This window comes from Lacerta agilis, chromosome 17 (assembly GCF_009819535.1).
Source record: "Lacerta agilis isolate rLacAgi1 chromosome 17, rLacAgi1.pri, whole genome shotgun sequence".
Classification (NCBI taxonomy): domain Eukaryota; kingdom Metazoa; phylum Chordata; class Lepidosauria; order Squamata; family Lacertidae; genus Lacerta; species Lacerta agilis.
Genome location: NC_046328.1, coordinates 38,623,173 through 38,682,697, shown reverse-complemented (window position 1 = coordinate 38,682,697; position 59,525 = coordinate 38,623,173). Strand labels below are relative to the sequence as shown.

Genomic DNA, 59,525 nt, shown 5'->3' with positions numbered 1-59,525 from the left:
ACCCCCACAGGAAGGGATGTGTCTTGCCAGGTCCCGATCGCAACACATGCTCTTACTCAAGGTAGAACCCGATTCTACAGATGTATTTTATTCTTAAATTTCATCACCCACCCTTCACCATGAGGTTACAGCAAGTTGCAACAAATAAAAGATAAAAAATTTAAATAGATACAAAAGAGTAGAATTTCAATGTCTCCAGTTTCTCCTCCTCTCTCCAGCTGATCCAGCCATTCTTGGATAACACATGCTTTGAATATGAACACTGAAATGCTTCCCTAAAAAAAACCCTGTATTGCATAGTAATCACGTTTGGTGCTCCTTGTTGCGTGGCCAGGCAGAGTCCCCCGAACCCCGGGCAGCCCCTGAGGAAAATAACGACACGTGACAACCTTCTATGGGATTAAATTGGCCACAACTTTATTAATATTCAGGTGTAGGGAGACCTTGGCTCAGGCATTGGGCATTTTATCCTTCCTAGCCCCCAGCCGGGGTTCTGGGTTATTTTAGGGTTATCCAGCATGAGCGGGGAGTGGGCTGGCTCTGGAGAACATATGTTCAAGCAGATAGCCTACCCCCCACCCCTGTTCGCCGTCGCTGGAGGGGGAGGGCAGTGACGACCTCTGGCCGTATGGCCAATGCCTCCCCCTGAGACCCCTTTAACAGGAACCCTGTTATTGCCACCGCAATGGGGGTGGGGGTCACCGCCCCTCGCCCCCCCCATTTTGTAGATGGCTAAAGGTTGTGACAAAAGTTGTGATGAATTGCTACGGGAAAGGCAAAACCTGCCAAATGCAGGGAAAGTCCTTTCTGGCCCTTCATCAGTGACCTTGACATAGCAGCGCCTGTGTGCCTGTGTGGCTGTGGAAATAAAATGGTTAACCTGCAGAGTAAACGTTAAATGAGGGAGTGGTGGGTGGGGAAGCTCTGAATCCAATGGCCGCTTCCCAGGTATGACTCAACTCCTATTGTGTGTACTGACTAATCCCTCCTTCTACCTGGCCAATCCCCCCCGGCAACACCTCCCCAGCCGGGATTGGGCGGCTGCTTGAGTGGGTGGAGATCACAGGTATCCCAACCTGGGAAGGTGGTGTCAGACCCAACTGCCAGGAGCTGCACCGTGATCCCAGGAGGCTACACGCGACCACACAAAATGCGCACCCGTTTGATGTGGGGAGTGGTCATTGTGGTCTTCACTGCAAAAGAGAGAGAACCCTGAAGATACTGAGAGGCATTAGGAGAAATCGAGAAGCCAGAGTTGATTTCATGGAAAGCTGTTGTGATCCAGACTTTTGCCCCTATTTCCTTCTCATACACATTGTGTATTGAGCAGGATACGATGATTTCCATTACATTGGTTACACAACAAACAAATATCCCAACTTCTCTCCAGAGAAGGACAGGTTCACTTTGGCTGATCGGGTTTTAAAAATGGTTCAAATTACTTTCTTTCAATGTTTTGGATAAGGCAATGCAATTTCCTCTGCTGTGGCTGAGGCCTTAAGCAACTCAGGCCTGCGGCGCATGTCTCAAACTTCAACACTTGTACACTGACATCAGCAGAAGTCGCGTAAATCTTTTCCAAAGTACAAAACTTAAACAGACTGACAAATACTCAGCTTTTCTCCACACAAGCTATTAGAGCAACAATTATGGATTATTTTTCTGGAAGTGCAATAAGTAGACAGTTGCTTCTGTTGATTAAAAAAATAAGGTTTTGATAGTTTTAGTAGTTTCGCCTATTTCACTCAAAGATAAGTACTATTATAAGTCTGAATCCAGCCCAGTACCTCACATATATTTTCTTTTGTCTACATATTGAGAAGTCAATTAAACATAAATATTGTACATCAATGAGACTATTCTATGTTTCATTTCTTTTCAAACAGTCTATTCTAAATATGAGTAAGTCTAGATACAAACCGCAGTTCACATTGCATTTTATCTACAGTAAATAAAGAATAAAGAATGCAAGAGTAACTTTATTGGTACGCTGCTCTTCTACACAAGCAATCATGCTCCAAGTGACTTACCACAAAGAAAACAGGAAGACATCTCAAAATGAACCAAGTCCAAAAGTTTACTCATGGCTTTTCTAAAGTAATAGAATTTTAGTGGCTTCAATGATTCCTTCTTCTTAACTGCTCCTTGTTATTCAACTCAGGCCTCAGTATAATGATATAACATTTTGGGAAAAATATGCAGCCAAGTATCCCAAAGCCGGAGGCCAAGATGGAGAAGATCTTGACAGCCACCATGTATTTTCCTTTGGTACTCAAGTACGTTGGGACAAAGGAAAGCCAAACGCTACAAAAGACCAACATGCTGAAGGTGATGAACTTGGCTTCATTAAAACTGTCGGGCAACTTCCGGGCTAGGAATGCCATGATGAGGCTGGAAATGGCCAGGAAGCCCATAAAGCCCAGAGCACAATAGAACATGAAGGATGATCCTTCATTACATTGCAATACAATCTCTTTGGTCACTGAATGCATGTCTAAATCTGGGAATGGAGGGGATATTGCCAGCCACACAATGCACATGGCCACTTGTATAAGAGAGCAGGAAAGAACAATGGAAATGGACAGTCTTTTTCCTGCCCACATCCTCATCCTGCTCCCTGGTTTGGTGGCCATGAAAGCCAGAACTACAATGATGGTTTTGGCCAACACACAAGAAATTGCCACGGAAAAGATTATGCCAAATGCGGTTTGCTGAAGAAGACAGGTAAGACTTTCAGGCTGGCCAATGAATAGCAAAACACAAAGGAAGGAGAGCAGGAGGGAAAGAAGGAGAACGTAGGTGAGGCTCCGGTTGTTGGCTTTGACTATGGGAGTGTCCCAATGCTTAATGAAGATTCCCAGCACCAAAACTGTGATGAAAGACAAGGAAAGAGCAGAACCGGTCAAAGCGATTCCCAAAGGTTCTTCATACTTTAGGAAGGTTATGTATTTTGGAATACATGAATCCTGGTCGTCATTTGGAAACTGATCTTCTGGACACTGGAAACAGTTCTCTGTGTCTGGAAAGCAAAACATCAGGTCTGAAATAATCAGATCTAAATATGAGAAAGACTTGGATGAATGTTGCCAGGTTAAAAATTGAAATATAAATAGTTGCAAGATGTTGTTCTCACAGATGAGCAACCCAGCAGTACGAGATGCTCAATTCTGTCAATGAATATGTCTTTCCCTACTACTTATTGTTGGAGAGGTGTGGAACAAACTCCTTCTCCTCTTGGTCTGGGGGAATGGCAGCCTTTCTATTTCCACTGACTGCTGAAGGGTCAGCCACAGGGACCACTCTTAACCCTTTCCCTGTCAGCAAGAACATTCTGCACCAAAGGCAGTTTGACAGCACCAATCGTCAATTTCTTTTGTACTGAAGAGCTGCAAGAAAGCACACTTTGGCCCAATCAATCACATAGAAGATTTTGAGCTGCTGGATCTGGGATGAGTACATGTTGCTTGCTCTTCTTTTGCACTGCACCTCAAGAGGCAATAGACTGAAAGGTGGGGCATAAGTCTTTAAAATGAATGAATGGGTTTGGTCTGTGTCACTTTGACATTACCTTTTGAAAACTGTGGCATTCCACTGTTGTTATTTTATTGTTAGATTGCTTCAAGATGTTTTACAGGAAGCAATTCATGAATGGAATTTATGTATCATGTGTAGTGTCTTCCAGGAACAAAGATTCACGATGTGGCAAAGAAATTGCCAAGTCTTATAATGCCCACTGACCACAACCCTTTCCTTCTGATCCATGTGGATACTAGCAATACTGCCGCAACAACCTTCAATGTATACCAAGGGGCTGCGCGACTCTGGGCAGGAAGCTGAAAGGCCTTGAGGCACAGGTGGTCTTTTCATAACTCCTTCCTGTTGAAGGTCGTGGCCCAGGAAGAGAGAGGAAAACACTGGAGGCAAACCACTGGCTGCGTAGGTGGCGCCAGCAGAGAGGGTTTGGCTTCTTGGACTGGGCTGTGCTGACTACATGTCAGTTTATCAGATTGCATCTTCATTCATATCAGGAGCTACCACCACTGTAGAATTGTGAACCACTTTTTTTGACACAAGGGAAATGACTATCTCTATATCCAGATGTCAATATCCCTGATAAACTGTGTGCATGATATTTCTAACCCTTCTGGTTTGAGATCTTCCCCTCCAGACATGGAATGCAATCATAGCAGCAAAATGGCTTCCCTTCCTTCTTGGCCTTCTGATACCCCGGGTGACAATTGTCATTGCACACAGAAAGGGGCTGTGCCTGTCCATACATGGGGAAAAAAAGAATGTTTTAATTTTTGCAAGTTTGTACTTCAAGGGTTATTAGGAACCAAGGAGGATTTTGTTTCATTTTGCAATTTGGAGCAAGCCTCCCTTTTCTGCACCTGCTGGCTTATGCCTGAATCAGGTCATTTATCACTTGTCTATGAACTTTTGCAGAACACATTTCATCAAAACTTAGATTTACACAGGGTGCTGTAATAGACTTATTGACCCTTCCTTCCTTCCTTCCTTCCTTCCTTCCTTTTAATAAATTTCTACCTGCTTGACATGCTTGCTGAAAACATTTGACCAAAACAATTCAATGAAAGGTTCCCAGAGCTACCTGGGAACCACAGAATGCTTGACTATAGGACAACCTGAATGGCCTTTACCTGATTAAAGCTCCTGGGCCACACAATAGCATTCTCAGAAATGGTGAATGTTTCTTCCCGTGGTGCCATGGGGTCTATCTTTCCAACCCTGGTTCTCAGAAAGGACTGGTTTGGGAATGTCACCCAGTTGATGATATCAAATCCTGTTTCTAACTCTCCATTTTTATTGAAGGAAATTGTTTCACCAGAACTGCTGTTAAATGAGGCGCTTCTTACAAAGTGGTTGAGCTAAATTTCGGAAGGAAATATAAGGACAAGGAGATAGGGGTGTTAAAGGATATGGGTAATGAATCTGTATTTTGGTGGGACCTCAGATATACCAGAGGATGGCCCACCTAGCCTAGCATCATGTTCCCACACACACCAACCAGGTATCCATGGAAAGCTTGGGAGCAGGAACAGAGTGCTCAATGTGGTTCTCAACAGTTAGTATTCAGAGGCATACGGACTCCAAATGTGGAGGTAGAACATAGCCTTTATATCTAGCAGCAACAGATCGCTCTTGAGTTCAACTTGCTCCTCAGGATTCAACTCATATGAATAAAGCATATTGTGAAGGAGGGGATAGAATAGTAACTGTTTTGGAGCTGGCTCTTGAAGACTGAGGAAAAGAATAAGTAAGGGGAGGGTGTACACATCCATCTCTAGGTCCTACTTAAAAGCATGGGTGCGCTATAAATAATCCCTACAGAGGGAAAGACAAACTCGGTGATAGAGTGCGTGCTTTGCATGCAGCACATCTCAGATCCAGTCTCTGACATCTCCAGGTAGGTCTTGCAATGTCCCAAGGAGATGCCAGCCAGTGTAAACAAGACTGAGCTAGACAGACCAAAGGTCCGATTCAATGTAATTGGCCTTTGTAATGAATTGGACACAAGTTAAGGGACTTTCAGAGACCCACAGTTTTATGAGTTAATGTGCACCCCAGTTTGAGTGGCAGATATCTCCTGGGAGGCGGGACATTCTGCACTTTAAATGGAGGGAGCAGCCGTTGGAGAGAGGGAGTGAGTGGTGACTGGAAGAAGGAGGGTGTGGGGCCAGGATAGTGGTGGGTAGGTTAGGATAGGTTGAAGATGAGTATGTGATGCTGAAAGAAAGAGTTTACGCTGTAATGAAACTAAGCTTATAAACGATTGAATTACTGAAACCGTTATGTTCTGAAAGAAATAAAGACTTCTTATTGTTGAGCTAAGAAGGTATCGTCGTTTATTGGGTCCAGCGAGTTATGTATGCTCATGAGGAGGTGAACTCAGGGAAAAGACAAAACTGACCTGCAGGGTGATAGTTTGTGTCTTGGAGTTTCACTCAGGAGGGGCTAGTGGGCGGAAACCTTGGGATTGCCACAGAGTTGCTAAGAGGGCTTAGCTAACTGATACAGTGGGGGATCTAGACAGAGAGAGAGACCCTGAACTGTAGGCAAAGGAGAGGTTAACCCCTGAAGCCCAGAGCAGAGGATATAACCGGCCACGGCCGCTGGACAGGAAAACTCCCGTTACTAAGAGATTCCCAGATTATAAATAAAAGGGGATTGACATCACAGACGGACCTCAGAGGGACAGGTGGGGTGGATTGAAAGTTGACCGGGAACACCTGATTAGAAATTCACTTAGTAACAAGGGGAGAGTGTGAAGGGGAGGTTCGTAGCAGCGTTGCTCTCTTTATTCATGTTTCCTAGAGAAACTTAACAAAATGGAATCCATGACAGGACTGAGAGCAAAACTGTGTGATGACACTTGGAGTTGACAGACATAAAAGTTGGAGCAGAACAGGAAGCCAGGATTAGCCTAAACCCTTTCTTCCTGTGTGATACTTATAATGAAAGTTATTACATAGACACACACCCATGCTCACACGATAGCTTCCATTAATAAGAAGAAATGATCAAATTCCTTCTGAACCACTGCTAAAATATTTACACTTTTTAAAAGGAACGCAATGCCAAGTGATGCATTCAATTTCTTAAGTGATTTGGCTTTTAGATGCAAAATACACCTTTTGTTCTATCAGATATGGTGGTGTTTCCTGCATACGTCTCCTTAGGACATTACCTTCCACAGCGGTTGACTCAGAAGCTTCATTCTTCCTTCATGCACCATTGCTCTGTGCTTGAACCTCGATGAAAGCATGGCGTGCAATGCATGTGCCACAGCAAAGACAGCGGTGTAAACACTGTAGCTGTGGCCTGTCATGCTCATTTCAAAAACAGAGGCAGGCAGAGTCTCCAGCTTCTCCTTCCCACTGCAGATCTCACCTTCCTGCCTGTTGACCATAGGTCTCGGGAAAAAACATTCAAATGCTTCTTCCCAAAATACCTTGATAAAGTCATATTCTTTGTCTGAAGTAGGGTTTCTCATCTGGAGAAATTTCTGGAAAGCTGACACTTCCTTTGAGTGGACAGCAAAGACTATTGAACCATGGAATAAGCCTATGTCCCAAGTCCTTTGGAAGGGAACTGATGTGAAATCCATCTGAGTTGTCATAATCCAGACTTTATCTCTTCCTTTTATTGATGTGTCCTCATGTTGTGAATACTCGTGAAACATTCTCAGAATTATCATGGTATCGATTTCCCCCTGAATGATCACTGCATCAGCAGTGCTTCTCTTCACAATATTGCTTGTTTCCATCCCTTCTGACACTATGACAGCAATGTCATTGGAGTTAGTCATTACTGGGAATCTTTCAATGAAATCAAAGCAAATACCTCTCTTGACAAACTGGGGAACTATGTTGCTTACAAATGTCTCTCCATTGGCATCGCTCACAGACAACACCCCAACCCATGTCCACCTGAAATGCAGCAGTAATTGGAGAATCCCTTTATAGTGATGATCCACATCTGGGAACATCTGGTGGTAGAAAACAGTCTGGGTTTTCTGCTTGGTCACTGGAGCAGAGCCATATATAAGCTAAAGAAATGAAAGGACAAAAGAGCAGGAAATTTTCAAGATTAAAGGGTGAGGGGTTAATTCTGTGTATTTTCATACTTTCAAAGTTGTATGCCAAATATTAAAGAAGATTTAACCATGATTAAAAAGTCTGTATATGCGTGTTCAGACCCAGAAACCTCCCCCCCCCAAATAAATTCACACTTGACTCAAATTTTAGTTTAGTTTTTGGCAGAATTTAGGCCACAACTTTATTGATTACAGAAAGTGAGTGGTTGCATAGGCTCTGGTTCAACTAGCTCCCTGCCATGCAGGTAGCGCTGACCCAGGGTTCCAGCATAGGTCAGCCAAGGGTGAACACCTGGATAAGCGGAAAGCCGGGAACATGCTCTCTCCACCACCCAAATGTCCCCCTGGACTCAGGCACAGGCACAACCTCCTCCCAGGGGTTGACCAAACCATTGATTCCATGGATTCCTTTAATGGAATAGCCTTCACATAGGGATGGCGAGAGCGTTCTCCCATCCCTATCACCTGAAACAGAGCCTCTCCGCCACCTTACAAGTTGTGACGATTTGCTACGCGGCATGCGAAACCCAAATGACAACGGCCAATCAGCCAAGTGGGGGAAATTCCTGCTGTGCCCCTGTCCCAACGACAGATGACACATGACAGCAATAGCAAGGTCAAGCGCCAAAGTAGGGCGAGGTGGGCGGGTGTTCCTAATGCATGCATCCAAAAAGGAAGCTCTGGGACACATGCATGGGTATATATAAGTCCCTCGATACATTTATCCTGCACCCCATTGGACAGATTGAACCCACCATTGAGGGACCTTCCAATCGGGTGTTGTGGCTGATCAATAGTACCCACCCACAACACACGTACCTGTGGTTTAATTTATTTTGGCTTTATTTAATGTATGGATTTGTCTGACAATGATTTATACTTGTATATGTGTTATGTATGCATTTTGCAGAATCACTTAATTTTTTTAAAAAAAAATAAAACTATTTTTTAAAAATTTGTTCTCTCATTCTTGCCTTCACTCTCCCATTCTGAAAAAAAGTGTTGAAGGATACCTTCCTCAAAAACACCAGACCTTCATTTCCCCTGTGAACTTCACCTCCGTAATATGAAGGTGTACAAGATAAGCAAACAGAACTTTGAACTTCTTTGTACATTAACAAATATTGCTGCTTATGTACAGTTTTTCCCTGGAGAAAACCTACAGTTCCTTCCATATCCCTCCTCTGAGTTTGAAATATACAAGGCAAAAAGGAAATGTAAGTCCTTATGATAGGTTTCTTGGGACTGACATGTATAGCTAACTTATAAGTTAAGTAGTGGAGCTTTCCCAGGAGAAGTGGACCTCTTCAGACTCAATGTCTGTGAGAACATCAGGCTGATCCTTTTCCCCTTTACATTTAAATATTTAACTCCAACCCCTACAGATGGCTCAACACATTAAAATACTCTGTATTCTGAAGAAAAGCATATGTTCAGTACTTAATTTTTCTGAATGTACAAACTGACCTTCAAAACCACCTACAAATACTTTAAATCACCCAAACACAAGTGAAGTGAGAATTACTTGTTATACTCCCATGCTCTGGTGCACGCCATACCTGTGGGATTTTGTAGACGCACAGGATGTCTGCCATGTGGAGACAAACTTCAGAGGTGGGCCCTCCAATGACAGCAACTGGATTGTTGACATTATCACATTTGTAGTTAGGGATGAATCTGCCCAGGGTGGAGAAGAGTTCCAGTGAGGCCTGATAGGTCCATCTGGGATTGAAATAGCTATTGTAGATATGGAAGCCCAAGGTGAGATTCGGCAAAATCTTGGGATCTTCATTGATCTCCTCTACAGCAAATATCAGTGCCAGGACATTCTGGTAGATCTGTATCATGACCCTGAAATGAGAGATTTATGTTGTGTCACAGTGCGTTTCCTTCAGAACTGGAGGATTTACAAATTATTTCCATCCCAAGGATGAAAAAATGTTGTCATGCACAGTTGGCCTTTTGTCACATGGGCTCAGTCACCCAATACTATTTTGAGAGAAGCTGGTAAGTACTAGGATGTTTGCAAAGTTCTCATTGGAAGTTTTTCCACATATTTGGGAGATTTGAATTTCTTAGCCTTGGTTTTTCAGAATGGCACTGGTGCATCCAGAATTTGACATTGTCTCATTTCTAAAAGCATATACATCCACACAAATTGCACCTTATAAAATGAGAGTGAACAAAATCCCTGAACAATCAAAAATAGGAACATTTTTATCTATAACTCACCTTCCATTTAATAACTGTGGCCCAGTTTTGATGGCTACAGTAGTGAACTTTACTCTATCCTATTTCTTTGTAAACCACTTAGAGGTTCTAACAAAATAGAAAATTCTTTCCAGTAGCACCTTAGAAACCAACTGAGAGGTTAGAGGTTCTATTTTCTATATATATATATAATTTTTCTGTGATCTTAGGGTTGCAGGTTGCCATTAAAATCAAAATACAAAATTTAGCTGAGTTTCCCAAGAATAGAGCAAGTTCTGGGGAGATTAATTGGGATCTGATGTCCTTATTTTTAGGGTTGTTTTTTTTCTTAAAAAACAACCTTAAGAGAACATGGGCTAATGTTTCATCTGAGCTGCTTCTCCTTGGGAAATAATTTGAGTTTTATTACTCAATAATTTAGCTAGTTTACTAGTAAGGGTAGCATCTCCCCTTTTTTAAATAATTGTGCTTCTAAATATCAATGATCATTTTGGACTGTGGCAATTTATAATCTGTAGAAGCTGGTTGTTGGATAGCGAACTATTTTTAAGGCAAATTTTAATGTATTGAATGCAAATTATTTAAATATTTTGACTCCAAGACAATCAGAGGCAGGTGGAAGGTAAGATCACCACTGGAGGTCCCAAAAACAGCATTAGTTGAATCACTCCTTTGATGGTAATCCCAGTTTTTTGGGGGTTCTAACCTAAGATCAATCTTTTCCAGTGCTCTCTCACACAGTGGCCAACCAGATACTCATGGAAAGCCCACAAACCCCCATGGGATTCACAGGAAAGGCTATTTAATATATCAGGCAACCCAAGCTTTGGAGAGCCATAGTCCCATTTGCAAACTTGATACACATACCAAACACACAGTGCAACCTATTCTATTGACTATAATACCAGGCGTCAGGGAAGATCTCTGGGGGTGCATGCATATGCCACAGGTGCCGCGTTGGTGATCCATATAATGGAAAGTTTAAAAATCTTACAAAGTTTCACCAAAGAGGTCCGTAGAGGGACAATCCAAGAACGTTATTGGATTGGAAAATATGTACATCATAGACACGATGCCAGCAATGGTGAGATCTCCTGGATGGTGAAACTTATGAAGAATAGGAAGAGGGTCACTGATGCTACATTTGACATCCGGAATCTTGCACACTACCTGAGGCAAAAAGATTAGCACTAATACTACAAATGCCACTAACTTGCAAGAAAAAAATTCTTCTCCACACCCATTCATACTCATTATGTTCACGCATGGCTTGAATGGAAACACAGTTGGTCAATGCACAGCTCAAACTGCACAATATAAATTATCAATGATCAAACTGACAAGAGCCCTGACTGTCTCTAGCCCCAGCAGGGAATGATACAAGGTTTATTAATAGCATACTTCCTTCTTCTGTGCATGGTTTTGCTGGTGATCGGTACTGAAGCTCCCTTGGGACTTTGTGGAAAAGTAGAAGTCATCATGTTTAAATTGATAGTTAGGAAGAACAATAATTGCCTATTTAGATTCACAGATTCTATGAGACAATGAGGACAACATGTTTATCTGATCTCAGCAGGTCTTCTGTGGTCTTCATCGCGTGGACAGCAAGCGAGGTGTCAGTTTGTAATAACCAACGGCAACTAAAAAAAAAAAACCCAGACAACAAATGAGCCTGGAATAAGACTAATCAACCACAAATGACTTGTTTGCAAAGTCTTCATAAAAGTTTTCATATTTAGAAGGTTTTTAAAGAAAGAAATACTTTTGGAAATCTGGGTGAAAACTTCATTGGCCATTGAGTAAGCAGTATGGTTAGATAAGAGTTAGAGATCCTAGCAAGAAACACACAGGGTTGTATCCAAAGTTAGTAATGTTTACAGCAGACCCATTTAAATTAATGAAATAAACTAATTTACGTCCATTAATTCAATGGGTCTACTCTGAGTATAACTAATGTTGGATACAACCCATAGTAGCAGGGACCAGTAACATGTAGTAAATTCACTAGATTTGCAGTCTGGAGAATGATCAAGATAGATCCACCATCCTGCTGAATCATGCAACAAGAGCATTCATATCAAGCTTCATGGTGCAGCTGTCCAGAGAATAGCATGTAGATACAATAGAAGGACAGATCCTGAAGTTGAGGCTCCAGTACTTTGGCCACCTCATGAGAAGAGAAGACTCCCTGGAAAAGACCCTGGTGCTGGGAAAGATGGAGGACACAAGGAGAAGGGGATGACAGAGGATGAGATGGTTGGACAGTGTTCTCGAAGCTACTAACATGAGTTTGGCCAAACTGCGGGAGGCAGTGAAGGATAGGTGTGCCTGGCATGCTCTGGTCCATGGGGTCACGAAGAGTTGGACACAACTGAACGACTGAACAACAACAACAACAACAATATAGCTGTCAGCAGAGATAGCCAGTTTTGGGTTTTTGGACAACCTTGATCTTTATGCTGTGGCTACTGGCAGGTGATCAAAAGTAGAGGGAATGTACAACTTCTGAGAAGAAATGAAAATAAATAGAGACGATAAATACACATGTGCAATGGAGGTCACAGACAAATTTCAGTGTGGTGGCTGTAATCACCAGACGGCTAGTGATATGGATGTTAATGGACAGATTTGTTCTCTAGCACATCTCGGTTCTGTTGCATCCTGCTCATTCTCACAGCTAGAGGTGCTGAAGCCAATACATGTATAGGTTTCAAAAGACTGAGGAAAAGAAGAACACCTTAAAAATGTGCCCTTAAGGAGAGGGAAATAGTTTAAAAGGAAAACATGGCATTAAAAGATACCATCTAACTCAAACCTACAATACTTCAAAATTGAAATGTGAACCAGGGAATCATAGAACTGTAGAGTTGGAAGGGACCCTGAGGATCATCTAGTCCAACCCCCTGCAAGGCAGAAATATGCAGCTGTCCCATAAGAGGATCGAACCTGCAACCTTGGCATTATCAGCACCACACTCTAACCAACTGAGCTATCCAGGTCCACAGTCATGCAGTTAACTAGACTACAGTGGTACCTTGGGTTAAGAACTTAATTCGTTCTGGAGGTCCGTTCTTAACCTGAAACTGTTCTTAACCTGAGGTACCACTTTACCTGATGGGGCCTCCCACTGCAGCCGTGTGATTTCTGTTCTCATCCTGAAGCAAAGTTCTTAACCCGAGGCACTATTTCTGAGTTAGCGGAGTCTGTAACCTGAAGCGTCTGTAACCTGAAGTGTCTGTAACCCGAGGTACCACTGTATTGAAAAAGTCATGCAAGCCCCTGACCAATTTATATACTTGTTCCTTTGACAGCCCAGCCTCCCATGAATTCCAGGTAGCATATGTGTTCTGTGTACCTTTATTCTTTATTCTCACAACCAGGGATCCCCCCCCCAAGCTGGAACTCAGTTCTGACACCTCTCAGGTGGGTGCCATTGCCATTATAAGCTGTGTGGTGTAGCCAGTGTGGTGTAGTGGTTAAGAACGGCAGACTCGTAATCTGGGGAACCGGGTTCGCGTCTCCGCTCCTCCACATGCAGCTGCTGGGTGACCTTGGGCTAGTCACACTTCTCTGAAGTCTCTCAGCCCCACTCACCTTACAGAGTGTTTGTTGTGGGGGAGGAAGGGAAAGGAGAATGTGAGCCGCTTTGAGACTCCTTTGGGTAGTGATAAAGCGGAATGTCAAATCCAAACTCTTCTTCTTCTTCTTATGTTGCACCAAGGCACTTCTAGCCTCTGACACTACCTGAGACTTCAGCAAAGTGCAAATTAGGTGCACTGGGCTTTCAATGTAAACCAAATCAAATTTCCCCCTCTCCCTAGCAAGAATGTCACTGACCCATCACTTTATATCATAGAAGCAGAGAGAGAGAAAACACTTCAGTGTGTATATATATATATACATTTATTCCTGATTGCGGAGTTCAACAAATGCAAACATATGTCGGAGAAAAGAATTACTGTATTAAAATGACAGGAGATCTTTCAGCACTGCAGTCTGCTCAGTTTTATTGTTTTGCCACAGAGGTTTCCTTTTCAAACACTCATCTATTTAGCACAACACATTTTCAATGTGGCCATAGCTCCTGCAACAGCAATGCAGACATCCTTTTCAGTTAAAATGGGATGTGACAACTCCCAAATTAATTCACTCAAATATGTTTCTTGCAGCTGTGTGAAGTCCCTGTGTTTTCTCCTGATCAAGGGGTGAGGGCCACAGAATGTTATATGCATCAATGCTTTCTTCTTCTCAGATGCTTCTTGTTGTTCAGTTCAGGCCTCACCACAATAATGTAGCATTTTGGGAAGAATATGCACCCCAGTAATCCAGCACTGGAAGCTAAGATGGAGAAGATCTCCACGGCCACCATGTATTTCCCTTTTGTGCTCAGATAGGTGGGAACGAAGGACAGCCAAACACTACAAAAGACCAGCATGCTGAAGGTGATGAATTTGGCTTCATTAAAACTGTCAGGCAACTTCCTGGCTAAGAAAGCTACAGTGAAGCTGACAATAGCTAGTACACCCATGTAGCCTAAGACACAGTAGAACATGGTGACTGAGCCATCATTGCATTCCAGAATGATTTCTTTAGTCATTGAGTGCATGTCTAAATCTGGGAATGGGGGAGAAGTTGTCAACCATACACCACAAAGAGTGGCTTGGATAAAAGAGCAGGAAGAAACAATGGAGATCGCCTGTCTTTTCCCCACCCATTTCCTCCCAGGTTGGGTGACCGTGAAAGCAAGAACCACGACGGTTGTCTTGGCCAGCACACAAGAAACTGCCACTGAAAAGATGATTCCAAAAGCAGTTTGCCGAAGGAGACAGGTCACCTGGTCAGGTTTGCCGATGAAGAGCAGTGAGCAAAGGAAGGAGAGGGAGATGGAAATGAGGAGAGAGAAGGTGAGGTTCCGGTTGTTGGCTTTGACTATGGGAGTGTCCCGGTGCTTCATGAAGATGCCGAGCACCAAAGCTGTGATGAAGGAAAGCGAAAGAGCAAAAGTGGCCAGACTGATCCCCAAAGGCTCTGAATAAGACAAGAAACTGATGAATTTTGGAATGCATGAATCCTGTTCTAGGTTTGGATAGTGATCTTGGGGACATGGAAAGCAGCCGCCCATGTCTGAAAAAGAAAAGTTGGGTTTCTGTACATGGCAGCGTTATTATGTGCATTGCGCTCATTCATACAACAGTATGAATGAGACTTTACAGGTTCAAATCTGGCAAAGCATTAAGTGGTCCCCTCATGTAGTTTGTAAGGTGCCAAACTATGTTCCCTGGGCCACATGGGTCTTTATGCCCACCTCCGTTTTAGAAGCTGAGTCCTATGACTGAGGGTGGCATCTCTTCATAGATATTATCAGTTGGAAGTACGCAGAATATTTCTGTTTTCCTTTCTGTTTTAGCTTATATGGTTTCAGCTGTCATTCCCTTCCTTTCCATTTCTGTTATCATCTCTCTCTTTCTTGGGGGGGGGGCCTTCTGAAAGTACAGGATACCCTTCCGCTCCCTCTCTAATACTGTTTTCATTCCATTCCTCCCAATATGTCTGTCTGCATTCCAACAGCACTTAGCATATTCTGTCCTTATTGGTCTTTTCTGGGAGGTTGCCTGTGCAGGTATTTTGAAGTTCTGAAAAACGTAGCATTCCCAAATCAGACTTTTCTATCTCCATTTTGTGTGTGGTTCATGCTCCCCCCCCCCACACACATAATGATTGGCACATGTGGCACTGTGATTCCTATTTTTAGCTACATATTGAGAAGTGATTCCTATTAATATTTATGTAAGATGTTGCCCCCATATCATTAACCAGGCGGAGGGCCTTCTCAGTAGTGGCACCTGCCCTGTAGAATGCCCTCCCATCAGATGCCAAGGAAATAAACAACTATCTGACTTTTAGAAGACATCTGAGGGCGGCCCTGTTTAGGGAAGCTCTTAATGTTTGATGTTTTAGCGTGTTTTTAATATTCTGTTGGGAGCTGCCCAGAGTGGCTGGGGAAACCCAGCAAGATGGGTGGGGTAGAAATCAATTAATCTATTATTACTATTATTATTATTATTATTATTATTATTATTATTATTAGGTGGTTAGACTGGATGGCACTTGGGGGTCTCTTTCAACTCTTCCAACCATTCTAAAATTCTGCATAACCTTTACAATTGATGGTTAGTGACCCCATTAGTGTCCATAGACACTGTACATGACTTCCTTACCTGTTTGGTTGGAAATCTTCCCTTCTGGACATGGGAGGCAATCGTAGCAGCAAAATGGCATCCCTTCCTTCTTTGCCTTATGATAACCCAAGGGGCAATTGTCATTACAAAGAGAAAGAGGCTGTGCCTGTCCACGGATGAAAGAGGAGAATGTTTACTAGATTGGGGAATTCTACAGTGTTATGCTTTAGCTGAAATCCCTTGGGGCCCCTTCCAACACCACAATTCTACGATTCTATCTCATGCAGGACAGCCAATCGCTGTCAGAAAACAGAGAGCCATGCTTAAAATCATTTCCCCCTTATACTTTACAGTGATACCTGTCCTGTTTGGTTCGTCGTTTCTGTGATATTTCACTTGTCCAAGCTATTCTAGTATGTTACAGCTGCTTGGTGAGTATGGAAAAAGAGAAAGAACAAATATTGATGAGCTGAGCCCCAGCCACTCTGGGGAGCCTTGGGCCAGACAGCCTGACCCCCTCACCCATGAAAGGCGAACCATCCTGGGGGTTGGAGATTTGGCCAGTCTTCTCTAAGCACATATTTCAATGTGAGGGTCATGAGGAAACAGCCATAATTGGAACAACTCTTGTAGGGCTCAGAACGTGGGTTAGGTTATTCCTATGGGGTATGATGGGGGGCCGTGTATCTATTGCCTCACTGCAGGTGGTTAACACTCACTTTGGAGGTGAGGTTGAGGCAGTTTAATAAAATCAGATCTTTAATGCAAACACATTTGGCTCTTTAATAAATGTGTAAACATTCTTGAATTCCAACATTTATATCTCATCTTGTTATACTGGTGTTTATGTTAGGTTTCCAGAATAGCAATACACCTGGAATTTAGAATACAGAGGCTTCATAGAACCTTTGCTACTACTGATAACATTTGTCCATATGATAAAATGGGAACTGTATGCACCATCTCATATTTTGGAACACATAGAAATGCGAGTTACTATAATTTTCTATCTCTCAGATTAGGGCGGTTCATAAAATGCCTTTTGTAAAAAATATATATAAAAAAATGCCTGCTCCAGAGGTCTTATCTTACTACACTAGGGATTATATAGCTATATCTGAAATTTCATGCATATCAGTTAATATATTGACCCTCCCCCATGAAAATAGCTGTTTTCTTGACCATTTTCCTATGTTGTGAAGGCTGAAATTTCAATTCAGTGGAGCAGGTTTTTTTAAGAAACTCCCTACCCTCTGATGGAATTGGTTGTTTTTGCTTGGTTTTAGTTTGCTTATTCTTTTAGTCCTATTTTTATTCATTTTTATGTTTATACTTCTACATTTCTGGGCGATGTTTAGAAATATGTTCAACGTATTCCTTATAATTTAATCCTTGATTACAACCTTTCAGGACAAATGCCTGCAAATTCATTAAATGTCACAGTCTTCCAAGGAGAATGATAAGAAGGATTTGAATGGGTGACATCACCCTACTGACACAGCAAAGAAGACTTCTGCGCCCATGTCCCCAAGTGTACACTAAAGCTATAGATGAGCAGAGCTATGCCAGGATCTGAACTGTGGAAAATTGAAGATGGGACTAATGAATAGCCCCCAATACATGAATGGACCTTACCTGGTTGAACCTGTTGGGCCACACAATGGCTTCCTCGGAAATAGTGAGCACTTCGTCTTGAGGAGCCATGGGGTCTATGCTTCCAACTTTGACTCTGCAGAAAGACTGGTTTGGGAACGTGAGCCAATTCATAATATCAAATCCAGCCTCTATCTCACCATTTTCATTGAAAGATACTTTTCCTCCAGCACTATTATTAAATGAGATGCTTCTTACAAAGTGGTTGAGCTAAATTGGCAAGGAAAGAAATAGCAATTCATGAGGGAATCTTTGGGATTTCAATGAATCTATCTAACGAAGAGTTTGCTCTAAGAGTTTGCTTAATCCAACCAAGTTCAAATTTACATTCAGGTTTAGAAACAAAAAAATATGTCAACTACACATGCATAGAATGATTCCTGCCGTCCGCCCACCAACAGAAGGAAGAGACAGGAGCAGATTGATCAATGGTCTCTAAACCAACCCTTATGAGGAACGGTTGAAGGAGCTGGGCATGTCTAGCCTGGAAAAGAGACTGAGAGCAGGTATGATAGCCATCTTCAAATATTTGAAGGACTGTCACATGGAAGATGCAGCAAGCTTGTTTTCTCCTGCCAGATTGAGGGAGTTGCCCCAGATTGAAGAGAGTTGGGGGTGTTTAGCCTGGAAAAGAGGAGACTGATGGCCATCTTCCAAGTATCCTAAGGGCTGTCTAATGGAAAATGGAGCAAGCTTGTTTTCTCCTTTTCTGGAGGGTAGGACCTGAACCAATGACTTCAAGTTACATTAAATGAGATTCCGACTAAACATCAGGAAGAACTTTCTGACAGCAAGGGCTGTTCAACTGTGGAATGGTCTCCCTTGGGAGGTGGTGGACTCTCCTTCCTTGGAGATTTTTAAGCAGAGGTTGGGTGGCCATCTGTCATGGATGCTTAAGCTGAGATTCCTGCATTGCAGGGGGTTCGACTAGGTGACTCTTCAGGTCGCTACCAACTCTATAATTCTAAGATTCTATGCTCTTACGTTCCTACATTCTTAGTGTGCTCAGAACATTACCTTCCACAGCTCTTGACCAAGAATCTTCATTCTTCCTTCATCCTCCATTGCTCTGTGATTGAACCTTGATGAAAGCATGGCGTGCAATGCATGTGCCACAGCAAAGACAGCAGTGTAAACACTATAGCTGTGGCCTGTCATGCTCATTTCAAAAACAGATGTAGGTAGAGTCTCCAGCTTCTCCTTCCCACTGCAGATTCTTCCATCGTCTATGTCTATCATGGGATTGAGGAAAGAACATTCAAATGCGTCTCCCCAAAACTCTCTGATAATGTCATATTTGTTTCCTGAAGAAGGTTTTATCATCTGGAGGAATTTCTGGAATCCTATTACCTCCTTTGAGTGAACTGCAACAGAGATAGCACCATGAAGGAAATTTATGTCCCAATTTCTTTGAAAGGAAACTGATGTGAAACCCATTTGGGATGTCATAATCCAGATTTTACCTTTCTCATTTGTTGATCTACCCCAGTCAGTATAGACGGGCAACATTCTCAAACCTACCATGGTATCAATTTCACCATGAACGATCATTGCATTAACAGTGCTATTCCGGATAACATTGCATGTTTTAATCAACTCATCAAGTTTCTTATCAAAGTCATTGGAGTAAGTCATTTGAGGCATTGATAATATGAAGTCAAAGCAGATCTCTCTCTGAGCAAACATGGGAACCACTGTGTGTACGAATTTCTCCCCGTTGTCATCATGCGCAGATAATACCCCAATCCACGTCCACCTGAAATGAAGCAGTAACTGAAGAATGCCTTTATACTGATGATCCGCATCTGGAAACATCTGGTGGTAGAGGGCAGACTGACTTTTCTTATTTATCACTGGAGCAGAGCCATAGATGAACTAAAGAAAATGGGGTGAAACCAAGGTAAAGAAAATGATATAGAGAAGACCTGAGCAGCCCTGTTCAACAATTACACCAGAGGAAACATATATGGCAGCTTCTCCAGAATGGAGGACAGAACAGATGCCCTCATGGAACAGTGCAGTGGAGGATTCAGTCAGTTTCACAGGCATATCTCACATGATGTCAGTGTAATTCAGGGGTAGATGGCATGCTGCTCAGTAGATGTTTGGGACTCCAGTTCCCATAAGCCCCAGTCAGCATGGCCAATGGACGGATCTAAGGAATGTGTTCATTTTAAGGAAACACGGCCTTCTGAATTTAAAAATAACTGATCTTAGTTAACTTAAATCTTTTTCTTTCTTTCTTTCTTTAAAAAAATCATTTATTCAAAAGTTACAATACAGTTACAATACCATGCATTTCCAAGGAATAGAAACCTTCCCCCAGACACCTCTGCGATGATAGTGGCATTAAAATATCCTGTTCTTCTTCAACAAAATACCGGTAGAGAAAGGGAGACCAGATCGTGTCAAAGATATCTTTTTGGAGATGCCTTTGATTAGTTGCCAATGGTATGTTAAATATTTCTGACATACAGCATAAGTCATACACAGAGGTGATCCTTTGTCCGACTTAATTGGATATCACCCATAACCTACATGCTTTTCATAAGTGGAAGACATCACATTGGCTAATCCTATAGCAGGTCTTATAGCGAGGTGGACAGAAAGTATGTTGGGATCTAATGGTAGATCTTGCAGATAAGACTAAATACTGATATGCTAGGGCAACCATAAGCATGGCCACAAGTGCATCAACGTGTCTCCGCAAAGCACTATAACACACACACACACACACACACCAACAACCCCCCCCCAGATGCTCCCAACCACTGTATTCTCTCAATAAAGGCTCATGCCTTATTACATTTCAAGGGACAGCCTGTCAGATCCTCCACTGTTAAATGTGGTATTTTGGAAGCAACTCCGATCTTCAATGTACAAATCGATATCTGAAACCAAGGGATGTGGCTAATGTTCTCTTAAACTCTCCAGCTCCGCACACATGTGTTACCTGTGGGATTTTGTAGATGCACAGGATGTCTGCCATGTGGAGACAAACTTCAGAGATGGGCCCTCCAATGACAGCTACCGGATTGTTGACATTGTCACATTTGTAGTTAGGAATGAATCTGCCCTGGGTGGAGAAGAGCTCCAGTGAGGCCTGGTAGGTCCATCTTGGACTGAAATAGCTGTTATAGATATGGAAGCCCAAGGTGAGATTCGGCAAAATCTTGGGATTTCCGTTAAGCTCCTTTACAGCAAATATTGAGGCTAGAATATGCTGGTAGACCTGAATCATTGACCTGTAATCAGAAATATTTGTCATACTTGTGTACAAGCACACTACCAGTTCTGCTTTGAAAGCTAGCAGTTAACAGAAGGATCTCTCTCTAAAAGAAATTCTCTTCATTCCAATTTCTCTGTAGGATTGCAACATTTCTCCCCAAATTCTGGACAGCTGAATCACTTTGTGTTCTTTCTAAAATGGGATATATCTAGAATTCAACATTCTCCCCCTTTTGAACAAAAAATATTATTATTTCGGGATTTTGTACACATTTGCAAACATTTCAGATATGGGGAAATTGGTCTGGTGGGGGGTAGGGTTGGCCAGGGAAGTGATAAAATGGATGTCAATAGTATGTGTGATGTATATAGTGCATAAACACACACGCACGCACACACACACACACGCACACACACAGGGAAAATGTAGAAGTTATAGTTAAATGGGAAAGAAATGAAAATTTACAGTCTGTGACAATGCAGTTAGAGCTTAGATGCAGGCACAGTTGATAACACAAAAATCAGAGCACTGTTACTCCTCTAGAAGCATTGCTATCCCATAAATAACTTCTATGGATAAGCTTCTTCTTCTTTTTTTACTAAATGGGTAGAAATTAAGGTGGTCCCCACTTCATTTATTTTATGGCATTTTGTGCAATTGGCTATCGGTGACCATGTCCAGCTGCAAAAATTCACAATCTGGGGGAACCTAATATTCTTCCCCCGAAGCCAATGAGCACTGAAATGAAATATTTTATGACAGTCCCCCACCCCCACCCCGCCAAGGGCCACTCGCAGATCTAACACCTAGGTGAGTAGGGCTGAAGCAGGACTAACATTTTCTAGCTCTTTTTAATTAGAAAATTCTCCCAGAAGGAGGCTTGTGATACTGGATCCTCGTCTGGAATTACTAAAATAGAAATGGGAACATGAAGGAGATGGTGTGGCATTTGGTTAGGGGAGGTATGCCATTCATAAAAGAAAGGAAAGATGGACTGGCTTTGAACTCCACCTATCCATGTATCTAATACGGACAGACTTGTCATGGAAAAACATGGAAGGAAACTTACAGGGTGCCATCAAAGAGGTCATTAGAGGGACATTCTCTGAAACTTATAGAGTTGGAGAATCTGTATATATGAGACATAATACCAGCAATAATGAGGTCTCCTGGTTGGTAATGCTTGTGAAGAATAGGAAGGGGGTCACTGACGCCACATTTGATGCTGGGAACCTTAGACACCACCTGAGGCAAAAACGCTAGTACCAACATTAGAAACGCCACTATCTTGCATAAAACGACTCCTTCTGCATACCAGCGGTCTTGCCAATACATTATCCTTCTCTGATTCCTGTGATGAGTAGCACACCTTTATATAAGTGGCGGCTCGGTTTATCTATGTTTCAAACTGTGTCTCAGTGATCAGACTGACTGAGTGATGATATCTCTAGCTCCAACTTGGAGTGACACAGGGGATATTATAAATATCCTTTAGACCTGTAGCTTTTCTGAAGAAGACGGAGGACAATAATTACCAACCATAAAATTACAGGATAGTTAATAATCTCTTGCTGTTTCTATGAGACATTCTGAAGAAAATATGCTTTTCACACCTCAGCAAAATTTGCTCCCAGTCCCCCTCCTTCCAGTGCAATGACTGACATCAAGAAAATATTCTCAAGATAATGAGAATCTGTATTTGTAGGTGCAGGTTGCAAATTGAGACAATTTGTCTGTCCCAATTCAGTCTTGTGAGTGATGAAATCAGAGGCTCATTACTTCAAGATGGAGGATCGTCCAAACTCTGTAAAGCACCGTGTGACGTTTAACACTAAAAAAATAACCAGTGTTCATGCCAGTAATATATTTTGGGGGGGGGGGATTTCCACACCCTAGACAGCACCACAGATAATATTTCCATCATCTGATTACACCACAAAAGCATGAAAATTTATCCTAGTCTTTACACAGGTCGCTGAAGAAATAGCACAAGGGGCTTGCTGGATGCTTTGTGCTTTTTGGCAGAGTTAGGCTTTGTTCATATCTCATTGCCTTCACAGCGTGAAAAAAGACAAGGGAAAAGTTGTGATGACCTTTGGGAATAATGGGAAGCGGCAATCTACAATCCAGCTTTGATTTTTCTCAGCTTTGAAATACCTGGAATTGGCAAAGCTGACCGATTTGATAAGACAGAAGCCGAAAAATAAAATTCAAAAACAATGGAAATGCTTTAATGAGTCCTTAAACAGACAAGGAACAAATGATGGATTTTGGTTATGTTTAAAATAGATTTGCGATGTTACCAGAAAATGTATTAAAGGGTGTCAGATGAAAGAATGGCAGATAAAAACCTAGACACAGGTTTTCTTTTCTTTTCTTCTTTTTCTTTTTCATATATGTTTGTGATTGTATATATTGTATATATTTGTGATTATTTGTATATATCTTGTAATAAAATAAATATTATTTTTTTTAAAAAAAAAGAAATTCCCAGCCAAAAGAAATTTACCTAAATGTTTTATTTGGTTCTTAGTTCATTCAGGGGGTTAGAATTTACAAAAAGCAGTAAAAGTTGTTGAATGGTATACGTTTAGATTTGGATTGCTACTTTGCAATTCCACCTGCAAAACATGGGGGAGCTGTGGTTGGCGTAATAACTCACCCTGGAGAAGAAAATATTGGTTAAATGGCCCTGCCCAAAACCTTTCAAATATCCATGGTGATGTTTTGCTTCATTGGCAACAGGATGGTTAATAAGCAGTGATTCAGAGGAAGGCCACTGTCTTCATTCTTTGGCCTGGTCTGGGACCTTTCTATACCAATGTTTCTGTAGGCAAGGAGGTCTTTCAGGGTGTTTCTTTTCTGAAGGTCCCCCGAGGGACTATCAGTTCTGGTTCTAGGGCTCACCCTCCAACATTTCTCTGATGTAAACAGGGACATCTTTCTCATTCATTCATTCATTTCTACCCCACCCATCTGACTGGGTTGCCCCAGCCTCTCTGGGTGGGTTCCAATATATATATATACAATATATATACACATACATATTAAAACTTTAAACCTTTACAAACATCTCTATGCAGAGCTGCCTTTAGGTGTCTTCTAGAGGCTGTATAGTTACTTATCTCCTTGGCTCACAAGTTGCATAACTCCATACCCTCTAACATTTCTCTGATGAAAATAGGGACGTCCTATGAAAAAAGCAGGGAAAAGACCCTGATGTTAGGAAAGATGGAGGGCACTAGGAGAAGGGGACAACCGAGGATGAGATGGTTGGACAGTGTTCTCGAAGCAACTGGCATGAGTTTGGCCAAAGTGCGGGAGGCAGTGGAGGATAGGGGTGCCTGGCGTGCTCTGGTCCATGGGGTCACGAAGAGTCGGACACAACTGAACGACTGAACAACAACAACAAACAACATGGAATAGCAGGACATTCCAGGATCAAATCAGAAACTGGGGTGGCTTCTGTAAATCCGGGACTGTTGCTGGAAAATAGGGACACTTGGAGGGTCTGCTAAGGACCCATTCGAACTCCAAAGCAGCAGCATAACTCAGGGCCCCCTTCATTCCCGAATGACCAGCCCATCCCATAGTCCCAACGATCCCTGCGATTGCAGCTGAAACAGTTGTCTAGGGGACAACACACAGGGCCTCGTTCTCGGGATTCACAGGATGGCAGTTCTGGCCTCACTGAACAGCCCTCTCTGTCCCAGTCAGCCTGCAGGTGTAGAGAGAAAGAGAAACAGATAAGCAACACAATGCAGTAGACTCTGGTGTGCAGCTCCTAAGAGAGTTTCTGAGCACTGGAGGCCACCCAAACCCTGGATGTGGATTAAGCCCTGGCCAGGCACAGTTTGATCTGAGAACAGCAAATGACTTAACTATACTGCTTAGTTCAAGTATTTGGGGAGTTTGCTTCTACTGACTGCTGGATCACCCATCTGCATAAGTCCTCTCCCTTTTTTACCTATTGGCGTGACAAGAACCTGACAAATTCCATATATTCCTTAATTGCTAGTAGCTGCACAGGGATAGATGAGGAGGAGTGTTGGAGATTGCCAGACCAAGAGGCCTCCAAGGAAAGTTCAGGAGAGGACAGTTTGGACCCAGGTTGGTGGTGGTGGGAGACAGTACACAGTCAAGAGGAGGAGGAGAGCTGGGGAAAAGTGGAAGCTGGGAGTCAGGAGGATGAGGAACAGGGGCAAACAAGCAGATGCCCCCGCCCTGAGCAAGGACAGGAGTTAACAGAGGTGGCACATCTCACCTGGGGATAAGCATAGGTGGCTCCATCTCTCTCTCTTTTCTTGGATTTTCTCTTCTTCACTATGATTATTGTGACCACCAATAAACAGGCAACGACGGGGAGAAGAAGAATTAACATGAACTCCCAACGTATTATTTGTCCAAGGCCACCTGCAATGTACAACAAGAGTCTCTTGGAATATAGTGTAATGGAAACTGCTGACATGAGCCAGCCCCCCCCCCCCAGCCAGCCCACCCCAGCAATATAACTGAGTACAGCAGAATAGATAAGAAAGAATAAGCAAACAGGCCCCCCAGTCTCATTTGTAGGGTAATTCAGTAGTGATCAGCGTAAGATGTGTAACCTTTTCACATCATGTTTTGCATTTTAGCTGATGCTATTTAAACTTGGCCATAGAGTCCAAAAGGTTCCCCTCTTCAGCCTAGCTAGGGAGAGAGTCAGAAGGAGACTGCCTCCTTCAGGAAGCTGGTAGAAGATTCTGCCTGTTTCAAGAAAAGGGGGTCAGGGGCAGGTCTAGTAGAGAAATATAAATTCTACACTTTTCTAAAGCATGCCAAAAAGAAGAAGAAGAGTTTGGATTTGATATCCCGTTTTATCACTACCCAAAGGAGTCTCAAAGCGGCTCACAATCTCCTTTTCCCTTCCTCCCCCACAACAAACACTCTGTGAGGTGAGTGAGGCTGAGAGACTTCAGAGAAGTGTGACTAGCCCAAGGTCACCCAGCAGCTGCATGGGGAGGAGCGGAGACGCGAACCCGGTTCACCAGATTACGAGTCTACCGCTCTTAACCACTACACCACACTGGAGTTACTGGCAATTAGCTTAAATAAAGGAATCTAGTTGATCAATTTATTGACAAATATTTATATTATCTTTTTTTTCTGGAAGCAATTATATATGCCCACCTTCCTTGTCTTTCAGATTCTAAGCTGAGAGAGAGAGAGAACGCATTTATGCTATGTAAGTTGCACATTGTGGTGTTATGTTGGTCGCAAATAACATTGCATGTAAAACACATTTCAGGAAACATCTCAACACGTTTTCCTAATGCCAAGAACCTCAAAAATAGATATAGATTTTTTAATTATCCAAAGGCCTGGGAGAAGAGGAATGATTGCACCTGACACCTAAAAATATATAACGAAGATGCCAGGTGAGACTTCCTGGAGAGAGCATTGCACAATAAAAGGCTTGTTGTTGTGTTGCCACCCTCTGGACCTCTGGTGGAAGAGGCACGCAAAGAGCCTCACATGATGATCTCAGGGTCAGGGTCGTTTTATATGGACAAACTCAGTAAAATGAAGGCAATAAAATGATTTCTACAATTCTACAATTGTTATTCCAGAAAATCACTGGGACAATGAGCTAGTGAAATTAAGGGGAATATTGCCAAGAGGCATGGAAACATTACAAGAGGCATCATAAGTAGTAGCTGCTAACAGCTACTCCTCTATGAATTTGTCTAATCTCTTCTCAAGGCCTCTTAAACTCATTTTAAGGCCATCCAAAATGCATCCTTCAAGAGTGCATTTCTTAACTACGTCAGAAAAGCCAGACTGCATGTAGATCAGACCAGTCTAGAATCCTGTTCTCACAGTGGACAAATACCCCAAAGAACCTAGGATTCTAGCTAGACTGACTCCAGGCCTGGGGTGGATCTACATTGACCTATTTAATGTTATTTCCCTCTATTAAAACAATATTAGATATGTCATTCTAAAATGTCACACTTGTTAATTAATTTTTTTTTCAAGCTTTGCCTTTTTTTGGTCAAATGTAAGTAAGAACAAAATGGAGCAAACAGCACGCAGACCTGGTGGCGGGAGGAAAAAATCCTTAAATAAGAGACTAGGGGGGACGATCAATGGTCTTCAATGTCCTTTTGAATGCTTGTGATTCTGTTCATTCAGGCTACACCATCTTCCCGCACCATCCCCCCCCCCCAACCACACTGCAGCAGCGCCTCCTCCCTCCCTCTTCCTGGCTTCTCCCTGCCCTGCCTAGAGGAGGAAGGGGTTGAGCACCATTTTAAGCAGCCCCTCTCCGGAGCCAGCCCTTTTGCGCTGCTCATCTTCCAACCACCGCTGCTGCCCTGGTGCTCCTGTGGGCCAGAGAGCGGAGCGGGTGAGCTCGCTTTGCCTACCCATGAGAAGAAGCATCGGTGGTGGTGGTGGCAGCCCCTGGGAAGGTAAGCGCAGCGGCTGGGGGTGGAGAGAAGAAGCAGCGGTGGTGGTGGCGGCAGCCCCTGGGAAGGTAAGCGCAGCGGCTGGGGGTGGAGGGTGGGGAGGAGGACTACTTGCCCCCCTCGCCTCTTCTTCCAGCCCTGCCCCCCCAGTGCCGCTTATCCAGCCCACCAGATGGTCTGAGGGACAGTGGATCGGCCCACAGTTTTAAAAAATTGCCCACCCCTGGTGTAGACAATAGTGAACTAGATGGTTTGACTTTGTGTAAGGCAGTTTCTTGTGTGCCTGAAAAATGGTGGGTCTTTTCTGTGCTTGTCACAGCTTCCAGCAGAAGTATGGAGGTTTTCCATTCCTGTTTCCATTTAGTTTTTTTTAAAAAATGATCTCCACACTTCTCCTTGATTCCCTGATTTTTAGAGATACCCCTAGTATTCACCACCCCAAGCAACACCTCTCAGAAATGTTGGGTGGGGGAAAGAATACATTTCTCACCTCTATCACTTGTGCAGATTTTGAGCATGTCAACTGAGGTTTCCTTTCGATCTTCAGAACTGCTGACCATGCAGGTGAACGTGGAGTCATTGGAACCTTTTCGCCAGGAGACATGGAGATCCCTGCCGTTGTGGGAAAGCTGGTATTCACCTAAACCTCCAGCTAAGGTCCTTGGGGGATTCCCTTTTTTCCAGGAGATAACAAACTTTTCCTCTGTGGATACAACGCACTGCAGGGTCGCATTGCAGCCTTCTGGAGTCTTGGAGATGTTTTTGGGGAGTATCTGAGGTGCTGGCAGTGGCTCTGTTCAATACAAACGAAAGTTGCATGACGTTTGTGCTTCAGTGGCTCCCACTAACTGTGCAAGGCTGTGATGGGGGACCTCGTGTCCTGGTTCTCTCCAGTTGACCCTTGAGACTCTTTCAATTCTGCACCCATGTACACCCTCTACTCCAGGCCCCCACTCAAGTGCTTTTTGCCTTTCTGGGGTGTATCCTTCAACACTGATAATGACACTTGCTTGCTTGGGTGGAGGATAGAGAGGGGTGCACGAGTCTCTCTCTCTCTCTCTCTCTCTCTCTCTCTCTCTCTCTCTCTCTCTCTCTCTCTGTGTGTGTGTGTGTAGAAAGTAGCCTACTCAAAAAAGGATGAATGCACATTTGTTGCTCTGCCAAATTTTGCCTTTGTCCTGGAAGAAACGTGGCCCTCAGAACGCGTTATCAGATCCACCAAAAACTGATGTCCAAACCAGTGCCTGAAATTCACAGTCACTCCCTGACATAAGAAAAGTCTGCTGGATCAGGCCGGTGGCCCATCTAGTCCAGCATACTGTTCTCACACGGTGGGAAACCAACAAGCGCAACAGCACTCTCCCTTCCTGTGGTTTCCAGAAACTGGTGTTCAGAAGCATTACTGCCACCAAGTATGGAGTGGTCAAGGTTGGTGGCCATCACAGCCACCTTAGGGAATGAGTTCCATAGTTTAACTATTGTATGTGCTGCAAGGACATGTCATTCATTCTTGCAGCTGAAATTTCCTCCCACCCTTGACATGTCCTCAACTATCTCCTCCTGATATCCAGTAGATGATATCTGGCTTCTCCAGTTTCCCCATCTCTGGATTCACAAAAGCAATAGTGCTTACCATTTCTGGGATGAATGATGTCTACTATTCCTCCCTGGACTCTCTTCAGCCGATGGGTTGGATTCTCTGCTGCTTGACTTAAAGTGCCTTTAGGGAGATAAAGAGGGTTGGAAATGTTGTTCAGGTCTCTGTTTCAGGTCCCCTATTGTTTTGGCGAACTGAAGTTCTCCCTCCCTCCCTACCAGCGCTGAAGGATTTACCAAAGGCAGAGAAGATCAACAGATGGAAGCCAAGAAGGATTAGCAAGCTTCTTTGAGTGACTTTCATGGCCGGTTCTCTCTGGGAATGAAGTGAGCTTTCAGTGTTTCCTGGAGAGGGGAGGGGGAGACGGAGGTTGGCTTACTCCATTTGCAGCCCATTCATTTGCTATCTGCAAACTACAACACAGAACAGGTGCCAACGGAGAAACATCCGTCAAGCCGTTACATATAAATGTAAGGCTAACAACTGGGAAGCCATAAAAATGAACCATGTGACATACTTGCTCTCCCATAAAATCACTTTACAAGTATTTAAAAGTATGAGTCAAGGTTAAGTAACACTTAAACTTCAGTCAGGCTCGCTATCCTATGAACAAGATGAGTTCTTTAGATCTGGTCTCTCTCTCTCTCTCTCTAGTCCTTTTAGTGACACCGTGTATCTTTCTGTCTTGTTTTGATCTCTGGCATGATCACTTATTCTTGTTGAAATTGGGTTGCTGTTTTTGTTACTTTGTCCTTACTCCTGCATTTTAATTTTTTCCTTCTCTGGGGCCCCTCACCCTCCTACCGTTCTCCCTTGGTGGCAACAGCAGCTGTAAGTTGGTGTGTGGCTTCGTTATTTGTTTAGCTTTGGAGGCCTCCGGGCCCCGGAGCTTTGTTGAGATGCTCTCAGTCCTGGTGGGATCAAAATCGCTGAGGGGGGAAGGCTCCATGCGGCCTCTTCACTTGTTGTTTTGGGCTCCCCTTTGATCATGGTGGTGGTGGATGAGGTGATGGAGGCTTGGTTGGTGCTGGCGGTCCCTAGGAGTTCGGCACTCGCCATCTTTCCTCACCGGAGGTCTCCTACTGCTTTATGTGTTGGCTGAAGGTCAGATTTCTTTGACTCTTGTTCACTTTCTCCCAGAAGCTCTGTGCTTGGCGCGACCAAACCAGTTGTGCTCCCCTAGATCTGCCTCTGGTAACACAGTGGCCTTGAGATGTTTTGGATTGTTTTGCAGCTGCTGGGTGACCTTGGGCTAGTCACACTTCTCTGAAGTCTCTCAGCCCCACTCACCTCACAGAGTGTTTGTTGTGGGGGAGGAAGGGGAAGGAGAATGTGAGCCGCTTTGAGACTCCTTCTGGTAGTGATAAAGCGGGATATCAAATCCAAACTCTTCTTCAGCCAGCAAGGGCCAATGGGAGTTGTAGGCCAAAATATCCAGAGGGAATCAGGTTGACAAAATCTGATGTGAATTATGAGAAAGGCAATAATGTAATACAATGATACCTTGGTTTACAACCATAATCCATTCCGGAGGTCCGGTTGTAAACCAAAACGGGTTGTAACCGAAGGCGCGCCTTTGCCAATTGTGCCTCAAAAAGAAGAAGAAGAAGAAGAAGAAGAAGAAGAAGAAGAAGAAGAAGAAGAAGAAGAAGAAGAAGAAGAGGAAAGGTTGTAATCCAAAAAAAGGGACACACAAAAAAGGGACACACACTTCAGGGTTTGACATGGTTGTAATCCAAAACGGTTGGAAACCAAGGTACCACTGTAGTGGTTCTCCAGTATTAGGGAGTTAATAGGAAGCTCTCCGTGATGTCAGGAGTTTGGTCCAGTCAGCAGTAGAGACTGGGGTTCCCAAAACACACACAGACATACAAACAGTAATCTGTAAATTGAAAAAAAATGAATTGTGCTTCAATGTGATGTATTTATTGATTTAATAAAAAAATTGCCTCAATTGCAAGAACAAGCAAAGGTCAAAGTGGTTTACAAAAGGAATAAAACAAATGAAATTGTCAGTAAAGATATATATTTAAAAACAGCTCTTCAAAACATTCTGAAGGCAATAGCCCCTGAGCGGCATCCGAAAGCTAAAGTAGAAATTAGAAGTCTCTTAAAATTGACTATGAAAATGGGGGGGGGGGATGGGACCCTGCTGAAATAAAAGTTCCTCACCTGGGAGGGAGAGAGGGAGGGAGCCTGCCTGCTCTCAGCCAGGACAGAGTTCCACAGAATCGGCCCACAGTTCTGGATGCATATGGCTGATGGTGGAGACAAGCTGTGTTTCTGAGCCATTGGGGGCATAGCTGTCAACCTTTCCCCTTTTTTTGCGGGAAATTCCCTTATTCCAGCCATAGCTGGAATAAGGAAGGTTGACAGCCTCCCCAAAAGGGAAGGCAAAAAAGGGAGGGTTGACAGCTATGAATTGGGGGGAGGGCACTAACAGAGATAAACACACACACACCCAAGACCTCAGGGATAAGGGATCAGGAGGCTCTTACGGTATCCTGAACCCAATGACTTTCTGAATTAAGGCAAGAACTTTTGATCCTGGCTCAGAAGAACATGGGCAGCCAGAGCAAACTTGTTTGCATGGTTTGGGCATTGTGCCCTTCCTGGGTCCCCTGAGAGGACTCTCAGCCCTGGTTCTAGCCCTTGAATCACCAGCAGCAGCCATCGTCCTCACGGTCGTCATTGCAGCAGCTTTTTGCAAAAGCTTTCAAGGTCACAAGAGTTGACCGAAGGATGGGATTCACAGGATGGCAATTCTGGCCTCGCTGAACAGCCCTCTCTGTTCCAGTCAACCCGCGGCTGCAGAGAGAGTTGTCGAAAGCATAACCTAACATATGAAAGGGTATGGTAATGTCTGAGCCCTACATAGTCCTAGATGCAATTCTAAAAAGCACAAGGGTTTCATTGCTCTTTTCAGGTGTTTATTTTTGACCTTGCTTACTGGCTCTGAGTGCCCACTGCATCAGAGAAAAGCAACACTATTGATAATGATATGCATGGTTATCACTTCTCCAGTGTGTTTGAAGTTGCAACTAGCATGACAAAATTGCTAATGGTTATTTTCCTGGATTCTGCAGCTATTATTATCTTCCTTAAGAGATAATTAGTTGCCAGTGAGATTTTGCTCAGTTTGTATTGCCTTTGCCAAGAATCAGCTAAGTTCACACAAAAGTAATTCCTATTTGCCATAAATCTCACTCTGGGCATCACTGGTGGTTCAGGGCAATGTGAAATGGGATTCTTGCCTTACTGCCATGCCAACTCCACTTTCTGCTGTACTCAGTAAATATTTTGTTGGATTGTGGACCTAGACACAGTGTACAACCCATGAGGAAAGGCTGGCGTATTAACAGGATAACAAATTAACAGAACTACTTTATGTGATTAAAATTTTATTTGTGCATGTATCCTGAATTAACCTTTGGGTTGAAGGTGGAAATTTGCTTAAGGTTCTGCCTGGATTAAGGACCACCTCAAGACGGGTCAATTAAGCTGCCCACTCACCAGGCTGTTATTGGAAGTTCTATAGCCCATCTGCCCTTCACTTGGCTTCAGGGCAGAAACTTTCGCCGAGATCCCTTGAGCGGAATACCCTGTGATATCACTCCTGCCTCAGATCAGGATGATGCATCAAATCACCCAATTCTACCCAATACCTTATCCGTCAAAAGATGGCTGACCATCACTTGCCAACCAGAGACTACGGGAAATTAATGATATTGCATTTACTCCCCATGGTACCATGTCAGATCCGGGCTGCCACACCTTTCTAATTCTGGGGATTGCAGTAACTCCCCTCCCAAAGGATTTTCATCCCCATCATTGGAATGGGCATTATGCGCTCACTAGGAGATAATCTGTGCCAATTTTCAGAAATTTCTACTCAGCCCCTTCAGCAGATGATTGGCCAACCCCACAGTGCATGCCTACTGCAAAGTCACATGGAGGAAGAGTTGGAGGATGAACAGGCTTCTAAAGCCAAGTCCTCCACCCCTAAATCCCTATTGGCTATGGGGTGTTCACACGATTACCCTTAAACACTTACTTTCATAAGCAACTAGTGCTCCTGAGTCATGTATATAAGAGAAGATGAGGGAAACCTCCATAATATGTTGGCCAAACATTATCATGTACTATGGAAATGACAAGTCTCAGGGACAAGAGCACCTCTGTTTAATAATTAAAATTTAAAAATGCTTTCCAACTAGTGTAGACATTAGGCCTGTTGTTTCCAGGTGTCAACTACATGTCTTTTAAAAGTTAGAGCTGTGTTAGCATCCATAACTAGCAAGAACACAGTGTATGACAACTGGAATGTTGATTTATTAAATCATCACATCTCAATAAGGATGTCATCTCTTATCAGATCCAGTTGACTTATTTCATCAGATACAGTATTCCAAAGCAACACATGGGCAAAATTCTCCAAACCACGACTGACAGAGGATAGAAAGAAGAGGTATTTTTTCCCAACTCAGTTTCATCCCAGGGCAATCAAGACTAGATGGTCTTGAATACAAAACAGAAATTGGCTTCAAGGACAGATGAAGTGAAAGCAGAGGTCATGAAATTGTTCCAGAAACAATTCTGGAACCCCATGGAACTAGAATAATCTATGTCAGCTAATCCAAAAAGCAGGTGCATTCGTCATCTCCTACTGCAAATATATAAAAGCCTGAGAGTGGAAGTTGTGTTGGAAGGCTACTCTGCAACTTGGGTCCACTCTAAGGGTTGCAGAATGCCCTCAAGCATCAGTGAACATTTCTCTTTATCAAGTGATCTCTTTTGTTCAGTTCTGGCCTCAGCAAAATAATGTAACATTTAGGGAAGAAGATGCAACCCAGCAGCCCAGCACTGGAGGCTAAGATGGAGAAGATCTCCACAGCCACCATGTATTTCCCTTTGGTGCTCAAGTAGGTAGGAAAAAAGGATAACCAAACACTGCAAAACACAAGCATGCTGAAAGTGATTAGCTTGGCTTCGTTGAAACTGTCAGGTAATTTTCTAGCCTGGAAAGCTACAGTGAAGCTCACAATAGCCAGGAAGCCCATGTAACCCAGGACACAATAGAACATAATCACAGACCCCTCGTTACATTCAAGTACAATTTCTTCAGCCACTGAGTTCATGTCAATATCTGGAAATGGAGGATTAATTGCCAGCCATACGGTACAAATAATTGCTTGAACAAGAGAGCAGAGAAGAACAATGGAGTTGGTCACCTTTCTCCCTACCCATTTCCTCATGCAACTTCCTGGCTTGGTGGCCATGAAAGCCAGAACCACCGTAATGGTTTTTGCTAGCACAGAAGAGACAGCCACCGAGAAGACCATGCCAAATGCAACTTGACGGAGGAGACACGTCACCTTGACAGGATGGCCAATAAACAGCAAAGCACAAGGGAAGCAGAGCAGGAGGGAGATGAGGAGAGTGTAGGTGAGGCTCCGGTTGTTGGCTTTGACAATGGGAGTGTCGCGGTGCCTTATAAAGGCTCCTAGCACTAGAGCAGTGATCAAGGAAAATAAAAGTGTAAAAATAGCTAAACTCGTCCCCAAAGGGTCCTTATAAGACAAGAAGGTTATTAGCTTTGGAATGCAGTGATTCTTTTCCTTGTTTGGATAATGATCTTTCGGGCACATTGTGCAAAACTCTGCATCTGAAAAAAGAAGAAGATGAAAAACATTTCCAGATCTTGCTTTTTGCAGTTGTAGCCAAGAAGCTAAGAATTGGATTTAGGAATAGTTTTTCCTATTTTTAAAATAGGATTTCCTGTTTTTTTTTAAAAAAAACAACAACCCCTTTTTAAAATCAAATCATGGTGTCTTCCTTTTAAGACAAAAGTGTGTGATTGTGTTAATGCACAACCTTCAAGGCAAGCTCTGCCCCCAGCTCCCCACACCCATGTCCTGACGTCACACACTCAACGTTTGCCCCCACAATCATCCTCACAACCTGGCGGCTCCGGCAAGGGGTAGGACTAAATGACCCCTGGGGCTAAGCACTAAAGAACTCACTCTAAAATATCCTCACAGCTTGAACTGCCTAGGACAAAACAAGGGCTGCAGAAAAAGACCCCACTCGTTTATCTGGTCAAATGCAGCACTCGGGCTCCTTCTTTTGGTGGTGAGCATCACCATGGATTCAAAAACTACTTCACTTTGAGATAGGTACCTAGTATTGTGCACTGAAGGGTAGATGCATTTCTTTCATTTCTTTGGTTCCAAGGTGAAAAGTGCCCATAACTACTACTGTATTTTGAGTTGGTTGGTATCAGGATAGTTTCCAGGAATACTAGGTAAAGAACTTCTTGGCCAGTAATTACTACTAATCACCACCTACACACCACTTGAACTAAGAGGACCTTTGTGCCATTGCTACCATACTCTTGACTAGATGTGCCCAACGGTGCAGAATGCTAGACGGCTCTAGGTGCTGCATATTGTACCTTTCTCATGAGACATCTTCCCTTTTGGACATGGAGCACAATCGTAGCAGCAAAATGGCTCTCCCTCCTTTTTCTTCTTCTGGTAACCAGGTTGGCAGTTGTCATTACAGAGTGAAAGGGGCATCACCTACTCAGGAAATGTGAATAATTAGCATTGGCAATATATATTGATAAAATCGCATGATAACATCACTATCCTCACAGTATTATCCTTGGATTCTGTCATATTAGTGCAGGTGCTCAGGAGATGTTGAGCAGTGCCTTGAACTGGGACAGCCAGTCTTTGTACCTTCTGTGCTGGTAGCATTCCCTGTCTTCATGAACCTAATCCTTCCATAAAAAGGAAGTTGGAGTAAAGTAGGGTTGAAGAGAAACAAGAGGAACTTTGTTGTTTTAAACAATGGCAGAGGTTTGTTTGGGTATATTGAATGTATATAGAAATAGAAATAGAAATACTTTATTGTCACTCTACCACATGTTTACAGTGAGATTAAACGAGCCCCCCTCTCCCCCCCAATCTCTCAGTCCTTGTTACAATCTATGTGCTGTCGTACAACCTCCAACCCCGAACGTCGGCTAAAATTTTGCTGTCTTCCATTCAGCAGCCTCACTGCCCACAGGTAAAAACTGTTCTTTAACCTGTTGGTGCAGCTTATCATGCTTCTATATCTCCGGGCAGGAGATTAAAAAGGTGCTGGCCAGGGTGTGAGTCATCCCTGAGAATGTCCCTCGCTCTTCTGAGGCAATGGTCTCCTGCGATGATGTCTAGCAGACTCAGAGGACAGCCCATGATGTCTTGTGCTGTCTTCACCACCCTCTGTAGGGACTCTCTGTCCATGGCTGTCAAACCAGCGTACTACACCGTAATACAGTATGAGAGAACACTTTCTAAGGAAATCATCAGTTGTTGTCTAACATTGTTCTTTCGCAAGGCCCTAAGGAATTGAAATCTCTGTTGGGCCTTCCTGACCACCTGGGCTGTATTGACCTTCCAAGTAAGGTCTTCACTAAGATGGACTCCCAGGAATTTAAAGGAGGAGACTCTCTCCACACACACACACACACACCCCGATATACAATGGGGCTAGCTCCCCTCTCTTCCTCCGAAAGTCCAACACCATCTCCTTTGTCTTGCCAATGTTTAGGTGCACATTGTTCTCTGAGCACCATGTGGATACCTTTTGAACCTCCCCCCTGTACGCAGATTCATCTCCACCTGTAATTAAACCCGTTATGGTGGTGTCATCAGCAAACTTAATAATTGCAGTAGATGGGTCAGATGAAATGCAATCATATGTATACAACGAATACAGGTATGGACTTAGCACGCATCCCTGTGGAGTGCCAGTGCTGAACTTCAGGGAGGTAGATGTAACAGGACCAGTCCTCACTGTTTGTGACCGGTCTCTCAGAAAGTCTTTAATCCAATCACAGATGTTAGAAGAAAGGTCCAGGTCCCTTAACTTTCCAATGAGAATATCTGGAAGGATGGTATTGAAATATGCACAACACACCCAAAGCTCGTCCTTCTCTAGCTGTACTAGGTAACTGAAAGGCTTGCTCTTCATATTCTATTCATCTTAAAGATACAGTCATGTGTATTTTCATGTGAAAATTGGGGGTTACAGTGAGTTGCAAAAAGAAGAGAGAACAAGGAGTGTGAATGGGCTGGAATCTGAAAGCTGGTGTATCAGGATCTGAATAAAAGCTCCCAATAAGAGCAGCCTACTTGAAGAAGGGAAGACTCCCTGGAAAAGACCCTGATGTTGGGAAAGATGGAGGGCACAAGGAGAAGGGGACGACAGAGGATGAGATGGTTGGACAGTGTTCTCGAAGCGACTAGCATGAGTTTGGCCAAACTGTGAGAGGCAGTGAAGGATAGGCGTGCCTGGCGTGCTCTGGTCCATGGGGTCACGAAGAGTCGGACATGACTGAACGACTGAACAACAACAACAAGAACCCTTGAAGAATGGAAACAAAAATGAAGTGTCTTGTCTTTGTCTTTTTGTGTCACAAGTCACTGATAAAATATGTGCTATTTTCAAACACAGCATTAGTTAAAAACACATATCATTGTTATAATATAATACCTTAAAGAAAATGTACAGAGAAATGTTTATATTCTATACATACTCCATTCATCACAGTGGGACTTCTTTGCAAGCAAAAAAAAAAGTTTCAGATTTTGCCAATATATACACACTGGGATAAAGACTATAGAAACATACTGAGGAAGTGACAAACAATTGTTTCTCCTCTCCCTCCCTCCTTTTGTTTTATGGCAGCTAAAGGCAATAGTGATGTCCCACCTGGTTGAAACTTCTAGGCCACACAATGGAGTCTTCATAAATGCTCAACTGTTTGCCATGATGAGCCCAAGGATCCATTCTTCCAACTTTCATTCTAACAAATGACTTATTGGGAAAAGTAATCAGATTTGTAATATCAACCCCCATTGTCAATTCTCCATTCTCACTGAAGTGAACGGTTTCTCCTGCAGTGTTGTTGAATGAGATGCTCCTCAGAATAGGATGAAGCTAGGTGGAACGGAAAAAATAATAATCAGTGTTGGAATTGTATTAGTATCCAAGATATTTCCTCTGCCTTTGTATCCCATTCCATTCACTTAGATTTGTGGGTGGATATTTGTTCATAGTGTTAAATACACCCCGCGAATCACACATGCATTTTTGAATTTGTGACTAAAGTTCCCCAGAATTCTCTTCCCTTAGAAGGAAAGCAAGCCGTTCTAATGCATTTGACATTTGCTGAAAAAAATTCTCTTTTACCAGGCCTTCCCAAGATTTCTGCGCTTTATAATTCTTCATTTTTAAATGTTTTCATGATATTTTCTTATCTTTATTATGTGGGGAAATGATGCTCCACTCATAATATTTTGTTTTTGTTCATATTTTGAGGTTTAAAATTTTCAGGGAAAGGGTCGTATATGTTGAAATTTAAATGAGAGAAATTACATTGGTTTCTGATGTCCAAATGTCAATTTCAAATTACACAATTAAATTCAATCACATGCTTTTGACACTTACAGCCTTCTCCAACTGATGACCTCCAAATGTTTTAGACTACAGTTCCGATAATTTCTGACCATCGGCCCTGCAGACTGAAAGTGATGAGAGTCGTGGTATAGACATCTGGAAGACATCAGATGGGTGAGGGCTGGATTAAGATCTTGTGCTCTCATGGTGAAGGCAGAACGCTGTGAAAACTACCTTCCATGGCTGCATATTTTTATGCTGTAACTTGCTTCTTCCCAACATGACTTTGGATTTGGATGGGTACATGGCATGTACCGAATTTGCCAGAGCCTGTACAGCATTGTAGATACTGTAGCTGTGGCCAGTCATGCTCATTTCAAAAAAAGGCCCTGGAAGATTCTGCAGCCTCTCTTCTCCAGTACAAGCGTCCACATCATCTCCATTAAAATGAGAATTTAGAAATGAACAGCCGAATGCTTGCTCCCAGAATGGTCGGATGAAGCCATCTCCCTTCATCAAATGAGGGTTTAATTTGTGAAGAAAATTTTGGAACCCTGGCACCTTGTGTGAGTGGGCTGTGAAGGCCAAGGCACCATGGAAGGCTTCTATATCCCAGTCCTTGTGCATGGACACGGCTACAAGGTCCATCTGGGCTACCATAATCCACACTTTACCAAATGATTTCCCATACTCAGATTCTCCTTCATGCAGCAGACCTCTCAGTGTTATCATGGTCAAAGTTTCTCCATAGACAACAATGGCGTTGGCTTTACTTTTTGTAACATCTGCAAATATTCTGTTCCATTTTTCTTGCAAATTTAAGAAGTCACTGAAAAAGGCATTTATAGGAATTTTCTCAGCGAAGGCAGCACAGATGTTTTTCTGAGAAAGTATTGGTAGCAGATTGCTCAAAAATAATTCTCCTGTTTCGTCATTCATCGTCATTAGACCCACCCAAATCCATTTGAAATGCAGAAGTAGCTGGACAATTGCCTTGTACTGATGGATTTCATTCGGAGCCGTCCAGTACAAAGACAGTGAATGAAAGTGATCCTTCAGCATGGGGACAAAATCACCGTAGGTGAACTAAAACGGGGGAAGATTCAGGAAGTTGTTTTACAAATTAATTTGTAAACGTATAGATGTGTTTGTGTGATTTTATGGAAAACTGAACATTCTGTTTAAAATTAATTTAAGATGTGAGTTGCTTGTGAAGAGACTTCATCCAATGTAAAATGTTCCCCTGTACTTTAAGGAGCAGGTTTAAGGAATCATAGAATCATAGAGCTGGAAGAGACCCCAAGGGCCATCCAGTCCAACCCCCTGCCAAGCAGGAAACACCATCAAAGCATTCCTGACAGATGGCTGTCAAGCCTCCACTTCAAGACCTCCAAAGAAGGAGACTCCACCACACTCCTTGGTAGCAAATTCCACTGCCGAACAGCTCTCACTGTCAGGAAGTTCTTCCTAATGTTTAGGTGGAATCTTCTTTCTTGTAGTTTGAATCCATTGCCCCGTGTCCGCTTTTCTGGAGCAGCAGAAAACAACCTTTCACCCTCCTCTATATGACATCCTTTTATTTATGGCTATCATATCACCCCTTAACCTTCTCTTCTCCAGGCTAAACATACCCAGCTCCCTAAGCCGTTCCTCATAAGGCATTGTTTCCAGGCCTTTGACCATTTTGGTTGCCCTCTTCTGGACAGATGTTTTATTTGTTTTAATATTTATTTATTTAATAATATCCTATGCTGCTCAAAATAAGTTTCAAATTGATTTACAGAAGGAAGAATAAAATACACATTAAGAAAATTTAAAAGCAAAAGCAGGGCTTTTTGTCAGCCAGAACTCAGTTCTGGCTCCTCTAAGGTGGGCACTATTGCCATTTACAGGTGGGTAGCCGTGTTGGTCTGCCATAGTCAAAACAAAATAAAACAAAATCTTTCCAGTAGCACCTTAGAGACCAACTAAGTTTGTTCTTGGTATGAGCTTGCGTGTGCATGCACACTTCTTCAGATACCTGCCTTTATCAGGTATGGCAGATACTATTCAGATACTATTGCCATTATTAGAGAGCAAGGGAAGTGTTCGTGGTGAGTTCTGGCACCTCTTTTTCTAGAATAACAGCACTGGTTTCAGCCCTGAGGAACTTACACTTTATCCATTCACAATTACATTACTGCTTAAAAAATGATTTATGAAACTTTTCTAACTGCCCACCCTTACATCCAGAATTCTTTGAATACTGACTAAGATTTCAATGTTTGTGCTACATTTGTTTTAATGGAATACACATCTGCACAAGCAACCACACAACACACTCCCGGAAAGGCAACGGAAAGACAATAATAACAACAGGTACGGATGGCACGCCTACCTCTGGCAGGACAAAGTGAGAGTTCATAAAGAATTTCTGGCACATGTATTTAGAAAACCACTTTATGACGTGTGGCAAAGGTATAAAGACTTGGTAGAAAGAAAGACACCCAGATGGTTGTCCCCCACAGAGATACTGACAATAAAAAAAATTAATACAGAAGAAGAAAATTGGATAACGTATGAGGATTTACTAATTGAAACAGGAAAAGGATGGAAAATTAAATCATATGATCAGGTGGCTGGAAATTTGACAGGATGGATTCAGTATCACCAAGTGTATAATCTATTCAATGAAGATAAAAGAAAATGCAATTTTGACAATAGAAAATCGAAATTCCAGGTAGAAATATTAGAAGGAAAGGAGAAATTACTTTCAAAAATGTATAACTATTTCCTAGAATGGTATACAAAGGATGAAGAAGTGAAGGAGGTAATGGTGAAATGGGCTATGGATGTGGGTCATAATATACAATTGGAAATGTGGGAAAAACTTTGGAAAGAACATATGAAATTTACAGCCTGTATAACCTTGAAAGAAAACATCATGAAAATGATGTACCGATGGTACTTAACGCCAGTAAGATTAGCGAAAATGTATAGAAAGTATGATAAAAAATGTTGGAAGTGTGAAATGAAAGATGGAGAGTTTTACCATATGTGGTGGACATGTGAAAAAGTTAAAAATTATTGGGAAGCAGTTTATAATGAACTAAAGAAAATACTTAAATATACATTCATTAAAAAACCGGAAGCCTTCCTAATTGGCCTAGTAGGGGAGGAGATTAAAAAGGAGGATCAAAAATTCTTTTTATATGCCACCACAGCGGCACGAATATTACTGGCGCAAAATTGGAAAGTAAAAGAAGTACCAACGATAGACGATTGGAAAAGGAAATTATTAGAATATGCAGAATTGGCGAAATTAACGGAAAAAATAAGAGAGCAAAGAGATCAGAGGTTTCAAATGGAATGGAGCAAATTTATAAACTATATGAAAGAATATAAAATTTGAAGGCACTTACAGGTTTGATAGTAATCTTGCAGCAGAACAAAAATATGGAAAGAGATATGACTATAATAAGAAAACAAAACATGTATAAAAGAAGGTAAAGCGAAGGAATGATGTAAAATTAGAAAACCAGAGTAAAGAAGGAAGGAAGTCCAAAAAAAAAAACACGGCGGAGTTTATGTAATATTGTAAATATTTGTATGATGATTTGTGAGTGTTTATTTTCTTTCTTTCTGATGAAAAATAAAAAGAAGTTTGCAAAAAAAAAAAAAAAGGAAAGACAATAATGTGTTCCAGTTCTAAAAACCTGTGGGAATTTGTAGATGTCCAAGATGGCAGCCAAATGGTGGGATGTTTCAGCTCCTAGCCCTCCTATGACTCCGATTAGGTTGTTCTGGACATCACAGGTATAATTGGGGACAAATCTGTACTGTGTAGAAAACAACTTCATTGCAACATAGTAGTTCCGCTTCTGACTGAAGTAGCTCTCAATGATGTGGAATCCCAAGGAAACATTAGGTAATATCTTGGGATGTTCATTAATCTCATTTACAGCAAATACCAAGGCCAGGACCTGCCGGTAATTCTTTGTCACAAGACTGGAAAAAAAAGTTAGATGATATGTCACCAGGAAATTTAAAAAAGTACCTGTAAAGTGGCTTGGTAACTGTCGTGCTTGATCAATAGCACAGTTGTACTGTGATGGCTTAATTGTCAAACAAATCAGCTCCCAAACATTGCAAACCCGGAAGTGTTCCGGTTTTCCCGAATTTTTTTCCAAAGCCGAACATCCGACGCGGCTTCTGCAACCAACTGGAAGCTGCGCCTCAGTTTCCGAATGGTTTTAGGAGTCAAACAGAATCCCAGAATGGATTAAGTTTGAGAACCACTGTATATGAATTAGTTGACAGACTGTTGAGAGGACTGCAAATTTGCAGGACCACACAGAACTGCAATATATAGAAAGTCATAGCCTGTATACATTGTTACACCCTAATCCTGAGGCATTTGTATTGGGCGTTGTGGGATTAGAAGACATCAGTTTAAAAGTCATTTTAGAATGATCAAACTAGATGCGAGATTCAACAAATCATTTGCAGCTGAATGGATCTTTTAGAAATGATTAACAGCGCCCTCTGAAATACACTATGTGCAACAACCCCTCCAGTGTCTACTGATAAACATTCACATGTGTGCTATCAATTCCTTTAAGGATGCAAATAGTTTATCCTCAGGTGACAACCTTTGGCATAATACAGAAAAGCAAAAGATCCTTACATGGGAAAGCTAGTATCAAGAGTAGGGTATTCAGTGAAGGAAAATGAATCAAAAAACAGTAGCATCTGAGAGACGGCCCCACCAATTATGAGATCGCCTGGCTTATAATACTTATGAGGAGTATAGAAGGGGCCATGGGCGACACATCTTGCAGCATGGTCCTGGAACTGACTGTGGGGTATCTGCAACAGCATTAGAAACATCTCTAATAACACTGTTCCAATTATGGTCATTCCCCTCTCCGTGCAGATGCCAGATTTCCTGCCTTCTTTCATAACAATATTAGGTATGTGTAGCAGTCTGTCTTGAAAAGCAGCAGTATCCTCTATCTACATACGTGTGCCAGAAAGCTATATGGAATTGGAGCATGCTGGAGCTTATGTACTTAGCTCCAGTTTTGAACACCAAGCAGGGTTTTTAAGAACATAGCTTGGCCTTTGTTATTGTTTTGTTATGGTTCAGATTCTGGAAACCAGGAGGTGGCTGGTCAAAAGCAGAAAAATATGGCACATCTCAGAGACCTTAATGACAATCGCAATGTATGCAATTGAGAATGGCAAAACCTGCAATTAGCCTCCCCCAAGGAACCAGGCACTTAGTGACATTATGTCTAACACACTTGCAGGAGAAAGAAAAAATGTTGGCCAAAACAACCACAACTTTCCCTGTGTTCCTAAAGGTAGCTACCGGGTAAATTTCTGCTATTTTCCTGTCATGGTTGGGCAGGGAGATTCCACAAACTCTTCAGAAGACTTGACTTAATGCAATGGTGAAAAACTGAATCCAGCCAATGAAATAGACATTCACCCTCGCAGGCCAACTTTGACAGGGGCAACCCACATGTCCATCAGCTGACATCATAACAATAACACGTGTCATCTTTAAAGGGTCCTCTGAAAACAGAGCTTCACAGGAGCTCAAAAATGGGTACCTGGCTGCAAAGTTTCCCCCAAATAATGATTTTTTGGGGGGGGAGGGATCTTTAACTGCTTTTATTGGCAAAGCTCAATGTGTTGGGTATAAGTTGTAAAATTATCATTTTGGAATGGGATGTCGCTATTTTCATCGGAGAAATGTTTGATCTTTCTTATCAAAAGAAAAAAAATACAATGAGAAATCCAATTTTAAACAATTCTTGCTCTCTGGCGCCATCTGGTGTTGCATGTTTAAAACGCATCCAAATCAGATTATTGTGACGAATGTAACTGAGTTCTCAATCTGCTCAGAGCTGCTTCCTTGAAGGCCACACCTCAAATCACATTCTTTGTAGCTAGAAAAAAGAAGGGTGTGGGTACTGCTTTGAACAGCTCGTTTTTTTACAGAGAGAGCAGTGGCAGACAGAGAGCGTGAGTATCTTCCTGCAATATTTATTACTACAAATTCATTTGTCTTTATTTATGTGAATGGCGGGGGGGGGGGGAGAGATTGGTAGGAGAAGGGGTAAGGGCCATAGCTCAATCGATGAAGGTCACAGGCTCAACCCCTGATGGCATCTCCAGAAAAGGGCTGGGAGCAACTCTCAGCCTTAAACCTTGCAGAGCCACCGCCAGGCAGTGTAGACCAGGGGTTGGCAAACTAAGGCACGCAGTATGGATCAGGCCCAATTACCTTCAGGATCCGGCCCACGGACTGACCGAGGATCAGCGTGGGGATTCTGTTCATTCGGGCTGCGCCATCCCCCCCTGCGCCATCCCATCCCCCCCAACCACACCGCAGTGGTGCCTCCTCCCTCCCTCCTCCTGGCTTCTCCCTGCCCTGCCTAGAGGAGGAAGGGGACTGAGTACCATTTTAAGCAGCCCCTCTCCGGAGACAGCCCTTTTGCACTGCTCATATTCCGACCACCGCTGCTGCCCTGGTGCTCCTGTGGGCCAGAGAGCGGAGCGGGCGAGCTCGCTCTGCCTACCCACGAGAAGAAGCAGCGGTGGTGGTGGTGGCAGCCCCTGGGAAGGTAAGCGCAGCGGCTGGGGGTGGAGAGAAGAAGCAGTGGTGGTGGTGGCGGCAGCCCCTGGGAAGGTAAGCGCAGCGGCTGGGGGTGGAGGGTGGGGAGGAGGACTACTTGCCCCCCTCGCCTCTTCTTCCAGGACCGCCCCCCGGTGCCGCTTCTCCGGCCCACCACAAGGTCTGAGGGACAGTGGACTGGCCCACGTTTTTTAAAAATTGCCAACCCCTGGTGTAGACAATTGTGAACTAAATGGTTTGATTTTGTGTAAGGCAGTTTCCTGTGTACCTGAGAAATGGTGGGTCTTTTCTGTGCTTGCCACAACTTCCAGCAGAAGTATGGAGGTTTTCCATTCCTGTTTCCATTTAGTTTCAAAAACACAAATGCTCTGCACACCCCCACACACTTCTCCTTGACTTTTAGCGATACCCCAAGTATTCACCACCCCAAGCAATGACTCTCAAAAATGGGGGGTGGGAGAGAGGATACATTTCTCACCTCTATCACTTGTGCAGATTTTGAGCATGTCAACTGAGGTTTCCTTTCAATCTTCAGAACTGCTGACCATGCAGGTGAACGTGGAGTCATTGGAACCTTTTCGCCAGGAGACATGGAGAGTCTTGACATTGTCAAAAATTTCACTTAGCCAAAACTCCAGTGGAGAACCTGGGGGCCTTATTTCTCTTCCATATGATGTTGAATTTTTCCTCTCCATACACACGGCACTGCAGGGTTACATTGCAGCTGTCTGGAGTCTTGGAGATGTTTTAAATCACTTAATGAAGCAGTCTTAAGGTTTTGCAAGCCTTTCACGCTTCCTGAAAGAAAACGTGAACTGAAGCACAACCACCCTTCGAATTTTGGGGTTCATTTCGCAGTAGAGTTCCTCAACCAATAATTGTGAACAATATGTGTCATTAGTAAAACATATGCATTAAAATGCATGGATAAATTAAAATAACACACAAAAGGGAGGGTATGAAATCAACAGTGCTCTTTAGCTATACGACCCTGTAATATCTGGTATCTGGAGGTCGAGTGCCTCTGTCGGTGGAGGGTCCACATTGTTACTAAGAGCTTTGAACAACTCCTCCTCCATTTTGAATTTGCCTAACACCCTTTTTAAGGGACCCCATTCCAGAGTCCTCTCTTGAGCTTCTGGGGGCAAGTTCAAGTTCAACTTATTTATCTTCCCTCCAGACATTTTGTACTACAATTCCCATCTGCCCCTGCAGTCAGAAGGCCCAATCATCTGAAGGCATGTTGTTCAGTCGTTTAGTCGTGTCCGCCTCTTCGTGACCCCGTGGACCAGAGCACGCTAGGCACCCCTATCTTCCACTGCCTCCCGCAGTTTGGTCAGACTCATGCCAGTCGCTTCGAAAACACTGTCCCACCATCTTGTCCTCTGTTGTCCCCTTCTCCTTGTGCCCTCCATCTTTCCCAACATCAGGGTCTTTTCCAGGGAGTCTGAAGGCATACATTTTCTTTATTTCAAAAATAAATACACCAGTTAACACTGTAGTCCCTGGGGTTTTAAAATATACATTTGTCTTATTATTATTTGCAGTATTTATATAACGCTTTTCAGGCAGACCTCACAAGTGGTTTACATAATATTAAAGAATAGTTACAATAGAATGGATAATGTAACTTCTTCATTTGGAAGAAAAGCTGTTGCTACTTCAGATGCCCTCAACTGTCCTGTTAAAACTGGAGCATCCCATTTTTCCACACAGAAGCAGTGGCCCAGTTTCTCGCCTTGACATTTCGGAGGGCATGCATTTGGTAGCATCTCAAAGCGGTTTGCAAAAGATAAAATCAGTTTAAAAAAATACAGCCCTACTTTAAAAAAGTCAAAAGTTAAAATACTGAAACAGATTCAAGGTGATGTTGTTGTTCCATGTTTGTTTGTTTGTTTGTTTTGGTCAAATACATGTTGGAAGTGTAAAGAGAAAAAGAAGGTAATTTGTACAAACTATTGAAAAAAACCAACAAAAGGACTTGGACTCCTTGGCAGGTTTTGAATAAACATCCACAAATTTATTAGTACAACATATGATAAATAAGGCAATGATATGTACAACTTTCCCGCCCTGTGGAACTCCCTCCCACCAGATGTCAAATAGAAAACCAACTACCAGACTTTTAGGAGACACCTGAAAGCAGTCCTGTTTAGGGAAGCTTTTAATGTTTAATAGATTGTTGTATTTTAACATTCTGTTGGAAGCCGCCCAGAGTGGCTGGGGAAACCCAGCCAGATGGGCGGGGTATGTATAAATAAATAAATAAATAAATAAATAAATAAATAAATAAATTATTATTATTATTATTATTATTATTATTATTATTATTATATTATATTACAACATGCAGAGAATAATATGTATAAACAAACCAGAGAGGGGAGCTGAGGGAAGTCTTTGTAGGGTGGAAGAGGGAGGGATGGGAGGGAATGAAAGGGGGGTGTAATTGACTATATTGTTTGATAATATGTTTTGTTTAAAAAAGGAAAATCGTTCAATAAAAATATATATTTTTAAAGTGATGTTGTTGTTCACTGTCATTGCAAACGAAAGTGAAGGCACTTGCTTGATTTCTACAGGCATGGAGTTCCAAAGTGCAAGCTCTGCCATGCTGTAGGGTTTAGTTCTGACACACACAGGGCGGGTATTTTGGGGCCCCTGTACTAGTGCAATTCTGCCAATCGAAGCAGATGAGTGGGCATATGTGGGGTAAGGCAGTTTTGTATGTGAACTGCTCCCAAGCTGTTACGGGCTTTACAGAGAGCCAGTGTGGTGTAGTGGTTAAGAGAGGTAGACTCGTAATCTGGGGAACCGGGTTCGTGTCTCCGCTCCTCCACATGCAGCTGCTGGGTGACCTTGGGCTAGTCACACTTCTTTGAAATCTCTCAGCCCCACTCACCTCACAGAGTGTTTGTTGTGGGGGAGGAAGGGAAAGGAGAAGGTTAGCCGCTTTGAGACTCCTTCGGGTAGTGAAAAGCGGGATATCAAATCCCAACTCTTCTTCTTCTTCTTCTTCTTCTTCTTCTTCTTCTTCTTCTTCTTCTTCTTCTTCTTCTTCTTCTTCTTCATACAGGCAACTCCCGATTTGCCCGGGGATTGTGTTCTGGGTCTTCTCCCAGCCCAATTCAACCCCCTTATGCGCTTTAACCCCCCACTATGCCCCGTTATGCCCTGACCCCGTCAAGGTGTTGCTTTGATTGTGCAAAAAACAGCCGTTGCCCATCCTAACGTGAACACCTTGAGGTTGGCAGGACATTGGCCAATTGGCAACCGGTGCAGAGCTCTGAAAAGGGGGCGTTCGTGCTGACAAAGCCACACACCTATCAGCGACCACGCTGCAACATTCTGCAACAGCTGCGGCTTCCATATCAAGAGAGGAAAGCCCCACGTTGCAGCAATCCAGTCTTGAAGTATATGAACTACTGTGGAAAGGCTTTCAGGGTCCGGGTATGGCCGTAGCTGTCAAACCAGCTGCAGTTGGTAAAAGGCACCCCTTGCCCCCAAAATCCCTAACAATGGCTTCATGTAGATATTAAATAGCACCCCCGAGCATAGTTCTGCCTCCACAGCTGGAGGGAGAAATGCTTCTGAAGACCAGTTGCTAAAAGGAAAGACTCAGCTCCTCTATATAAGGGTCCCAGGAGGGGGGAGATGAGCAAGGCAGGCGGGGGGGGGGGAGTCCCATGATACTCCCAGCAGCTTTTCCAGTGCAGCCCCAGGATGGTCGTGAAATCAGAGAAAAGCCCCTCTTCTTGATTTTCACCCATGACCTTTTTCGGACAGTGTTCTTGAACATGGTGGGGGTGGGGGTGTCAGCGTCTCCCCCCAGCTTGTCTGGCAGTCACTCGGGTTCTTCAGTTGGGTCCTCAGCTCTGGATCCAAGCTAGCTAGCTGCAGTCACAGGTAACTGGGTCAGATGCGGTGCAATCAGAGGCTGGTGTTTCTGAGCACGATGTACCTTCTCCTCCGTTCCGGTCAGCCTGCAGGTGGAGGAGAAAGAGGAGCAGGTTAAACAACACGGTAGAGGAGACTCTGGGAAGCAGCTCCCGGAAGAGACTTGGAGCCCACCTAAACCACCAACTCAGCCACAAATTCAGCGAATGGCAGGTGACTCAACTATACCTCTTACTTCAAGTGTTTAGGGATAGCTTTTGGGTCTACAGGTTCCCGGATCTCTCATCACAATTAAGCTAAGAACAGGGCTGCCGTGCTCTCCTGCTTTAGTCAGACAATATTGTTTCAATTCTATTAGAGTTTAACATTTTGGGCCAATGATATCATTACAGTGATACCTCAGGTTACAGACACTTCAGGTTACAGAGATCTCTAACCCAGAAATAGTACCTCAGGTTAAGAACTTTGCTTCAGGATGAGAACAGAAATTGTGCCCCGACAGCGCAGCAGCAACGGGAGGCCCCATTAGCTAAAGTGGTAGCTCAGGTGAAGAACAGTTTCAGGTTAAGAACGGACATCCAGAACGAATTAAGTCCTTAACCTTAGGTACCACTGTAGTATTTTAGAAAGAGACAAGAATAGATTTTCTTTTGGTGCAGTTAGTCACCAAAGAGTGGAGGCAACCAAGGCCGGTTGCAGACGTTTTTCAGCCTGAGGCAAAGGAACAGATGGTGCCGCCACTCCTCCTTAAATGTACAGAAGTCCACCAGTTAAATCTGACTTTGAAACTGGCCACAGGGCACTGCCTTCTACTGCACCTGTGGGCAGCAGGATAACATATGTGGGGGGCAATCATCGCAGACGCCAAAACCCCTGAAGTCTCTCACTACTCTGTGATGGCGGTGGCATCTAACAGTAGCACTGAACCATCATCCCTTATTTTCTTGACATACTCGTCTCACCTGGACCTCATCATAGCTAGGGGGGCTCATTGTTGTTCTCTCGGGTGCAGAAATCATCACAGGGAGGTTCATCATTGTGCTCTCGGTTGGCGGATGCATCTCGCCCTCTACTACAGAGGGAATATCTGCAATGCGCAACATGAGACACATTATTTAGTCCTTGGCAATGACCAAGCCCTGTCTTCCAGGATACACAAATGGGAGGTGGGGGCATATTTGGCAGGGAGCCTCCATCACAGTTGAGATGGAAGGAAGAGTCATAGAGAGGGTTCTACCTTTGTTCCTCCGACTGGATATTTTCTTCTTAAAAAATGTGCAGGCCATCGACAGAAAAATGGTGGATACAAAAACAATCAGAATGAGAGTCCAAGGGAGATCTTGTCCAATGCTGCCTGGAACAAATAACATAAGAACCTATTAGAACAACGACATAATAGCTACGGCCAAAGTGACCTCTCTCCAAAATGTGACCAAGAGCAACAGAGTGAATAAAGCCTCTCCTCCTCCGGGAGGGGAGGTGTTGGGGGCGGGAGCCGGCTCCTGCATAGGCGGGGGGGGGGGCGTTTGCCCACAGCCTTACCTTTTTCCGCCGCCCATTTACTCCCTGTGGCTCTTGGTAAAGGGGGGGGGAGGAACCCCGTGGTTTGTCGCTGCTTTCGGGGCACATTTGAAAGGATTTGAGTGCTTTACCCTTTAATTTTCTCCCCCAATTCTTATTTTCTGTGCTATTCCGACTGTGAGGACTATTTGGAGGGGACCAAGTGCTTTACCCTCGGGGTTTTTCAACGTCATAGCTCTTGGTTGCTGTTATTGTGGCCGTTGAGGCTTTTCTACAGTGGCGGGAAAATTTTAAAAAGCGGCCCCTTGGTCCAGCAAAACAATTGTAAGGGCTGATCTGTTTATTTCCTGCAAGCGCTGCCGTGACTGTGGGTTTGGTGAGGGAGCTTTGGCGGGGAAATTTAAAAGCCACTCCTTTTGTTCGCCCGGTTTGCAGAGGCCCCGCCCCCCCATTGAGCTGCTGCTGTGTGTTTTCTGGGGAGCCTTGGAGGGAAATTCAAAAGGTGTTCCTTTTGTTGTACCATCCGGCCGTGGCTTTTGCTAGTTCTTGAGCGTTTTAAGCTTCATCTCCTAACCACCCGGCTGTTATTATTGCGCCTTGCTTTATTATAGTTGCTGAATAATTATACACAGCAGCCCATGTATAAATAATAATAAAAGCGTAGTTAAAAGATAAATAAATAAATAAATAAATAAGATAATTAAATAAATAAATAGTATAAATAGAAATAAATAAATAATATTAATAATAAAAAGATTTATTAAAAAATGTAAAAGAGAGAGAGAGAGAGAGAAGGAACCTACCTGTATTGCCTTTAGGCGTGTTCATGCCATGAAGTTGGTGGCCGCCATTTTCCCAGTGTAACCGTATTGTACCTTAAAAAGAGAGAGAGAGAGAGAAATCAAACAGACAAATTAGGTTTCAAGTAGTCGCACAGTTTTATTGGTTGATAAGCTAGGTATAATTAAGCGATAAGTAAAGTGGATCCTGTTGGTGGCTAGGGCCATGGCACGACCCCCGGTGACTTCAGGGGTGGAGCTTCCAGTTGTATTTCGCATCAACAGGCTCCACCTCCTGGGCGGTTAACCCTTGAGTGACTCCATGCTCTGCGGGGGGAGTCTACTGTAGTTTGTTCAACCCAATGCCTAAGCCAATACCACTCACATGCTGTAACCAATACAGTTGTGGCCTTTTCCCTTCCATTATCCAAAAATTATGTGTCACGGTGTTTTATTTCTGAATGCGGGAGATGGGTCCTCGAGTCACAACAGAGAGTTAGTGAAAATGCCAATCGGTTTCATTGGTAGGGAAATTCCATAATGGCGAAAGTCATGTTTGTCAGCTCTTTCCCGTAATATTTCTCCTGCGATAACTGATCAATGTCCTTAGCATAAAATGAATTGTCAGCTCACCCCATGAGAAACCCAATCTATCAATATGATAAGGGGTCATTAAGCTGTTCGCCTGTTTTCTAAGAGAGGTCTTTAACCGAACTTTGCGAGGGTGGGAAATTAGAGAAATTCTGAGTTCCCTTGCACATCACGGTTCTGGTTGTTTCACTTACATTGAGAAACGGTTGTCGGAGGACTTCCGGTGGAGCTGCGGCCATCGTGAGGAGCGCGGAGAGACCCTTCTGGGGTCCCCGAGCGTAATTAGGAGGAAAGGGGGTCGAGCAAAGGCTGTGCGGACCCAACTACTTCAAGGGGGGCTACCTTGAAGTTCAGTGCACCCGGCGGTGTCATTTGCTGTGCTCCCAAAGCCAGGGTTTTTTGGAAAAAAGGACTTTGGAGAAGGGAGCGGAGGGCAGACACAAGACGGGGACATCGTACCCTCCTAACGACGCGAAGCCTCGAGCTCCAGATGAAAAGCAGCCCGCTTCCAAAACAGTAAGATCGGAGAAATAAAGAGTTTGGTGGGTGTTTGGAAACCCGCAGTTATAGTTTGGCATTCGGCATTTTGGTGATCGGGACAAATGTAAGAGGCGTAAAGAGGGAGTCCGTCTCTACATTAGCGTGAAAATGGCGCTCGGAAAAACTGCGCAAGATGAACTAAAGACAACGTTCCTGTGAAAGTGAGAAAAGACTCTAAAAAACTCCCCGGTAAGTTACCATCGGAGCCGGGGGGTTGTGAAGATCAAAACGGACAGTGATATTTAAAGTTTAAGTTATAAAAGGCTGCGGAGATCTCGTAGAGGGGAGGAGAAGAGCGAAAGTTTCCTTCTCGCTTAGTCATCTGTTTGGTATCGGGCTTTTAAACAAAGGCTAAAGCGGAGGAGACAAGAGGGGTCCCGATTTGGCCGAGAGACAACGAGGGGCGGACTGGTCTGTAGAGACTGTGAGAGAGCATGCTGAGAACCCCCTGAAATAGCGTATTGAGGGAAAAAATCTGTCTATAAAGTTTTTCCTTGCTGGAAAGAAAACCCCCTATACAAAAGCACTAGACGGGCGAGCGGAGGATTTAGGAGGGGAGGCATCAGCCTCGTGGATTACAAACATCGGCTGAGGATTATCAGAAAAGACTGGCGGACTTTGAAAAGACTGGCGGACTTTGAAAAATATAAAATTAGCAGCTAACCTCCGGGCGACCTGAAAGACCGAGTGAGAACGGGGGCGGAAAGAATCGGAGGCTGAGAGAAGTTAAGAAGCTAAGGAGCTGCGTGGACAAAGGGCCGGCTTATTGGGGGGGGATCTTTCTTTGCAGGTTTGGATCATCGCTTTCTTTTCATTTTAAAAAAACGAACTGTGACTGGTAAGAACTCCTGGACTGCTAGGTTGGATTTGGGACTCGGACTTTGATTGATAAAACCTCGGAATTAGAGCGCGGAGACTGTATTTTGGAAACATAATATCGAAAAGGGAAGCCTGGTTGAAACAAAGAAAGCGAAAGTAGCGGAGGGTTTGCGAGAACAAAGAAACTGAAAGTAACGGTGTGGGAGGGCTCACCCTACTGTATATTGTATAGCGTAGAGAAGCGCCATCTATAGGGGGGGAAAGTGGTTGCACTAAAAAGTATAAGAACGGAATTGTGCAAAAGAAAGCCCCCTGGTGGGGAAAAGAATAAGTACAGGAATAATAAATAATAGATATAAATAGCAGGATGAAAGGGCATAAAGGAAGTGCAACCCCAACTGAAAGAAGGACTTCGAAACAGGAGGAAGGAAAAGAGTGGGAGGGGCTATTAACAGAGATTAAAAAGGAAATAAGGCAAAGTGAATTGAACATTGAAAAAAGGTTGGAAGATTTAAAAGAGTCAATGGATCAGAAATTTGATAAGGTGGTAGGAGAGTTAACAGAACAAGTGAAAGAGTTATCAACGAAGTCCAAAACAATAGAAAGCACAGTTAAGAGAATACAAAAAGAGGTAAATCAATCAAAGAAAGAGACAGAGAAGGTAAAAGAGGAAGTGGTGGATGTGAATAAGGTACAGGAGGAAATGTTGGATAAGTTAGCTTTGCTCGAACTCAGACAAAAACAATTGAATCTTAAATTCCGGGGAATCCCTGTGGAAGCAAATGAGAACATCAGGCAAAGGCTGGTGACAGAATTAGCAAGATGGCTGGATGTAAAACAAGAAAATTTGGAATACTCTATTCTAAATGCTTTTAGAATAGGAGTGAAATCGGTTAAGGCCAGAGCAAAGAAACTACCAGGAGATTGCCTGGTGATGTTTAATTCATTGGATATAAGAAATGAAATTTTGAGATTAAGTCACACCCAGAAATTAATAATTGGCGGAAGGGAAATCTTTATCTATAAAGAAATCCCAACGAGATTTTTACAAAAAAGAGATCCATACCGCCTATTAGCAGGAATTCTAAACAAAAAAGGAATAAGCTTCAGGTGGGAATTCCCGGAAGGATTAACTTTTTATTTCAAAAATAAAAGGTTCAAGATAAGAAATGAGCAGGAGCTGAAGAAATTTACGAGAAGATACCCGAAAGAGTTAGGATTAGAGGGAGAAAAGAAGGAAAAGAAGAAAAGCAAGGAGGAATTGGAGATACCGGAAGAAGGAGCAGTGGGAGGAGAAGAAAAAGAGGAAGAGGAACAAGAACAGGAAGAAGGAGAAGAAGAAGAGGAAAGTGACCAGGAGGAGAAGGAAGAAGAAGAAAGCGAGGAACAAGCAAAGGAAGACAGTGTAAATACTTAAGTAGTTTTAACGAGAAATTTTCTCAAGGACATGACTCTAAGAATTGAGTCATGGAATGTAAACGGTTTAAACAATAAATACAAAAGAAATAAAGTAGAACACGTTTTGATTAAGAAAAATTTGGACATTGTATGTTTGCAAGAAACCCATATTTCAAAAAAACATAAGAGAGTTTTGATAAATAAGAGGTTAGGCTTGGACTTTGTAACGGCAGATCAAAAGAAAAAAACGTGGGGTGGTATTTTATGTAAAACAAAAACTGGAACCTAAGCTGATCTTTAAGGACGAAGAGGGAAGAGTGGTGATGGTACAAATTATCTGGCAAGGCGAAAAAATCCTGCTGGTGGGAATATACGCACCAAACAATAAAAAATCAAAATTTTATAAAAAATTAGAGGATAGCCTGACGGAATATTTGGACCAAAGAATTATTCTCTTGGGAGATCTAAATGGTGTAGTGGCCCCAATATTGGATAGAACAATAAGGAGACTAGGTTCCAATGAAGGCAAATTACCAAAGTCATTTTTTACATTAGTAGAAAACCTAAGTTTAAGAGATGCCTGGAGGGAGAAACACCCAAATATAAAACAATATACATACTACTCGGAGCCTAACCAGAGTTCAAGTAGAATTGATTACATCTGGGTATCAAATGCTGTAATGCTAAGAGTAAATAAGGTTGAAATCCAACCAAGAACCATGTCTGACCATAATGCCATATATATGGAGATGAAAGGAGAAGGTGTCAGGAGAAGATGGAAAATGGATGAGAGTCTGTTCTATGACCAAAAGGTGGTGGATAGAGCGAAAAGAGCAATAGCAGAATATTTTGAATTAAATGCTAATAAAGGAACGGATTCAAATGTGGTGTGGGACGCCAGTAAGGCGGTAATGAGGGGCTTTTTGACATCGCAAAATATCATTAGAAAGAAGGAGAGAGAAAAGAAAAAGAAGGAAATTATAAAAGAGCTGGAGGACAAGGAAAAACAACTGGTAAAGAAACCGAAAGATCAAGAATTAAAGCAAGATATAAAAATGTTACAAATTCAATTTGATGCGTTAATAAATCAAGAATTAGAGTGGAAATTAAAATGGTTGAAACAAAAGAACTTTGAGTACGCTAATAAGACTGGGAAATTATTAGCGTGGCAGTTAAAAAGGAGATTAAATCAGAATATTATAAACAAAATCAAATGGAAAGATAAATTGACCGAAAACCCAAAAGAAATTAAACAAGCATTTCAAGAATTTTACGGTGAACTTTACAAAAGGGGAATCGAGGAAGAAGAGGAAATGGATTTATATTTAGAAGATAATAAACCAAAGAAAATATCAAAAGAAGACCAAGAGCAATTAGATGCAGAAATAACGGAGGAAGAATTGAAGGAAGCAATTAAAAAACTAAAAATTGGAAAAGCTCCGGGCCCCGATGGCCTAACGGCAAAATATTACAAAGATTTAGCACCACACTTGATACCTGCTATGCTGGAAGTAATGAATAAGACTCTAATGAATGGACGAATCCCAGATTCATGGAAGGAGGCATTTATTACGGTGATCCCAAAACAAGATACCGATTTGACAAATGTTAAAAATTACCGGCCAATTTCGTTGTTAAATCTTGATTATAAATTATTTACGGATATTTTAGCTCAAAGATTAAAGAAAACATTAAATAAGCTGATACACAACAACCAAACTGGCTTTTTACCCGGCCGCCAAATGAAAAATAATATAAGAATAATAGTGGATATGATTGAATATTTGGACCTAAAAATAGATAAAAAGGCGACCCTGATTTTTATTGATGCAGAAAAGGCGTTCGACAACGTATCTTGGCAATTTATGTTAAAGATATTAGGAAAGATGGAATTTGGGGAAAAGTTTATAAATGGAATTAAAGCCATCTATTCGGACCAATCTGCAAAATTAATTATTAATAGTGCATTAACAGAGGATGTCAAGATAACAAAGGGGACAAGACAAGGTTGTCCCATATCCCCACTTATATTTATTTTGGTTTTAGAGATCCTGGCAAATAAAATAAGAGGAGAAAAAGATATCAAAGGAATAAAAATCGGGAAGAGAGAATTTAAACTAAAGGCGTTTGCCGATGACCTTGTGATTACATTGGAGGAACCACAAAGGAGTATGGAGAAATTGTTGAAGGTGATAGAAGAATTTGGGAGATTGGCTGGTCTTAAGATAAATAAAGGGAAAACCAAAATGCTAACAAAGAACTTGAGCAAGGAGGAGACCGAAGAGTTGCAAGAAGTATATGGCATTATGGCAACTAAGAAGATTAAGTATTTGGGAATTTGGCTCACTCCAAAAAACATAAATCTGTTTGGAGACAATTATGTCCCGATATGGAGAGAAATCAAAAAAGATTTAGAAACATGGAGCAGATTAAAGTTGTCCTTTTGGGGAAGGATAGCAAGTATAAAAATGAATATTCTACCAAGAATATTATTTCTCTTCCAAATGCTACCCGTGGTTAAAGGGACAAGCCAAATCAGGGAATGGCAAAAAACATTATCAAAATTTGTCTGGCAGGGAAAACCGCCCAGGATAAAACATAAACTATTGGTGGACAAAAAGGAGAGAGGCGGTTTTGGACTGCCTGATTTGAAAATATATTATGAGGCGTCATGCTTGATTTGGATTAGGGAGTGGATGTTACTAAAAAATAAAGAAATTTTGGATTTGGAGGGATTTAACAACAGATACGGGTGGCACTCATATTTGTGGCAAAATAAAGTAAAAGTTCACAAAGAATTTTTAACTCATGTGTTTAGAAAGCCACTATATGAGGTGTGGGAGAGGTATAAAAGCTTATTAGAAAGGAAAACTCCCAGATGGTTATCCCCAACGGAAATTTTGACGTTAAAAAAAATCAACACCGAAGACAACTGGATAACATATGAAGAACTGCTAGTAGATACGGAGAAAGGATGGAAAATTAGACCTTTTCAGCAAGTGGCAGATAAATTTACAGGTTGGATTCAATACTTTCAAGTAAATAATTTATTTAATGAAGAGAAAAGAAAGGGAAATTTCGACAAAAAGAAATCTAAATTTCAGGTGGAAATACTGGAGGGAGGCGAGAAACTGTTATCTAAAATGTATAATTATTTGGTGGAGTGGTACACAAAGGACGAGGAAATAAAAGAAGTTATGATTAAATGGGCCATAGATGTAGGACATAACATCCAGATGGAAGCGTGGGAGAAATTATGGAACCACCATTTAAAATTCACTGCTTGTACGTTATTAAAAGAAAACATCATGAAAATGATGTATCGCTGGTATTTAACTCCAGTGAAACTAGCAAAAATGTACAGGAAAAATAATAAGAGGTGTTGGAAGTATGATAAAAAAGATGGAGAATTCTACCATATGTGGTGGGCATGTGGAAAAGTTAAAACATTTTGGGAGACCATATATAATGAGCTAAAAAAAATATTCCAATACACATTTCCAAAAAAACCGGAAGCTTTCTTGCTGGGGATGGTGGGAAATGAAATCAAAAAGAGAGATCAAAGATTTTTCCTATACGCAACCACCGCAGCAAGAATCCTGCTAGCCCAGAATTGGAAAACACCAAATTTACCAAAGGTAGAAGAGTGGAGAAGGAAGCTATTGGAATATTTAGAAATGGCTAAATTAACAAGTAGAATAAGAAATCAGAGAGATCAGCAGATAGATGTGGATTGGTGTAAATTCCTAGAATATTTAAAAGACAATAGAATTGTGTAATTCACTTACAGGTGTGACGAAAACTCTTGCAAAACAGCAGAAGGGAAAAAGGAAAATTTAGAAGAAATATTTTGACGGATTTAATCAGATAAAATTAAAGAAAAGCGAACGAATGAGGTACCTTGGAAAACTAATGTAGAGGTGGAGGGAAGTCAAAAAACTCGGCAGAGTTTAAGCTAGTCAGCAAACCATATAATATGACAAAAGTGTATATATTTTTTGTTCATTTATGTGTTTAGTTTTGTTGTTGTTTATTTGTTTTTAAGATGCAAAACAATAAAGAAACTGTTAAAAAAAAAAAAAAAAAGAGAAACGGTTGTCGGTTATTGAAATCTTTGGAGAACTATCTTCTATTTATATCTTTGCCACACCTCCTTCCACCCCCAGCCCTCCCATCACAGCTCCTTCTACCCCACTTCCCTCCCACACCAGCCCTGTGGCCCATGCTCTCCCCATGGCCCTACCAAAATCCCCCTATGTCCACACCATCAGCAGTTGCTCCAGTCCCCAAATACCACTGCCTGGAGGAGAGGGGAATGGAAGAGCAGAAACTCTTTCTCGCTTTACCTCCAGGCTGCTGAGAGATTGACGATACTTTAAAAAGTGAAGCACCTCCAGCTTCCAGCCTCAACTCCTGGGAAGCCCTGGAAGGGACTCAGTGTCCCAAACACCAGAAAGCCATTGCTGCCAGTCTGTGTAGACAATGCTAAGCTAAATGGGCCAGTGTTCTGACTCTGTAAGAGGCAGCTTCCTGTGTGCCTGAGAAATTGAGTGTGCAACTTGTAGCAGAAGTCAGGATGTTTTCCATTCCTGTTCTGCATGCCTGTGCGCCTGTCCTTGAATCTCCAACCCTTAAGGAGATCCTAATTGTTCACTGGCCCAAGCAGCATCTCTGGATAATTTGGGGTGGGAGGAAGGATAGCTCACCTTTATGACTTTGACCTTCATCATCCTGGCAGATTTTGAACAAGTCAAACCAAGCTTCCTTTTGATCTACCAGATTGCGGACCAGGCAGGTGAAGGTGGGAAGGTAAGAGCCTTTTCTCCAGGAGACATGGAGATTCCTGCCGTTGTCTGAAAATGAGTACTTATCTAAAGCTCTCACTTTTTTCCAGGAGATATTGTACTTTTCTGCTCCATTTGCCTGGCAATGCAGGGTCACATTGCATCTTTCTGGAGTCTTGACCAAA

At 42.7% G+C, this 59,525-nt stretch overlaps 3 protein-coding genes and 2 long non-coding RNA genes across 5 annotated transcripts; all 5 read right to left on the bottom strand.

Moving 5' to 3' along the window:
• Window positions 1–2,117: 2,117 nt before the first annotated feature.
• Window positions 2,118–10,906, bottom strand: LOC117038855 (vomeronasal type-2 receptor 26-like). Its single transcript, XM_033135806.1, has 6 exons — window positions 10,824–10,906; window positions 9,178–9,355; window positions 6,710–7,570; window positions 4,662–4,889; window positions 4,141–4,267; window positions 2,118–3,019 (listed from the first exon to the last, which is right to left on the bottom strand). Exons 1-6 carry the CDS (start codon window positions 10,892–10,894, stop codon window positions 2,118–2,120), a joined length of 2,367 nt encoding a protein of 788 aa, XP_032991697.1. The 5' UTR covers window positions 10,895–10,906.
• A 3,154-nt stretch (window positions 10,907–14,060) lies between these two features.
• On the bottom strand, window positions 14,061–22,162 carry LOC117061469 (vomeronasal type-2 receptor 26-like). Its single transcript, XM_033174307.1, has 6 exons — window positions 21,960–22,162; window positions 20,615–20,792; window positions 18,679–19,536; window positions 17,644–17,871; window positions 16,048–16,174; window positions 14,061–14,953 (listed from the first exon to the last, which is right to left on the bottom strand). Exons 1-6 carry the CDS (start codon window positions 22,160–22,162, stop codon window positions 14,061–14,063), a joined length of 2,487 nt encoding a protein of 828 aa, XP_033030198.1.
• A 3,047-nt stretch (window positions 22,163–25,209) lies between these two features.
• LOC117039244 lies at window positions 25,210–28,994 on the bottom strand. The gene is made up of 3 exons (XR_004425736.1): window positions 28,973–28,994; window positions 27,830–28,132; window positions 25,210–25,303 (listed from the first exon to the last, which is right to left on the bottom strand). It is a non-coding gene; the product is annotated as an uncharacterized LOC117039244 (long non-coding RNA).
• Window position 28,995: 1 nt separating this feature from the next.
• On the bottom strand, window positions 28,996–29,835 carry LOC117039243. The gene is made up of 3 exons (XR_004425735.1): window positions 29,741–29,835; window positions 29,173–29,280; window positions 28,996–29,059 (listed from the first exon to the last, which is right to left on the bottom strand). It is a non-coding gene; the product is annotated as an uncharacterized LOC117039243 (long non-coding RNA).
• A 1,584-nt stretch (window positions 29,836–31,419) lies between these two features.
• Window positions 31,420–39,325, bottom strand: LOC117061468 (vomeronasal type-2 receptor 26-like). The gene is made up of 5 exons (XM_033174306.1): window positions 38,702–39,325; window positions 37,700–37,927; window positions 35,391–35,517; window positions 33,740–34,601; window positions 31,420–31,480 (listed from the first exon to the last, which is right to left on the bottom strand). Exons 1-5 carry the CDS (start codon window positions 39,323–39,325, stop codon window positions 31,420–31,422), a joined length of 1,902 nt encoding a protein of 633 aa, XP_033030197.1.
• Between the last annotated feature and the right edge of the window lie 20,200 nt (window positions 39,326–59,525).

Coding starts and splice junctions, on each gene's coding strand:
- LOC117061469 (XM_033174307.1), bottom strand. CDS start 22,162: ATGTTGGTACTAGCGTTTTTGCCTCAGGTGGTGTCTAAGGTTCCCAGC. Junction 19,537..20,614: donor GCATCTACAAAATCCCACAG/GTAACACATGTG, acceptor CATTTTCTTTAG/TTCATCTATGGCTCTGCTCC. Junction 17,872..18,678: donor TTGGTCAAGAGCTGTGGAAG/GTAATGTTCTGA, acceptor TTGCCAATTTAG/CTCAACCACTTTGTAAGAAG.
- LOC117038855 (XM_033135806.1), bottom strand. CDS start 10,894: ATGATGTACATATTTTCCAATCCAATAACGTTCTTGGATTGTCCCTCT. Junction 9,356..10,823: donor GACCTCTTTGGTGAAACTTT/GTAAGATTTTTA, acceptor TATCTACAATAG/CTATTTCAATCCCAGATGGA. Junction 4,890..6,709: donor TGAGTCAACCGCTGTGGAAG/GTAATGTCCTAA, acceptor TCCGAAATTTAG/CTCAACCACTTTGTAAGAAG.
- LOC117061468 (XM_033174306.1), bottom strand. CDS start 39,325: ATGAATGACGAAACAGGAGAATTATTTTTGAGCAATCTGCTACCAATA. Junction 37,928..38,701: donor TACAGGCTCTGGCAAATTCG/GTACATGCCATG, acceptor CGTTCCACCTAG/CTTCATCCTATTCTGAGGAG. Junction 35,518..37,699: donor GGCCTAGAAGTTTCAACCAG/GTGGGACATCAC, acceptor TTTCCTGAGTAG/GTGATGCCCCTTTCACTCTG.